This window comes from Hydra vulgaris, chromosome 08, assembly GCF_038396675.1.
Source record: "Hydra vulgaris chromosome 08, alternate assembly HydraT2T_AEP".
NCBI classification, from domain to species: domain Eukaryota; kingdom Metazoa; phylum Cnidaria; class Hydrozoa; order Anthoathecata; family Hydridae; genus Hydra; species Hydra vulgaris.
In genome coordinates this window covers 54,038,803-54,110,891 of record NC_088927.1, presented here as the reverse complement: position 1 = coordinate 54,110,891, position 72,089 = coordinate 54,038,803, and the positions used below count along the sequence as shown (strand labels likewise).

Genomic DNA, 72,089 nt, shown 5'->3' with positions numbered 1-72,089 from the left:
CGCAAATTTCTTGACCAAGTCTTACAAACACAACGAATCACTTTGATATATTGGTTAGTGCTACATCTTTGTCTGTAGGTATTGAAAGAAGATAACCATTATCTAATTTCCATCTCCATTTTTTTGGAATTAAGCTGAAAGATTCATCTAGCATTTTCCTTTTAATAACCTGGAGATGAACTAAAAACCATGAAAAAAGCCGCACGATTTGTTAGTGGTAACTTTTCTAGTTTTATATTTCTTTCACAAACCATTTGTTTATATTTCAAAAATATCTAAGAAATAATACTATAAAAATATGACATTTTTTCTGTTTAAATCTAAATTTTCTCAATCTAAATGAAGGGCGTAAGTCGAAAAAGTCAAAATTAAACGTTCAAATGTTTACCGCATTTTCCTAAACAAAGATTCTGCATTTTCACCAAAAAATTCAATGAAAACCTTTACAGCAGATTCTCCAACTTCTTTTTTAGTTCCCCAGTAATCCAAAATAATAGCAGATACTGATTGTATACTATTTGAATTTTAAAGTATTTTTCAAAAACATCGTTTTTCTTAACAAAGTATTGAAGATGTCGAGTCACATCCTGACTCTTCATGAACAAATAACAGATGTTGTCTAAAATCCATTATTCGAAATTGAGCATCTTTTATTCTCCAGAGTTTTTTCTTGCTTTTATGATTAAAAAAACTTCATTTAATTAATCTTTCCAATGATAAATTAGCATCACTGCTATATCAGTATCATCGGAAAAAATAATGCATGGTGAAATTTTTTTGCAACTTCCAACAGTTTAGAGACAATTTTTGTATCAGCATCCCCTTTGCAAAGATATACTTTTTAGCCATCTTGTTAAGGATAATTTGACAAAATAAAATTAACTGTGTTTTGTTGTGTGAATTTGATAGAAAACGCTTATGTGAGTTCGGAATCTAATTATTTTCTCTCATAACAAAATTTTGGGAAAAACCATTGCATTTTGTTCTATCTATGTGTGATTTAATTGAAAACCATTTATTATGACCATTAAATATAATATAAGTGGCGGCATACTTTTTTCTTATATAGCTGACGTAGGTCAATTTTTATAAATCTCATATCTATGTTCCAAATAACTCTGTGAAGTAAGGAACCTCTGTGAAGGACATACATGCACAAGCTGACGTTTGTACTAGACTTAATTTTGTTGTCAGGAAGAATCACTTTGCGTAAAGATGATTTGTTTGCTTTCAGCGTTAGATTATTTTTAAACAATACTTGTGGGGTATGAATGAGCGCATAGTCAAAGTATAGTTAGGCGTCATCCTATCTTTCTGCAGTTGCTGCAAACCTATTAAAAAGTGTTGAATCGACACAATTAGTTTGATTGTCTAGTTTTACGCTATTAGTCAAAATATCCAAAGAAAAAAACCTTTTCTTATTTTTAAACTTTGCTTCATTGAACTTAAGACCGTCAAAAAAAGTTTTTAGACAAACGAAAATGTTCTCAGTTCTCGTCGCAGTTGACACGATCTTTACCATTGACTCACACAACACCCGTGGATAATAAATGTATATTTTTTTTATGTTCTTTTTTTAATTTATTTTTATTCCATTTTATATTAAACCAACTTTGCATTTTAAAGAACGCATCAGGGTCTGCTAAATTACAAGATCAGAAGATAGGTCAGCCTTATACCTTGCAGATTGGTGCACTACGTGACAACCATCTAAAAATTGTTGTGTAACTACATGTTTGTTTCTCTAAGATATTGAATTTCTGGCAAGTATAACCTGGAATACTTGACATAGTGTCCTAATGCGGCAAATAATTAACCATTTTTAAGATTGCTTGAAGATGCAAATACCAGTTACAAGTTCTCTCTGGAACTAGAAGTTCCTTTATGGTACCAATGTAGTATATGTACAAGATACAAAGTTTTGCAGTGTGTCATTCCTATGATGTGTAGGTTTACATGGCAAATTCAATATTTTTGAAAGCATCTGTATTACCAAGTCTGACTAACTCTTTCTTGTTCATATCATTTTGCATTATCATTTTATAACTGTATTCAAGTCCGGATATATCTAGTTTTTAATCGTCAACCAAAATATCTATAACATGACTTAAGGAATTTGAAACAGCTTTTCCTGTAAGCATATGCTTTACCGTATCATCAGAGCAAACTTGCTTTAACACCTTTTTCAGGCCAGTTCCTGCCATTAGTTTTCCAATTCTTCCGAGAAAACCCATCATTGTGTGAAACCCTATAAGTCGACATACTATATTGAGGTTCTGATCTTTTATAACACCGAGCGGTTTCTGCCACAAAGGCTGATCAAACTCTACGCAGGGAATAATTGTTTTATATTTATTAGCTTTATCAATTATGAAAAGCAGTGTAAGTATATGCAAGTTTCATCTTAGGAGTTAATTATAGGTAAAAACTTGATGAATGCTTTTTCATTACTTGTTGTTGATTGTGATGTAGTGTGCATCATATAACTTGACCGATTCGGGCGAGGATTATTTTTTGAGCTAAAGAACCATGCGACAAACCAAACAATATCACTAATTTCGGGCGCACGAAATACTTCAGATACAAATCTTTTATTAGTTTAAACCAGATACAAATCTTTTATTACATTTAACAAACCGTGATAGCTTGATCCGTGATAAGGCATTATTTTAGATGACACATCAGATATGTTTTTAATAGACTTGTGTTTCAAACTCGTTATGCTTTCATAACTGTATTTAGAAGATGAACATATTGATATTAAACCTATTCCGTGAAACGATCCTTTTCCGGTCAATGTGCCAATGTTGTGATCTAGATTGTCAGCCACTCAATGTAAGAAATTCGGCTTTTGTTCTTGCACAGCATTTACTTTACTAACTGCAGCAGATGACTTAAATAACTTCTGTTCATCGGTGGATATTGAAGATCTAAATTTATAAAGGTGATTCACAAGCCATTTTGTTTCAAAAGATATATCAATCTACGCCAATCCCAAATGGAGTTGGTGCTTTCATAAATCTTCGTCGCAAAACTTGAGTAGTTCATTGTCCTAAACTAAATTGTCAAAGCTTTACAACAATTAAAAGGCTTGGGAATTGCTGTAAACTCTTTGGAACCCACTTAAGTCTATATTCAATGTCACCCATATGCTCTTGTGATTGATATACAGATTTAATTACATCCATTTTTCTGATTTTGCTCGTAATTATACTTGCAGCGAGAGCAATAATATTGTCTTTAGTACAAGCTTTCTATTTTAGAATTTTTAATATATCAAAAGAAGCCATATCTCTAAACACAAACTAAATTAGATTGACCGGAGAGTTCTCCTAAAAAACTATGATCACCATAATGTTCAAGTAACATTCATTTTAAAGATTTCGTTGAGTAATATGAATAACCATTACTAAGTTTTTTGATCTTAATGTGCACATCCGAAAGGGTACAAAGTTCGCAGTCAGTCATTACAAGACATCCAACGAAAATCAACAACATTTCCACATTCTTCCTATCTATTCAAAGAACGTTTAATCATTTTGTTAATCAATGGTATGGATTCAATTTTAGCAATTGCTAAATGCTCGTGGTCTACCTTTTTGGTACAAAGAAAACCTTTTGATTTTCAATCAAATACTTCTTCAAGTAAATTTCTTTCTTGGTACAAATAATATTGATCTTTACGACTATCCACAAACTTTCTTCTACAGCTATGATAGACTAGTACTGTTGTACTTTTATGCGTGTTCTGTCGCAACTGGACTTTAATATAACTAACAATGCGCAAAAATAACTTATCTGGTATGTTTTCTTATCCGAAACCTTTTTATAATAACAAATATATTTGTTTTTCAATTATGCAAAGTATAAATAAACAATTAGAAATGATTCAGCAAAACTTCATTATTGAATATGAGCTATTATTTGCAAACTGATTTTTTAACAAACTGTGCGAAATAAGTTTTTAACAAAACTTTTATTAAATGTATTGTAAATTGCGTTTTAATTCCATTCTTTTGAAAAAAAGATAAGTTTATAAGCATTAAACTTTTTCAGTTCTTTGATATGTAAAACTATCATTACCACATACTCTCGCAACTCTAAGTTACAGTTCTCATTATTTTTTGTGGTCTGGAATAAAATTAATTTTACTTTTTGGCTAAAAAAAAATCCTTTTATGAAAGGATTATGTACTTTTTTACTGTTAAGAAGGTAGTCCCCTCAAAAAGTGCTTGGTTAAAAAAAGTTAAATTTTTTGATACCAAGTTATATTCCTTAAGGTGAAAATTAACAAATTAATAACAATTTAGACAAATAAATAATAAAATATGACCATAACTTTTTCAATAAATCCATGTTTCAAAAATTCGTTACTTAAAACTTATTAACTTTGAGTAGATCTGCTTGCATTTAGTTAGATAGTTTTTTCACCATTAAAATGCTGTATTTGAGAGTTTTTTAATTATATATAATAATAATCTTGTATTTGATAAACTTAAAATTTTAATACACATACCTAATTGTACCCTAATCTCTCTGTAAGGTATTAAAACCTTTCATCTCAAAAACAATCTAAACTGTTTTTACAGTATTTTGAAGATTCCCATTGAGATTTGTATAAATTTATAAATGCATTTATAAATTGTTTGACGCTATTAATCTTTTATTTAGTTGGAAAAAGACTAGGTTTAAAGTGTTAGGAGCGTTAGCTGATAGGATCTTTTTATATACAATTTTGAACTTTACAAATAAGTTTTTCCTACTTTTAAGTATCATTAAATGACTAGAACAACCAACCAAAAAAGTGATGTAGCCATGTTAAACAACACAACAAGAAAAATTAAATCAAACGCACTATAACAGGTTTAGCAAATTTTGACAAAATGACACTTTAATGAAAGCAAACATTCATTAAAGTATTAGAATACAAAATCAAAGTTTCAATATTTCAGTTTACAAAATAGTTTAAAAGTTTATTTGTTTTAACTAAAAAAAGTTAAAAAAAAAACGTTTAATATCAACATTTTTATGTTTAGCAAAAGAAAAAAAATGGAAAGCCTAAATGAGGAGAACTTCGGTGGATACGATGCGTATTTTATAAATGAACTTTTAGATGAACATGAATGTCCTGTATGTAAAATGGCTCTTCGTGAGCCTATTCAAACACAATGTGGTCATCGACTTTGTTTGTCATGCGCAGAAGAAATGAGAAAAAGGTAATAACTTTTGTAGATTGATATTGCAAGTTATGTGGCATGCATATAAAAATACATTTAATAGACTACATATTTTCGAGCTTGCATGCATACACTTGACCGAAATATGTAAAACTATTGTTAATGCTGCCTTTTTTTTGTTTCGACGCTAACCCAAAGTTGATCTAATATCAAATTTAAAGCAGCTTGATTTGTTATATTGATTCAATGTCACATTAATCTTGCAAAAGTTGATTTTTTTACAATATAAACACAAAATTGATCCAATATATATGACCCAATGTTCATTTAATGTAAATGGGTTTATTTTCATTCAATGTATAAAATGTAATTTGGGTGTAGAAAGTTCAAGAGTATTATTTGGTAGTTATGTGGTTTCTTTTTTAATCGGCTCTTAATTATTTTAATTGTAATTATGTATGAAGCGGTTTTTTAACGCCGATTATTGTGGGTAGTTTGAAACAAAAGATAATTTATTTGGAATGAAAAGAAGTTTTTATTTCAACAAAAAAAATTACAAGCTAACCGGTCATGATATTCAACTATAAAATTATTTGATATACTTTAAACGTAAGATGGAACTTCGGACGTCGCCGTTTGGACACAACGACCGAAAGTAGTTGTCATAATGCAGAATGTAAAACTGCAATTAATTTTTTCAACCCTTATTTGAAAAATTTAGTATATGATGCTTTAAACGCTGAAGGTAAGCAAGATAAAAGGGAAGTTGAGCGTTGTTTGTTGGCAGCATTTTCTGTAGAAGCTTGTACTGCGTACAAACTTTTTATAAAACGATAATTGAATGTTGGAGAGAAATGTGTTTTTGGCATTAAAAAACAAGATCAAGAAAATCATCAATATTTGATAGTGTCAAATAGAAAGTTAAACGGAAATGGAGACGTAGAGAAGGCTCCAACCAATTATTTAACAAAGTTTCCCAATACAACATACCAAAACATGCAAGTGCAGAATCCGAAAATAAACTAGAAGGTAAGATTAGTCGTAAATGGTTATTTGAAGATGACGAAAACAAAATAGAACTCTCCAAAGGAAAAGCTCTCTTAATTGTTGTTATTCAACAAAATAAAGATATAAAATCAGCCATGTTTTTGAGCGGAGAGAAGCATCAAAACGTATACTGAGTTTACACGACTTGGTATTGGATTAAATGTTGCGCGTGATTATGAAATATCTTGGAGTGTCATTAAAGATCAAGACGATTTGGCGAAGTGGGGAGTATCTGCCATCATGAACAACATTTTTGTCAATGAGATAATAGTATGCCTCTTATTTGTTAACAGACATTTTGAAAAATTTAGTTTGGATAGTAAGGAAGAGGAACAAATTGGATGTAATGGGGCTCGTGCATTGAGATTGTGTGTGAGCGAGGTTGGTGGAAAGCTTATGTAGTCCAGCGGGAATTGATTTGAAATGAATTTGAAAAATTTAAACAGAAGAGTTGTGTTTTGCATTTGTGAGCAGCAAAGTTTGAAAGTTGCAAGTTATCCCAATTGTGTCTTATTTAAGTTTTAACTTTTTACATTTAGTTTATTATGAAACATTAACTAAAGTGAGTTATAATTAATGAACTTTAATACGAATGTCGGTGTAAAACTTCTATCTGTGTTTTTTATACATAATGAAACGTAAATAACTTATTTTTTAATTTTTATAATTTTTTAGACATATTTGGGTCCTGTAAAAATGGGTAGCTTTACATAAAAGCCATATATTTAGATTTAAAAAACGTGGTTGCGATTTGCTTGGGTTTAGATAAACATATAGAAATATTAATAAAGCGCTGGAAAAATTTAGTTTTGTTTACCTTCACATATTTTTAATGACGCATTTTTTTGTAACTCAACAAAAAATGGTGTCTTTATAGCGGTTTATGTTGATTTTTCAAACTTATTTTTCAAATAAGATAGCAACTAGTTAACTTTGAACTTTTTTATTTTTGAGTTAACTACTATTTCTTTATAAACCATCTACTCTAGCTTAATGCAATTTAATACCAAAAATGCCAATTTGTGTTTGGTAAAGACAGTTTGTAGTTTTTTGAAAAGAAGAGTCGTTTTGTTTTACAAAGTGTTAGAACAACGAGGTTTTGTATGAAAAGTTAAAAGTACGTACTTCAGGAGGTTTATGCAAACAGCTAATGGTGATTGAGCTGTACATGGTGACAAGGATATTGTGTGATTTGATACCAGTTCTTTGGCAATCGGCGCTTTTAAAGTTTACTTGTTTAATTTAAACAAGTTTAAACAATTCATTAAAAAAAATTATTTGTAAAATATAACTAAAAACAAACTTAGAAAGTTAATTTATTATAGAATTACAAAAATATGTTTAATAACGTAAATTTTTATAATGCTGTAAACATTTAGCTATTGCAAGTACAGTAAAAGTTGTAGTTCTTAACTTGTTGCAGTAATCATTGCTATACATTATGCAGTATGCAGGCCGTCTAATAACTTTTGAAAAAAGAACTTGATACTTTTTAAATCTTCTACCATTCTAAAAAAGTCTAACAAAATAAAAGTTTTAAAACTACATTGCTTTGATCATCAGAGATACTTTATTGACAACACCTACACTCGCTATGCAAGGCAAAATAATACAGATTTTTCCTGAAGTAATTCAAATAAATAATGATAAACCAAAGAGAATTTTAAGAAGTTCTATAAATTAATCATTTTATAGTATAATGCAGCTAATAATAGTATATAAGATATAAGCAAACAAACATAATACATATTCAAATTGTCACTAGCCAATCATGTAATCAAACGCACTGTCACTTGTCACTTAAACCACAGATTGCTTCGCCAGTTTTTGAAATATATAACTGTCAGAATGAGCTAAAATGGTACATTTTAAACATTGACTCCACTTTTCTTCATGCAACCTTACTTCATAATCCATTACAAAACATAATATTCCCAGTTTTCAACATTTAAAATTTCAACCCTTTCTACACACTGTCCTTACCCACATTCAATTTCTATTTTTCTACGTCAAATAAAATGATTTCAGATGACGCCGTACTTGAAGTACTTTTTTAAGGTAAAATTTCACTTATATAATCAAATACTTTTACGTTCCAAGGTGGTCCAGTAATTTGAGACTTTGAATACATTGTTAAATATGTATATTATCAATATAAATTTAGTCTATAATCCACGGATGTCCGCCTGGTCTCTAATAATGATTTTGACAAATTAACTGATGTATTCAATTTTATTTGGCGAAAACATGATATGTGTTTTGTTTTAAATGGCAATGTAATAATTGGTTTCAGTGAGTCTAGATTAGTGTTATAAACTTGTTTTAATATTGATACACCTTAAAATATCTATTTATAAGATTTTGTAAGTGTAATTCATTTTTTTTATATATACTTAAAACATGAAAAATATCGATATTTATTCATATATAAAATAAGAAAACTTGAAGTTAGCTGATCCTAATATGTTGGGTGCAATTGTAAATGGTACGAACATAACTGCACATAACAACTTGTCTAATTTCATAAACCATCTTTGATAAAGGTGAAATATGCAAAAGCTCTAAATTTGTTTCGAAGAGAATAACAAACACTGGGTAAAAAATGAACCGAAATCGGTTCAATTTGTAATTGGTAAGAATATTCTTTTAGCTGCCTTAATTGATAAAGATAACTCTGTTCTTATTCAATTGTAGTGTCCAGATCCCAGGTGAATTATGATTCTTCAAATAATAAAACAAAGAAAAGAAGATTGGCACCATTAGTTGCATCTTTTTCATCTTCCTAACTATTGTTTGCATTGGATTGTAGTTTGCACCAAGATGGTAAAGAAAAAGAAGCTAAAGCTGCTTTACAATTATAAGAATATATGAGTTTTTGAATAAAAAATTATTTTAAACCAAAATTTTTATACTATTATAAACAAAAAAAGGTTTAAGCTTTAAGGTTCCTATTTATATGGATCATGTATTGGTTTCCTGAAATAATAAAAAGAGCCCTAGAACTGCATGAAAATACTGTAAATTAATAATATAATACGTGTTTAATTTTTTAAATGCATAAAATAATTTTCAATCAGAATGCCACATTAATATTAGTCTTCTTTATAACTTTGATATTTTAAGAAATTTAATCTTAATCGTGATATAATCGTGAATACCGTTATCAGTTATTCCAGGTATCATAACCAAGCTAATAAAAATTCTTAGTACCTTTACATTTGCAGTGTAATAATAATGTATGTTGTAATTATGGGAATAATCAGATAAAGTTATTACTTTAAACCATTTTATCTTTATCACGTTAATAAAATATGTGGTTGCTAAGCAATTTAGGTATCCATAGCAACCCAAAATTAAAACTAATTTCACCATTGATACCGCAACCTCAAATTAGCAAAAGTGCAGTCTTTTTAAAATGAGGAGTTATTAGTTTTGTCCTGTAAGAAGTAAATTCTGGCCCACTGTAAATTGCATTAAAAAAAATATGGCTTTTTGTGTATTTTTCAAAACTTAAATATTAAATTAGAAATCCTTACCTTGATAAATCTTTTTTTATTAAATACCGTTTTCTTTTGTTTAAAGCAACAATCTTTCAAAATATGCGATTGAAATTAATATTTTCTGAGGTGGTGCAGCAGTGTATTTTTATTTTGCATTATCTGCATTTTTTATACTTTTGTAAAATTAAATATATTGCAAAATTTTTATTTATTTATATATATATATATATATATATATATATATATATATATATATATATATATATATATATATATATATATATATATATATATATATATATACACACACACACACGGCGGCTCGTCAATAGGGGCCATAGGGGCCCGACCCCAGCTAGATTTATTTAAAATAAAGTATTTGTTAATGTAAATATGTATTTATATATATGTAAATATGCAACTATTAGCTAAACTATTTGCAGACAGGTTTTATAAAAATAAATAGCTCTAAGTTAGTTTTAATTTTAAATCATTTTATTTTATAAGTAATACTTTTATTTGCAATTTGTTTAAAGTATTGTAGCGTTGTTTTATTTCATTGCTAATAACGGCTGGGCCGATTTTTACTGGCTCCATTTAATTTGTTTGTAGTAATATAATTTTTGATGCGCGCGCAGAAGTTATTGTGCTTTCAGGTGGGACAAAAAAGCGCACCGCAGAGCCTCATTAAACTGGCCCGAGAAAAAAGATGTTTGAAAACATCACTAAGCTGTAAAATTTCATCCACCATTTTTAATTCTCGATTCAAAGAGTGAAGAATTTACTGCTGCAAAAAGTCAGAAGTTTGTTGACTCAATAAGGTACAGTAATATTAGAAAACTTTATAACATTAAATGTAAACACTTATTTGTAAAAATAATGTTGTAAACATCATACATTTGCTAATATTGCAATTTTACTGTGAATATTAACGGTGATAATATTACAATATTAACAGTGTTAATATTACAATTTTGACAGTGTTTATATTGGTTTCTTTACCTGGATATGTAGATATAAAATTTATCATGTATTTATTAGGAGTATAAATTAATAGGAATAGGAGCATGGCAATAACATGATATTTAAAATAATGTAACAGAAATTACTGGTATAAATGTTGGTTTGATATAAACACTTAAAGAGATACAGTTAGGTAGAAAACAATTAATTTTTATTAATTTTCAGAAACTAGATTTTCTAGGACAAGTCATTTTATTCTATACTTTTAATAGAAATAATAATGGTAAAAAGAATAAAATTATGTGTTTAGAAATTAAATAGTTTAGAAAATTGATTTTAAAATATCATGAAAAAGCATTTCTTTTATAATCAACAATCTTGTACATTTTATAACTTTTGTTAGTGAACTACATTTTCAGGCATATATTGTTTTATTTTTTTTTAAATTTATAACGCTTGTTTGTTTTTTTTCACAGAGAAAAAATAGTGGCTCAGCCATATTAATGAGAATCTTGATTTGTGTATTAATCGAACAAATGAAAAACAAGTGTATGGCAATGTTTAGCAAGTTTATATATTGTGACATGAGAAAGCTTACTTAATTTCTACAAATATAATAAGAGCTACAAACTGTATGTACTTTTAAAATTCTTGTTCTATTCTAAATGAGGGATCTGAAAGTTTGTTTTTTCCAAATAGCTTACGTATTATATTCTGCAGCATAATGAATCAGCCATTGAAAATTGTTTACACTGTTTGGTGGCAGTTGAGTTATTCTACCTTTTAAGTTGCCAATTAGATCGACGCTGAACCAGAGCCAATTTCAACCATGATGATAAACATTAATTACAAGTTTTAAAGAATTTTTCATCAACAAAAAAATACAACTGGGTTTTCAAGAAATATTTTAAAATTAGTCAATGTTATTATTAGTTTGATATAACAAAACTACAAACAACTAAAACAACAGAAGATATAAAGAAAATTTTTTTTAATCACGAAAACTGTACCACTGGTGGTACTGTTACATTTCTTAATACAGCTCCATTAATTAATACTTCCAAATAGACACGAATTAAAAAAATATGCAAAGTTTATATTATTTTAACATGTTTGACATTTACCATTACCATGGAAATAAAATAATCAGAATATTTTATTGAAATGTTTTTTTTTTGGTGAAAGCTGAAGCCAAATAACTAAAACTATATAAACATTAAAGTGTTATGTATGGTTACAAACAGATGTTAAGTTTTTATCTTTAATTACATGAAATCATTAAACCATCTTTGACAATGTAAATAATCTTGTGAAGTTTACTATTATTTATGACTGACATTGTAAATGTTGTATTTAAGAATTGTGGATTTAATTAAGTAAAATATGTGTTGTATTATGAAACAAATTTTTAAAAAAGTTTTTTAATGTTGTAAATCTTTTTGTTTTTGTTGACCCTTTCGCCATTCTCAGAAAACGTCATGTGAACCTAGCAGAGAGTTCAATGTATATGTAATGTTACTTTTTATTATTTTATCGATTGGTAATTAAGAAACCCTTCTTGACTAAACTACTGTTGGTAATGTTTGCTTTTAAATCATGCTAAAGTCATAGTTACAAAATAGTTTAAAGTTACCTTATTTATCAATAATTTAGGTTCACTAAGAAGATAAATTAAAATGAACAAAATTGACAGTTTATTGGCTAAACGTTTCTCGTCATTGGGATCCAAACACCAATTTTGGATCCGAAAAATTTCAATTTTAATATACAACATTTTTCTCGGAAACAAATGTAAAATACTAAAATAACTAACCAATACTAAGAAGTTAAGTTGATGTCGGAATTAACCGTTTTGTTGAAAATGCTGTTTTTAGTGATATCGGCACAATTAATTCCCTATCCCAATTATGCATGAAAATAACCTGGTTAAAACATTTTCTGAAGTATCAAAGTTGATAGAGATTGTTTTGGTCACGTTTGTGTCTACAGCTGATGCTGAACGGTGTTTTATTACTTTAAAAAAAGTAATACACTTTTGAACTATTAGTGCAGTTTTCAGTCAGTTTTTGTTGGTTTTTACGTAGGTTTAAAAGATTCAATGTTATAAAATAATTTATTTTGAAAGTATGCTAGCCCTTAACTCTCAACTAATCAAATAACGCTAGCGTCCTAACAAACACCAAAGCATCAATCACGCTGGCAGCAAGTCGTCGCGAGATAGTTTGGTTAATATTTCCTGGCCTCACCAAAGTGTATTGTCACCGCCCGCCGCTGTATATATATATATATATATATTTATATATATATATATATATATATATATATATATATATATATATATATATATGTATGTATATATATATATATATATATATATATATATATATATATATATATATATATATATATATATATGTATACATATATATATATATATATATATATATATATATATATATATATATATATATATATATATATATATATATATATATATATATATATATATATGTATACATATATATATATATATATATATATATATATATATATATATATATATATATATATATATATATATATATATATATGTATACAAAAGTTTTTCATTTTTTAGAAATAAGGGAGTCTTAATTTGTCCATTAGACAATAGCATTTTGGATTCTAGCAAAGTAACTATTTTTAACTTTATTTTTAAGTTAATTAATTTAGTTTTTTAAATCAATTTATATAACTTATTGTAATTATAAAGAAAAATCCATTTTTTGTTTTTCAAAAAATATGTCTGTTACTAACAATTGATAAAATGTTTTCTCATAGATTTTTACCGATATAGCTGTTAAAAGAGTTATTATGCAATTAAAAGTTAAATGTAGTAATTTTTCCAGTGGTTGTGAATGGACCGGAGAATTAAAAATACTTAATGTATGTTAATTAAATTTTATTCAAAAATATTTGATGCAACAATTTTACTATATCTCGGTGTTGAAAAGCCTAAAAACATTCTTCATTAATGTTTTTTTTTTAGTATGACTATTATAACTATTTAAAGAGCGTTTTGCTAAAAGAGTTAAAGCGTTCATTTCATTGTTTTGGAAAAAAAATAATAATCTAACTGTCTGGCAAAATATGTTTTGAAATTCAATAGATTTTTACCGTAAACAAAGATGATGAAGAGATGACAATTATGACAAGTTTTTTAACCCATATGCAATAAAATATAGAGGGATAAATGTTTCGATTTAAAACAGTTTAGCTTATTTTGTAAAGTTAATGTAACCTAATAATTGATTATAATGTAATCTAATAAGTAGTTAATTAGTTAGTAGGTAAGTTAATGTAATCTAAAAAGATTTTATTGCATATTTTATTTTATTTTATTTTATTTTAAATGTTTTAAAAGGATTGTTCTTTTAGATAACTTTGCAGAGATAAAAAAAATGCTAGCTGTCTGTATTTATAAAACAAGGTTTTATAAATACAGACAAAAATTACTGTAAAATTACTGTAAAATTATTTTAAAGCAATTTAAATAAGTTCTTTTTTTTTAAGGAACATTTGGGTTCTTGCGAATATCGAACATTAAAATGTCTTAATAATCCGTGTTCTACTTCACTTTTGCCTAAGAATCTAAAAGAACACATGGAAAACCTTTGCATTTATCGTTTGGTTACCTGTCAATATTGCAAACAGAAGATTGTTTTTAGTGAGAAGCAAGTAAAAGCAATCATTTATTTTACTTCATTTTTAATTCTGCTAATATTTATATTTTGTTTTCAAAAGATAAAATTTAACTTAAAGTTTTTTTATCACACACACACATGCACACGCACACACACACACACACACACACACACACACACACACACACACACACACACACACACAGGCGATTTTAAAATATTATAGCGTCTGTATGATATTTTGCTGACCACAACATAGTTTTATTAAATGACCAGGTTCCTGAACTATGACAAGAGGAATAAAAAAACTATAGGAGTTTCTAAATTTTGCCGCAACATAAAATAAAAGTATTTGTGGCGAGAAAACTCAGACCGGAGATTATTACTATTTTTTTTTATTCTCCTAAAAGTTACGTTTGCTTACCAGATTTGAAATTAAATTTGAATTAAATGCGTTGTTTAGGTTAAAGGAACATCATAGTTAAATAACATGATTTGTTATGATTTTTATAGGCAGTTTTTCGAAATTCATCAAATCAGAACTTTTTAAACACAACACTTTTGTAAATTTTTGGTGAAAATTTACAGAACTGTTGTCTTTTGACAACAGTTCTGTAAATTGAGAGGCTCCGAGCTCGATCCCCATTACGTCCGCGCTCAACTTGTTAATCCGCACAGCGTCCTTGTTTGTCAAAGTTTGTGTTTCGAAGTTATAGAGTTTAGAGGGGGTTATAACCACAATTAAGTACCCTCCTCGTCTGTAATAGCCTCCTCGGCATTGAGGAGGTGAATTAGCATATGTATATATATATATATATATATATATATATATATATATATATATATATATATTTTTTTTTTTTTTTTTTTTTTTTTTTGCATGGTCTTTAATTTTTACCCTTCAATAGCTTAAGATGTTTTTTTTCTTAGAATATGTATATATATATATATATATATATATATATATATATATATATATATATATATATATATATTTTTTTTTTTTGCATGGTCTTTAATTTTTACCCTTCAATAGCTTGAGATGTTTTTTTTTTTAGAATATGTATATATATATATATATATATATATATATATATATATTTTTTTTTTTTTTTTTTTTTTTTTCCTACTTCGTTTTTTAACAACAGTAAGCACTCATTTTAATTTTATAAGTTATGAAGTTTTGAGAGGCATATTTTTAATATGTGGATTTGTTGAAGAAACGGTGGTTGAAATATTGCTTTTCTTCGCTTTTTTTATTGATATAATTTTAAGCAATATGTCAATAGCGAGTAATAACATCATTGTATTTGACCGTGAATTTAAAGAATACAGAGTTGAATTTATTTATGATGTTTTAAATTTAATGAATTGTTTTAAAAAATCTTGTATGCAAGTAAGTATGCATTTAAGTATGAATTTAACTTACTGTTGTGCTGAAATAACCAAACTAGGTTGCTAACTTCGTTATTTTTAAGTATTTTTAATTACAAGTTTTCCATGAAAGTTTAAACGTCTGAAACATTTTTTTAACTGTTATATACGACTAGCAGTAAGCAGTCATATATTACAGTTGTTAGTAAATGAATTAATAGTAGCAATTAAAGTTGATATATTATCTTAAATTATAATAAAATACTAATTTATCTTTAAAACAAACTGTTTAGCCCCGCATGCTTTTAGATGACGACATAGAGACTAGATAACATCAGTTATTAAATCAGTAAATACCAAGAAATACCTGAATACTGAGGAGAGAGAGAAAGACAGAGTGAAAGAGAGAGAGAGAGAGAGAGAGAGAGAGAGAGAGAGAGAGAGAGAGAGAGAGAGAGGTTGACGGCGTTTCTAAGACACTGCGTTAAAAAAAGTTAAAAAGATACACAACAAATCATTAAAACTTATTAAAATATTTAATATCATCATAACTAATTTTGTAAATTTTTTGTATATTATAAAATAAATTAGTTAAAAATAGCGATAAAAAAAAACAATAAGTTAGTTTTGCAATGATACCAGTAGACAAAATTATTTTTACCTTAATTCTATTTTTTTTAAATTCTATTTTTATCTAACAGCTGACTTTTGATTAATTCAGTAAATCTAAAATCATATATAAATTTACTAATTAAAATCATGTTTTAACTTGATTTTAATTAAGTAAACAAACTAATAAAACAATTACAAAATCATCTATAAAAGAAAATAGTTTAATTAGATAATGTTTGAATTTATATATAAAAAAAAGTCATTTAGTATACGAAAATTATGAATAGTTTTGATGAAAACTTAATAAAATATGTAGTGACAAAGATTAAAACTATAAAAATTCTCTAAAAGATAACTCCTTATGATAATAATAATAAATTTATAAGTCGTAATATCATAAAGTATCAGAAAGCATTTTAAGAAATAAAAAAAGAGTAAAAAATAGATTTATAAAGTTTTGTATGTTTTGTAATTTTGTATGTAAAAGAGTGCAACGTATTATCTGCAACAGTGAATTTTCAAATCGGTTTTCAAAGTTGCAGGTGGAGTGCCACAAAGCTCTGTCTTTGGTCCGTTTATGTTTACTGTTTAGATAAACGATTTACCGAATGAGTTTTCAACTAAATGTAAAATATATGCTGGTTATTTAAAACTAATTAACATAATTAGATCATTTTTGGATAAGACTCAAAATAATTGGATATAGAAAAAATTCAAAGCAAGTTAATGAAATAGTCAAAACTATAGCTAATAAAATTTAACGTTAGCAAATGTAAACGCTCGCATATCGGTAGCAAAAGTAGTAGTTTACATATATACAATGTATTATTAGGTGTTAGCCAGTGTTTAAAAACCTGAAACAAAAATTGAAAAAGATTTAGGAACTCTGGTTTCAAACGACTTAAAATGGTCTATTCATGTTAGTTATATGTTCAGTAAAGCTTATAAAGTGTTAACAATAATAAAACATTCATTTAAAAACGTAGATATAAATGCGTCTAAACTATTATACACCTCTCATGAAAGAGCGCATCTAAACAACACAACATCGGTGTGGTAAGTTTACTTAGACAAGATAAAAAAAAACGGAAAAAATACAAATTAAAGCATAACGAACAAAGTGTCTTTAAGGGAAAAACTATGAAACAAGACTAACCTACTTTAAATTAACGACTCTTAAAAAAAAGACCGTAATGATCTAATAATATTTTACGTAAGGGTTATGTTGATAATTTAACTCGGAATACCAACCTGATTTAATAGTTTCAAATACAAGAGGTCATAATATTAGGCTTTCTGGACGATTTATGCAGCCGTGGCGCAGTAGTAGCGCACATGCCTCAGAAACGTAAGATCCGTGGTTCAGACCCCACCTCTGGGTAAGTTTTGCGATAACGGTTGAGAAGAAGGAGTGAACTTCCCATTAAATGATTCTCCGCGGTGCTCTATGATAAGACCGTAAGGTCTTCGCGGGGCACTTAAAAAAGAAAAACAAAATGAGCAGAAGTAGCTACCTCATCAACCAAGTGTTTGGGATAGGGCAGCGATAGTATTTTTTATTATTCAACCTATGGCGGGAATTCTAAAAGTATTGTCAAAAATAAAATATAAGGATTCTGTAATGAACCAATCAATTAACAAAACAATTAACAAAATTTCATATTTTTTTAGAAATCCTCGTAAGTATCTCATCATCAAAATAAACAAATAAAACACATTCTTAAGCCGTCAAAGCCTTCTTATGTCGCAAGATTTGACAGGACATACTACTGTTGAGTCAAACACCCTAACTCTCTCCCATTTAAAAAGAAACACACTAATATAATTTAAAGAAACTTAGTAGAACTTATTGTGCAAGAGATAATCTTAAGAAACTCAACCTAAAAGCAATACCTAATGACTTAGTAATTGTTGAATACTAGCACATAATTATATTAATTAGTTCTACCTATAAGCAACTCTTGTAATTTAACCAAGAGAAAAAAAAAATTTAATAATCTTTCGTTTTTCAGTAAACTATAGAAATGATTGGTTCTTAATTATAAAATAAGAATGACAACAACAATATATCGCAAATCTTGACATTTATATATTTTGTTTTCAGTTCAATACAAGACATCAAAATGCATTTATGGCTCATAGCTTTAATATATATTTAGTAACGAATCGTAGAAACAAGTCATTTTAAAGTACAGAATATATTATCTTACAAAATGACGATAATTTAAAACTAGACACGTACGATTGAGTCTTACCATCCTCAATTAAAACTCAATTTTAATTTTATTAGCTGGGATGTAATGCATACCCTAAAGATAATAAATATTAAATCAAAAAGATGAACACGCAACTTAATTTGACCATAAGTTGATGGAAAAAAAGAAAAAAGTTTTGAAACTAGTGATACTGAAGTGGATAGTTTGTGCAAGTTGAATGAGCGAATAATTTAACGCATGTTAGAGTTGTACAAACAAATGTACCCCAATGCTCTATAACACTTGTTAAGGTTAAACGGTAAAAAGTAGAAACAACAAAAATTATGCTCTTTGGGCTAAATTTCAACAGTTGTATATGTAATTTGTAAATAAGAGTGCAACTCAATTGTCAAAATAGTGTATAAATATATATATATATATATATATATATATATATATATATATATATATATATATATATATATATATATATATATATATATATATATACTTTTTTTCAACATCTTCACTTTCATCATTGATCGATATCAATATTAGTAAAAGTTCTTTTTATTCGTTCAGAAGAACGCCTAATTAGAGGTTGTCCAAAAAATAAGTAAAGCAATTTTCTACCTTCGTTACCCCCCCCCCCCCTCATCCCTTGTCACAAAATCGTAACTCTTAAGTAACAAGTTTTATATGAGTCGTCACCTAACCTTGAAACCCCCCCTACCCTAACAGTGTGGCGTAATTTATGTACGAACCCTTACCCTCCCAATAGTTTGCATGGCATCCATTTGGTTAAGTTTTTATTTGGCTTTAAAGTAGCATCTAATAAAAACAACTCATAGTTCAATAAAATCATACAATAAAATATACTTAAATACATGTCATGTTCCAAATCCAAAAAAATGTTTAAAAAACTTAAATTTTTTTTATCAAATCATCCTTTGTGATTTTAAAAGCTAATCAAACACAATAATAAGCTAATGAGAATACCAGTAATAGCGTTACATAGTCTTATCAACTCTTTAAACTTTTTTTTTCTTCTTGAGACAATTCATGCGGTATTCCGACAAAATTATGTCTGTTGTCAGTCTACAAATATAAAAAAGATGATAAAGGTCATACTGTCAAATATGCATTTTAGAATTCGAACTTTTATTTTAAATTATAAAAAATTATAATATTTATTATAATTAGCAAAACATTTTTTATTGTATCAGGTGGATTTTTACCGCCAATTAATGTTAACTATTTTATCTAAAAAGAAACAATGTAAAAAACAGTGAAAATGTTCATAACAATTTTAAAAATATATTGTAGTAATATATAACATGTCGTCCAAAAATTACGCTACGCTAAATTTATTTTTAAAAAAAGGGAAGGTGATCTTAAGCTGTTTTACGCAGCGATTTTAATTACACTTATTAGGGCTGTTTTGATTTTTTTCTCTGGCTCTGCGAGGGAAAACTTACAATCACTTTTGTTTTGTTTAATGGGGAAATTTAGCGTTGCATAATTTATGAACAATCCCTAAACTATAAACATTAGGTTCATGCATACATAAGTGATGTATTGGATATCTCCATGTGTAATTTTTCTTTTCAAAACATTAACTTTATCTGACCTCTTACATTATTTAAAACTTTCTTCTGGATCTTTAAAAAACTGGGCAGTTCTGTCTACCAACATGTTTTTGTTTCATCAAGTTGGATCATAACTTTTTACTGAAACTCTGAAAAGTAAAATATATTAGTGAAACCATATTATGCATAGTACTTTCTATATATGGTTGAAAGAAGGTTGAGTACTAAATAATGCATAAAATCTCAAGTTTTCATATATATATATATATATATATATATATATATATATATATATATATATATATATATATATATATATATATATATATATATATATATATATATATATAATATATATATATATATATATATATATATTTAAACAACTTTAAAAAGTATTCTACCCAATAGAGTGCTCAATGTTCTTAAAAGAACAGAGCAATTGTATATCACTTAACAAAAAAAAAAAAAAAATATATATATATATATATATATATATATATATATATATATATATATATGTATATATAGATTAGTAAAAAACACTTATCTAACTTTTTTTTTCTGGTATATAGCAGTATATATATATAAATATATAAATATATATATATATATATATATATATATATATATATATATATATATATATATATATATATATATATATATATATATATATATATATATATGTATATTTATATATATATATATACATATATATATATGCATATATATATATATATATATATACATATATATGTGTATGCATATATATATATATATATATGCATATATATATATATGCATATGTATATATATATATAGATATATATATATATATATATTTGAAAAATATGTACCAACCACGGTACGGCACTCACACAAGGCGACTAGCAACTACTTGGTACTTAGCAACTACTTGGTACTTAGCAACTAATTGGTACTTAGCAACTACTTGGTACTTAGCAACTACTTGGTACTTAGCAACAACTGGAATTTATATAAATAATACGTAGTATCATTGTCTAACCAAGTCAGTGCGTATCACAATCACGGACGCGTTTCGCCCTTTGGAGCTCATTAGCGTGATGATATGATATCGAAGGAGTGTAATCACACCAGCTCAGGTTCTTGGCAGATCAATGATACTTGTGGTGCTAACAATCCATACACAGAATTGTATAAAACTAAATATTTGAAAAAAATGTATCACAACATCACATCATGTATCACATCATCGGTATCACATCATCACGCTGATGAGCCCCAAAGGGCGAAACGCGTCCGTGATTGTGATACGCACTGATTTGGTTAGACAATGATACTACGTATTATTTATATAAATACCAATTTTCTGTACTAGTAGTTACTAGTCGCTTTGTGTGAGTGCCGTACCGTGGTTGGTACATTTTTTTCAAATATTTAGTTTTATACAATTCTGTGTATGGATTGTTAGCACCACAAGTATCATTGATCTGCCAAGAAGCTGACCTGGTGTGATTACACACCTTCGGTATCACATCATCACGCTAATAAGCCCCAAAGGGCGAAACGCGTCCGTGATTGTGATACGCACTGACTTGGTTAGACAATGATACTACGTATTATTTATATATATATATATATATATGTATATATATATATATATATATATGCGTATACAGTATTGGACATAGCATTTGCAACCAACATGGAACAATGGTAAAAAATGTTTAAAAGCCCATAATTCAAAGCGGTTCAAAAGTTACTGGGATTTGAGGTTTAATAAAATGTCGACTTTTTTTTTTTGTCATTTTTTAAAGTTTTCATTGTTTCGATGTAGCAACTTTATGCAGTTAAAAAAGTTATTGGAAATGAGAGTACGAGCTGAGTTTTTATAAACGGATATAATATCAAGTTTTATACATTATTGTAAAAAATTGAGTTTTTAAAATATACAACATACTTTTTCCCGTAACCCAAAACTACCCTATGAGCGTACAATAACGCAAATTCTGCACTTTTGAGTACCAAATCTCTGTTTAATTGAAAGAATATTCTAATGTTTTTTACGTTCATATGTATGACGAAAAGATTCTTCACAAATAAAAATTACTGTGATAGGAGAATGGGAATAAGAAACCCTAAAATCTTTAACACCCACCCCCCCTCGCTTTCCTAAACGTGAGGGTAATGAGTTGATGTTTTTTTATTTCATAAATATAAACTAGCTAAACAGACATCAAATTTTATGTCTAAATTATTCAGTGTTCAGTTATTATGACCATGTAAAGTTTGTAACTCTTTCAAATTGAGGGGGGTGGTTATTCTTTACATGGCACAGTGGGCCAGAATGCACTTTTACTGGACAAAATTCATAACTAATTTAATATTAGAGCTATATTCACTAAAATTAGTATGAGTACTAATATGATGTCTGCGCTTTTTATGAAGGTAATATTTTTTTATTTCGTTGCTATGGATACCTTTATTTTGCTTAGCAACAACCTACTTTTGTTATCTGCAGATATTTTATAAGTGCTATATTCACTAAATTTGGCATGAGTACCAATATGATATCACACTTCTTACAAAAGTGATAATTTTTTAAATTTAGTTGTTATGGATACTTATATTGCTTAGTTACCGGATACTTTCCTTAGTTACAAAGTGGTAAAGTGATATTTGAATATCTTATCGGATTTTTGACCCACCTATATTGAATAAAAATTGAGTATTTAGGTAAATAATGTTTTAGGAATAATAAAAGCAAAAAATAGTGCAAGAAAACGTTATCAATTTTAAATTACATCAAAAAATTATAAATCAATATCGTTTGAAGATTGTTTAAGTAATTGTAAAACATCTGAAGGAAATGCTTTATGATTTGTTTGGTGTGATGTTGATTTACGCAATGATGAAATAACAGGATCACTGGAAACTAGGAGTCTATTGATAAGATCAGTATTTGTTGCTTTTCTGGATGTTTTTCGGCTGAAATTTTCGCGATAAGATTTAAAGTCTTTATTTCTAGCCTCTTGAGCTTCCTCTGACATAAGTCCGATGGGTAATGTAAGGCTTTTAATTATGTCATGTCCATGTATCAATACTTTGTGAACTGATTGAGCCATGTAATACCATGGATAAAGGGACACATATAGTCTAAAAGTGTCAAAACAATAATCCTTGAACTTTAAGCAGTCTATTTCATATCCTGAAGAGAGCGTTACCAAGATAATGTAAAATCTGAATATAAGGTTTTGGTCAATACCCAGAATTTCAGCTGTTTGTTCATATGCTGCAAAAGCACGCCTTGAGGTATTGCCATCATTACTTGTTCCAGAACCACCACTTTTAGGGAAATCAACAACAAGTCCCATTTTGTTCATAAAATCAGTCTGAATCTTTTGTTTAGCTACAGATGCCTTTTCTTTGTGTTCTTTAGATCTTGCTTGCCACTTTCTTGTTTCTTTTTTATATGCAATGTGCAATAACATCTCAAAAAATCGAATCCATGCATGAAGACTGGAAAGACCATATTTGAACTCTCTGTTAGTATAATCTATATTAAGGATATCAAGACTATTCATATTTTTTGGAGAGACACCACACACTGAACAGCATTGGTATGAGTTATTTTTTTCAGATAATATTGTTTGAACCTTCCCATCAATCATTGTAAGTTCAATAATACAATTCACTTCAATAGAAGATCCGCAAACCTCTAATAAAATCATACCCAAGCTTTCTATCTCACTTTTAATGTACTGATCTTCTTCAATCACAGATTCCTTGGATTCCATTTTGTTTGCAAATCTTATGGGTCTACAATAGGCTGTGGAGGACGACTTTTGATTTCTCCAAATAGGCACCTTTTCGTTGCTGTTGTTAAATCCAGTCAAATCCAATGGGACAAGACAAGTAATAAATAATGATTCTTCATGCTTTAAATCTCTGTTAATGTCGGGTTCTGATAAAACTTGTTTATAAATGCTTTGGCCAGTAGCACCATCAAAACCAGCCTTACACGTTAGTGTCATTGTTTTTATTGCTTTGTCGTTCAATATCAAGTGCCTTAGCACAGGTTCCTGAACTGCACAGATTCTTTGCAAAGTATGAGTCATTAAATCTTTTAAAGGAACTGAAGCTGAATAGTCCTCCACTGTTATGTTTGCAGGATAACATTTCAATTTTGCATCTCTGACATCATTGTAAGCGGGGTAGATGTTATATTCTTTCTCCAAGGCTCCGCTTCTAATCAATTGATAGGAAGCTTTTGTCAGACTTGCATCAATTATTAAAGCCAGTGCTTCGTCTGCTGAATATTTAGTTGCTTTATCTGTATTTGATATATTTAAAACATTCTTGGCAGCAATAACAACAGATTCATCTCTAAATTTTTTATTAGCAGCAAAAAATAATTCATTGGATGAATGAGATTCAATTAAACAAGATACACGCCGTTTTTTAGTTTTATTAGAACTATTATCAAATGCAACTGGTTTTCGACTACGTCTACTTGCAGTTGGTTCATTGTCTTTTTTTCTGACAATTAAATATTCATTAAGCCAGTTCACAAACTTCTTTTCAAAATTTTTCACAGTATAGTTTGCAGATTTCCACTTTTTTTTATACAAGTAAACAAATCGTTGAACAGCATGTCTAAAATCAACGTCTTTAAAATCAGCAAATTTTGGCTGAATAAATTTTAATATATCTTCATTAATATTTTGTTTTGAAATACTAAGATTGTTTTTTTGGAGAAAATTATGAATGTCTAAGTTTAACAAAACCATATCTAAATAATTATTGTAACAAGTATTTTGTATTTAAAAGTAAAATGTTATAATATATATGCCGCCTGGAATACTAATACTTGTTAGTAATTAAGTTACTACAAGTGTTAGTAATTAAAATTTAAAGTAATTAAATTACTGTCAGTGTTAGTAATTAAATTACTAACACTGACCGAAAATATGTTGTTGCTATGTTATGCAAAGTAAGGTATCCATAGTAACCAAAAAAGTTAACCTCATAAGAATTCTGAATCTCATTTTAATACATACCCCCAATATTGTGTATTTAGCGCAAGTAAAATACTGTTAAAACAACGTTAATGTAAAAATGAGTTGTTGCTATGCAAAATTTAGTACCATAGCAACCAAGTTAAAACATACATAAAATCTGAACGGGGATTTAAGGGGACGAGCAATCAATTAAAACTCGATTGAAGCATCATATAGCTCAAATAAATATAAGACAACACATGGCAAATTGTGGTAATTATTAGTTATTGTGCGGCAAAAAATAAGTTTCTTAAGAAATTTTTTTTTTTAATCTGTGATTTTCAAAGCTTAACTGAGATGACATGCTATAACAAATTTATTTCACACATTGGTTTTTCTTATCTCTAAATACTCTAGAATAACATGTACTAATTTTTTGTTTCAAAAACGTAGATGTAATTGAAATATAACACAACGTTGATGTCACCGTTAATTACTTATTTATAATTTTTTTATTTTTTTATTTTATCTCAATATTCAAATGCTTAGAGTCCTGGTAACTAAGGGATTTAATATAAATAAATTATCAATTGATTTCTCCTAATATATGTAGATACTAATATTAAATAGGTTTTTAAGATTAGACAACTAAAATTTTTCCCATTTTGTCCACCTACTGGCCCACTGTGCATGTTTCATAAAAACTGAACACTGAATATTTTCAACATATTGTCATAACAACATATTTGAATTCTGTCCATGAATACGTAACTAGTTTAAACTTATGACAAAATAAATAGTTCACTCATTGCCTTTACGTTTAGGGTAGAAGGGGGTTCTAAGATTTTAGAGTTTCTTGTTCTTATTCTCCAATTACAGTAATTTTTTTTGTGAAGTATCTTTTCGAGAAATATATGAACAAAAAAAATTTGGAATATTCTTTTTGTTTAAATGTTGTTTATTTCAAACATTTAAAAACCTTTTTACGCCTCTATATATATATATATATATATATATATATATATATATATATATATATATATATATATATATATATATATATATATATATATATATATATATATATATATATACGTAAGTGTATATATATGAATAAAGAAAATATCTTTATATTATCATGTATAATATTGTATACTTGAAAGAGTGCTCAATAGATAAACTAGAGCTATATAATATATATGTTACTGTTACCCGCAGTACCAGGAATTAGCTAAATGCTAATGTTTATAATATAATTTAATATTGCAACTCTGAGTTTCATGTGTTATCACAATTATCAGGCAAGTTGTATTGTATTTTATTACGTCATCTGGCTATTTGCCTTACTGACGCCCTCATAAGTTTACAAGGTAACGTAAAATATAAAAAGTAAAAGAAAAAGATAACGTAAAATATAAAAAGTAAAAGAAAAAACAAATAATAAAATTCTATCGGAACTATTTGAGATAGTTCTGTGTGTTAGCGATTATTTTAAAATTTATTGTCATAAATTATTTTTTATTTCATGGCTCATACTCGTTTGATTATGAAAATTTCAAAAAGTTTTTTTGTTTAAAAAGTAAATAAATAAGACCTGTGTACAAAGAAATCTTTCTGACTTATTTATAGTAAATAAAATTATATTAGTAAGAAAAATCACTGAGAGAAAATCAAATTAAAAACGAAAATAAATATAAAAAATAAAGGAAAAGTTATTCAAAACTGGTCCCCGTCCATCCCCGTTTGAACGATTACTTTTGCCATTTTGTTTTAGGAATACCGTTTCGTCTGTCGCGTATTTTTTCTATTTGCTTCTGTTTAACCGGAGTTTGCGGGTGTGTTCTTTTCCGATCGTTCGCTTGCTCCATCGCCACATCGTTCTCGTCGTTGTTGTCGTTGTTATCGTCGCTCGATGCTTCTCCATTTTCAAACTCGTTTTTCTTAATTAAAACGTCTTTTTCCTTCTCCTTTCTAAGACTCTTTTTGGATTTATATTCCATAAACGGATCCTCGACTATAATAAGGTTTTCAATAGGATGCACAATTTTCAGTTTTTCTCTTTCCAAGCGTTTCGCATCGTCAAAGGCGCTTTCATTTTCGTGTTGTATATTTTTTATTTTCTTTTTTACTTCTTCCGGTAAACTCAAGTTAAGTTGGTGTTCTAAAGTAATAGTAGAATTATTTTTATTCAAGGAATAAACTGAGTTTTTTACCTCTCCTCTTGGTGTTGTCGAATTTGGTGTTGTCTTTTGTGACGGTGGAGTGAAAAGAAATACAGGTGCTTTGCCTTTCTTATCAATAAGACTCTGACCGAACGTGAAATCAATTGGATTCTCGACTGTAGTTATATTTTTTATTTCATGGTTGTTAGTTGGTGGAACACATGCATTTCTTGGTACATGTCTGCTTTGGCAGTTATTACAATAAAATTCTTTGCCAGCAAAGTTTAGATTAATTTTCATTCCATTGATTTCAATATTATGTGGTAAATATTTTACCAATGTGTTGAGCTTAACTCTAAAAAGTCTCCGACCATCCTCGATAGTACGGTCAAAGTCGTAAGTTGTATGTTTGATTGAGTAAATTGTATCTGTGTAAGGAGCAAGTTTATCGGATAGTTCAGCATCGGTGACAGTTGGATCGCACTTAATTGTTATTAAAAAACCTTGTTCTTCTCTTCGCTTGAAAACAACGGGTTTCTCGCATTCATTGATTTCAATCTGCTCCATCGAAAGGTTCGTCGCGTCATTGATTGATTTAAGAACTGTTATCCACCTACCATCTCTGTGGTAAGTAATATTTTCAATTTTGCTCCTTCCAATCTTTGCTGCTATTTTCTCGCTAAGTTCTTTGGCTTTCTCTGAGATATATTTTGAATTGCTGACTTTTGAATAATCCAAACGGGTTCGGAATTCAAGTACACGATCTCGTAACACCTCTACTTTACTTGTAACACTAGCATAAGACATAATAAAAAAACTAATCGCCAACAATCATCAGGCAAGTAGTAAAAGTTAAATTGAGATAAAAATAATTTGCATTCATATAGCTAAATATTTTTTCTTAGCTTGTAGAAAATTTTAAAAGCAGTGAGTTCAATAAATTTAGTTACCAGTTAATTATTTTTAACAATAGAATGTAGCATCATTATATTATAAAAATCGGATAATGAATCAGTTTAACTCACTCTGGCATCTATTCAGAGAAAGCAACAGAAACACTTCATCATGATTTCAATCATCACTGGCAACGGTTCAAAAGGCCCAGTAATTATCCGGACTAACCTTAAAAAAACTTTTAATCCGTTTGATTGAATACAACAGCAAGCATTCTTTTAAACATCTTTGTAAAGAAAATAGAATTAGAAAATAGATTGTTAGAATACTGTATTTTAATATATACAAGAAATTACCTTTTAACATCAATTTTTAAGAACTATATTTATAAGAATAATCCTTTTTTACCTGATTTATACTGTTTATTTATAGAATAAATATGTTAAATTAAGTTTCACATTTTTTCAATAAAAAATGTAACTGTTCAGAGCATTAAAATCAAAAATTTCAAATCAATTTTTCTTTCACCGACGATTATGAAAGATTTCAAAAACAAACGCTATTGTACTCCTACATACTTGTATTATCATACCCCAAAAGGTTTTTCTCGGGAAAAGAGGTTCGAATTAAAAGTTATTTCGTGACACAGTGAAATTCTTGCTGTTGTAATCTATTATTTGAGAATCGTGTTAATATTGATACAGTATTGAAATTGATACAAATATTAAAACAAATAATCTAAAAAAAAAAAATAATAACCTAAAAAAATATTGAAAGAAATAATCTGAGTATATGATATACTATACATAAATATATATATATATATATATATATATTATATATATATATATATATATATATATATATATATATATACTTGATATACAACATCATGAATCAAGTTCTTACTACTCGAAAGTTTCCGACATTGCAGAGTCTCATGCAGAATTGTATTTTTCAAAAGGAAAACATTCAAGTGATACAGAGAGCGATTATCTTGATAATTCTTAAAATTTAATATACTTAATCTACAACTTTATAACTTTCCTATTCGAAATAATTGGACTAGCAAATTAGTTAATGAACTTCTTGAAATATTATAAAATCAAGGTGTGGGATTCCCGAAGATGCAAGGCAAGTTTTAAAAACACTTAGAGGCATAATTTTTGCTGAAAAATGTGCTGGTAATTATGCTAATTATGCTTGGTTTGGAACCGACAGGTATAAAATATATATTTTTCCACTACGGAAAAAAGAACCAATTTTTTTGAATTTTATTGATGGTTTACCTTTATTTAAATATTTCACTAAACAATTGTGGCCAATATTAGCTTGCTTTGGTTGTTTTAATTTTTTATTGTTGATATGTATTGTCGTGAAACCAATCCTGATTCAGTAACTGATTACCCAAAAGGATTCTGTTTTTGAGTTAAAACAAAAAATAAAAAATGGTTTTCTATACAAGAAAAAACATAAATGTAACTGTTAAGTCTGTCTTGTGCGATGGTCTAGCAAGGTCCTTTTTAAAATGTATTGTATCTTACAATGGTTTTAGGAAGGGCTATGTTTAATAAGGAAACTACCTATCTTTTATATAAATCAACTGATATGACAAGTTTAATTTTTTAACTAAATTCTTTTGTCAGTGATTTATTCTACTCCTTTAAAATTTGAAACTTCTTAAAAATTTTAGAAGCACCTTACAAAATAAAAGACACTAGATTCGAGGCGATCAAAAGTATTTGATTGCCACAGAACATTGACGGATTACTTCAATCAACTCCACTTCTTTTACATCATTTATGTAGAGATTTGCCAGGACTTTTCATTTTTCTTGCTGACTAAGTTTTTCTTTATCACTAAAAGGAGATGGAGAACACAACATGAACAAAAACACATCCATTGTCTTTTGAGCTGTATCCATTCTGTATCATATTCTGCAGACATTGTTGACACATGGAAGAGCCTTGAAGCAGAAAAAAGTCAAGGCAACGAGTTCAAATGATTGAACCCACTTTTTGAGTGCCTTAACTAAAATCAGTTGATGATCTTCTAAATCAAATTCCTCAAGAATTTTTAAGGACTTTAGTATTTCTTTTGGTCATTTCGACAATGGCTGGATAGTAGGCTATGCCAAAATATCGCGATTTTCAGAAATGAAAGGTCGCGGTATAAATACCTGTTCTATACATAAAAAGAATTTTATAAACCAAATTTGACCTCTCCAGGACCATATTTAGTGCTAGAAGATGATTTTAGGTTTTTATGCAAATACGAGAAATCATTGTTTTTTTCTGAAAATAAAATTCGTTTTTGAAATGAAGAAAAAATATGTAAAGAAAGGTATTTTTTAATTTAAAATCAAATATTGTTACTATAACAGACTTTTTACAATTTTGCCAGTGCACTTTGGTCAGCTTCTAATGATACTAACGCCCTGTGCTATCTGACAACTAGCAGTATATCTTGCCTTTTGTCGTCCTTTAATGCACTGATTATCTGATATATCTTTGTATTAGATTGATATTCCGCTCTGCTGAGTCATTTGTAACATTTAAAGATTTAACAAACTCGCAAAATGATACATAGCAATCATTTTTCTCCAGCTTTCCAGCAGCTAAATATGTTTTCCAGGTAGGAATTTCGTCCTGTATGCCTAGAACAATGAACAGAGCCCAACTTTCCTCTGTAATCAACTCTGTTACCTCAGAGGTAGGTGAAACTAGGACAGCATCAGGTTTACCATTGGAAATAGTGTTGATATCTGGTACCTCAAAGGTCAACAGCTTGTCTAGAACTGCAAGCTTCTCTTCAAAATCTGGATCTCCCAGAATTAACACAGCAACCTTTGGGGCAAAGTACCAAGATTGCTGCTAAAAAAATTTCAGAAAAGCAGTTTGATTACTAACAATTTGATTAATATAGAGAAATTTACAAAAAGGCTACGTTATAATTGATATTCTTACCTGTATGTTTGCTGGTCTGGATAGAAATTTAGGTCTTCTTCAATAGCAGCTTGTGCTCGGAAAAATTTTTTAAAATTTTATTTTTGACAAAATATATTTCATAAAATTAATATTTATTAGTAGGTATATATATATTATACATATTTTCAAAGTAACTTTTATGTGATTGAAGCTCGTGTCACCAGCTCAAGTGTAACGTCTGTAGATAGAGTTGTTAGCATCAAAAAAGCTGTAGGATGAAGCAGTAGTGCTCTCTGTTACTGCCTTAGCTGAAATATCAGACATTTTTATTAATGAGTAAAATTGAAGGAAGATTTGGTGGAGTTGTTTTGTGTTAATAACATTTAAGCTTTAAAAGTTGATTTTGTTAGTGTGAGTGTGTCACATCTGTGGTAAACATTTATAGAGTATATAAATTTACTTTTTTATAAGCAATAATTTTAATTACTAGCTATTACCTGGACATGTTTACTCCAAGGGGCAACAGAGTCCTAGCCTCAAAACATAGCACCCCTTTTAGGCTTTTTCTTTTAATCTGTCACATCTGTGGAATACAGGAAGCAACAGGCGTGACACCAGTGGAACGGACGTGACAACAAATAACAATTTTACTTGTATATGGATTTATACTATTTTTAATATTTTAAAACTTTCCTCAATTAGCCGATTAATTATCAGAGAAAAGATAAATGTTTCTAGCCTGATAGATTACAAAGATGGTATAGATAGAAAAAACTAGAGAATTGAAAAAACTAAGTATAAGAAAGGCGAGGAAGAAGATGAAAGCTGAAAACCCAGAAAAGTATGACGAACAAAAACAAAAAGACAGAAAGAAAAAAAGCAACACGGAAGAAAATTCATGAACTTTCAGAAAGGGATAAAAGATCAGTAAGAAAAGGTTGGAAGGAAAGGACCAAAAGAAGTCGAGAAATGAAAAAAGAAAAGACAACAACTAATTGAATATTTGTCAACACCACCTGAAAGTCCAATTGTAAATATTCCTACCGACAATGAACTAGACTTTAATGTACTTCCTGGTCCCAGTCAAGAATCTAGTTCCAGAAATAGCAGCGGGCTAAAAGTTCGTAGAGTGTATAGAGATGGGTTAAAGAAAAAAATCCAAAAAAAGTAGAAAAAAACAAATTGTTAAAGCAAAGAGGTGATAAATACAAACAAAAATTCTACAGACTACAGTCTGCAAAAGATATTACTCCTCGAAAGGTGGTTAAAAAAATGACTAGTGGCACAAAATGCTCAAAGGAAGTAAAGAAAAGCTTGCTTTTTAGCGAAGTGTTAAAGACACAAATACAATCAAATTTTCTACTGAGAGATGTATTAACAAAAAAAATGTTTTTGCCAGTTTATTAAGCGGAAAGATAATAAAGAAGTACAGACGTCAAAGAAACCTTAACAATCTTACTTCTAGATATATCTTACCACGCAATCCATACCATACACATCAACTCTCAAATATACTGAAACAACGAAAACTTAAGATGGAAGTACAAAACTTTTTAGAAAAAGATAGTTCTAGTAGGCTTACGGCTGGAAAAAAGAAACAATAACAAGAAACACACTGAAAAAACAAAAAAGACCATTGAATGATACAATGTTAAATTTGTATATTGACTTTAAACAAACAAACGAGTTCAATTCAACATCTTATAGCACATTTTGTAAATTGAGACCCTTTTGGGTAGTTCAACCAGACTTCCGTAAACGAGATACTTGTCTTTGTATTCACCATGATCCTTCGCTTTGGTTCTTGAAAGTTGTATACTTTAAAGATGTTGGTATATAAATATCCCACTCACTTGCTAAAAAGTATAACATGTGATGGCGAGCTGAGAGAATTGTGCCAAGAAAGAAAATGTGGAGTATGCTGTTTAAACGAAAAAATAGTTTGTAAAGAATTTAAGGATGAACAGGCAACTTTTACCCAATGGTCTAAAAAGAGTTGAAGTTTGGGTAAAAGGTAAAATGAAGACATGTTTCAAAACTGTAAAAGAAGAGTTAACATTAACTAAAAAACAGTTGTTTTTACATTTTATTAGTAACATGTTGGAAAAGTTTATGAGGAATGTATGCAATATAAAACACCAGTACAAAGCTACATCAGAAATAAAAATAACTTGGGGCCAAGGGATATTTTCATTCATTGTGCTTTTTCAGAAAATTACAATTGCAAATAATCAAAAGAAATTCAATCGCTCCATTTTGGTGGATCAAGAAACCAAGTGTCAATCCATACAGTTGTGATGTACTATTACAGTATTTCTGAAAAAATAAAGGCCAAATCTTACTGTACATTTTCAGATAACAGGCAACGCGACTTTGTTGGGATCTGTGCACATTTAATGGTTGTTATTAATGACTTGAAAGAAAAGCTGCCTATCATTGAAACAGTTCATTTTCTTAGCGATAGTGCTTCTCAACAGTACCGAAACAAGTCCATGTTCTATTTGCTAGGTACTTTTTTTCGAAAAGAGTTTGGAGCTAAAACAATGAGATGGAATTTCACAGAAAAGGGGCACGAAGGTGCCCCTGATGAAATAGGGGGATGTATCAAAAGAACGGCATAATAGGACAAGGGAACGATATTCCTGATAATAATTGTTTGGTTGAAGAAATAAAAGAAAAGTGTCCAAGTATAACCATCTATACTATTAAAAAAACATATTTCAATCTTTATGAGAATGTGCAACCCAAAAACCTAACAACTTTCAAGGGGACTTTACAAGTTCATGAGGTGTTTTGGAGTTCCACTAAAAAAGTAACTTTGTATATGAGAAGGCTGACATGCACTGAATGTGACAATGGTACAAAATACAATCACTATTGTATTGGAGAAGTACTAATCCCTACTGAATCTTAGACAGATCTTCATCCTCGTATCCTTTTAATGTATAAATTTATATTGGCTCATATTGAATATTGCAAACTTTTGCATTGCTTAAATGTCATAGGTACTTAGCCATCAAGAATGTTTGAACATTAATATTTAGTTTTTCAGCGAGCCTTGTATTTTCATAAAATATTGAAATAAGTTGTGCATCAAAAACTTTATTTAACTGTTATTTAATTTTGTAATTTTTTTTTTATAAATAATTTTATTTGCTTCTGTTTTAAAAAATTCCTTAACATACTTTACCAGGTCAACGATCCTTGAAAAGGAAGAAAGCACTTGCTGAAGCAACAATATCCAAAGGTTTGGCACAAGAAAACCAAGGTCCAAGTAAATGTAAAAAGAAAAAGACAAGACTAAGTTATCACAGTGTTTACGGCGATAGTGAGGAGGACAGCTTGTCTATTAAAATGAATGACTTTGTGATTGTGAAGTTCAAACTTCCTAAAAAATTGTCAAATACTATGTTGGGTTAATTCAAGCCTTAGTTGCAGATGGAAATGAGTTTGTCATAAACTTTTTGGGAAGATATGGCCAGGAATTTTTCACGTTTCCGGAGAAAGATGACATCTCTGTCACCGATAAAGGCGATGTAGTGTTTATATTGTGCCAGCCAAACCTCAACAACAGGGGGCAATACAGTTTTCCACAAGATTTACCATTCAAAAACATTTGCTAATATACGTACAAAATCAACAACATTTTAAAAACTTGTACCATATACTATTTCATGTTAGCTAATAAAAACTATTGATAACAGATGATTATTATTTTTAAAAATTACTTTAACAACACTTATAGCTGTTACAGCATAAGTGATATTACTCTTAACGTCACATCTGTGGTAAAGTTGTCACGTCTGTGGGTTATGCTATAGGTTTTATATTTTTTTTTAGTAAACTGACATTTGACGAGTTGTGTGAATACTTTCAAATGATTACATATACTCAAAGCTATAACCACAAAAAGTTTGGTTTAAAAAATTTAATATTTAATTTTTATAAAATTAACTAAAAAAATATATATATTTTTATTATATATGTATATATATATAATAAATATATATATACAGGGTGTCTTAAAATTTTTTTTTTTTTTAAAATGTGGAAAAGTTCAATCATTTTCATTATGTTTAAGTAGCTTGTATTGACCATTTTAGCCTTCCGAACTGTAAGGTAAAGAAGGTGGTTTTAAACAATTTCTATATAAAAGAATTTTTCATAAATATCGTATTTTAAAGTTTCGAATATAGGTAGTTCAAAATTTAAAACACTCAAAAAATACTTATTTCCATTTAAAATATATCTAATAGAATAAGGAAGATACAGATTTTGTGTGACAATTTTATTTCAGATAACAGTTCTAAATAGAGTTGAAAGGCAACAAAAATGTGATGACAGTTGTGATACTTATTGTATTTTCTGCAGGTACTTCTTTGTAACTTTCTTGGATACTTGCTGTCTGTTTTATGGACAACCTAGACAATAATAAATAAACTTAAAAAGACAAGGTATTTTGTAAAATAATTAAATAATCCAAGTAGGGATCTGCAATCCTGGAATTCCAAAATTCCCGGGATTTTGGACAAATTGTTCGATTTGTACAAAATGTAATGTAAAATTTGTAAATTCCGGGATTTCGGCAGCGCCGTGCTGTAACTTTTGGGGGCCCTGTGCATAAACTAAAAAAAAAATTTTTTCAAATTTGAATTAATTTTTTATTGATTGTATTTAAAAAAATAATAGCAATTATAAAGTAATATTTCTAGCTCTTTTGCTGGCAAATTCATCAATTATGTCATTGTAATCAATTGTTCTGGCTGTTGCATTTTCAATTGACAGTATTGCTAATCCAGAAAGTCTTTCCTGCGGCATAGTAGACCGTAGATAATTTTCAATTAATTTCAATTTTGAAAACGATTGTTCACAATGAGCAACTGTAATGGGTATTGTTAAAATTATTCGATATACGATACATACATATGGATATAATTCTTCTAAATTCCTTTCTAAAATGAATTGAAAATTCTGCATAATAGTATAATTATCTTCTGAAATATATTTTAAAATAGAAAGTTCAGTTTTAAATTCCACTTCTTCAATATCGCCTTCTAAGTGCTTGACCAGATTGTACAACTAGCATTGAATTCATTTGTATTCATAGTTTTTAGCTTCTTATTATCGAAAAGAAAACCGAAAATTTCATTTAAAGAATTATACGATTCAAATCGTTCTTGCAACGAATCTTTTACAATATCGATTAATTAATAAAAATAAGATTGTTTAAATTTATCTTCATCAGTTATAGTTAGACGGTTACACTCATCATCAATTTCTGGAATGAGATCATATATATCAATATCTTCACAGCTTTCAATTGGTTCAATTTCATCTTCTGACGGTTCAATTTCATTATCTGGTATATTATCTGTACTAATAACATCGAAATAGTTATATTTATCATCTGCTTTATTTTTATGGTCTGTATAATAACAGTAGTCAGCCAATCTTTTGAGATTACGTACTCTCCGTTTTGGTAATGGTAAACTAGGTTCTGGTGATTTATCAAGACATTCATTGTTTCTACTTGTTAATATTTCGCTATTACTAGAAGGCCGTTCAGTGAACTGTGCTATTACATTTATTGCAACCAATGACTCCCGTGCTTCTTTTATAATTTGTTCGAAATTGTTTTTAAAATCATCAAGCGATAACAGCATAGCACTTGTATGTTGTAATGCAATATTAATTGCCATATCTTTTCGCTGAAACAATTGGCTAAAAATGTGAAGCTTTGATAACAAGTGATACCAAATTGTTGTTAATACAATAAATTCTTAAGAATGTATTTGTTTTATTAAAGATGCAGCAAGAGTTTTACAATCTGGGTAGGTATTTTTAAGTTCATCTAGCGCAAGACTAATTTCTTTAATCTGGTATTTCACGGCTTTTATACTTTTAAAGCGATATTCCCATCGAGTATCGCTGGGCGCCTTCAGATTAATTTTTAAATATTTTACTTGAATAGCCCATCGCTTTGTCGATGCAGCAAAAATCTTATATATATTATTTAATGTAGTGAAATAATTCTGACTTTTAATAGTGTTTTTTACACTATCTCCTATTACTAAATTGATGTTGTGTCCACCACATGGTGTATACCATGCTTTATTGTTGATTTCTAAAATTCGACTTTTCACTCCCTTATATTCTCCTTTCATATTGCTTGCGTTGTCATACGACTGACCACGGCAATCAGCAATTTTGATTCCCAATACTCTTAATTCCTCAATAAGGACATTTGCTAAATTTTCGCCTGTTGAGGACAATATATTTACAAAGCTTAAGAAACTTTCTTGAATACTTGGCTTGTGGTCCGTTATTTTAACATACCGAATAATGATGGACAACTGATCTTTTTTGCGAAAATCCGGTGTTGATTCAACACCATATATATCATAACTGAAAAGTACTTTGATGATTTAATATTATTTACTATTATATATGTAAAACTTTAGAAGCTAGTTGTAATATAATCTCGTTTTGAAATTCTAGCGGAAAAATATGACGTCACTCTTATTTTCCGTTCCAGTTATTGATTTTAAATGCATTTTTAGTTCTGGAACAAAATCAGAAAGTAATTCAATTACTCCCAAAAAATTACCACTATTCGGTTCAAAAAGTTTTTCGTTGCTGCCTCTAAAAGCTAAATTTCGTTCACTTAAAAACAATACCGCTTTTACTATACATTTCAAAATTATTCGCCACCTTCGTTTTTCTTTATTGAACACATCTTCATTGAGATGGTCTATTCCTGTTCTACGTTTAATATTAAATTCTAGAAATTCGCCATTTATACGCTGATTCAAGATGTTCCTTTGAAGATTCATGTTCAGATAACCGTTTTCCTGTGTGTGCATAGTCAGAAAATCCTCCCTAAGTTAAGCTTATTTTTATCGATGAAAACAAACGGCAACAAAAGCAGAAAATGTTTCCTGTTGAGTTAGAATATAGAAGCCATTTTCTTAATTCTTTTTCACCATTTTTCATTTGCCGATAAAAAAAAGCGTCACTGAAACACCTTCCTTGAGAATTTCTTTTATAACGGATACCTTTTATACATTTTGGTGACTGCTCGACCAAAAACATCCGTAGTTTGTTGTCGATTTCAACAGGCCAAGTTGCAGGATCTAATATATCATATTTAAATTTAGCAGATAAAGTACTGCTCTCTATTTGTGGGTTATTACTAATTTCTGAAATATTATCAGATAAAATATCGTCAATATTTACGCAATTGGTTCCTGATTCATCATCTACATTCTCGCTCTGATTATCATCAATATTCTAAAGTTGTGGCTCATTGACATTTTCTTCTACATTGTTTTCAAGTTGAGACATACTATTTGAATTACATATTTCAATTAAATTAGTGTTCGAAATTGATGAACTTTCGCCTCGTTTAAAAAATTTATCTAATGATCCAGCAAGCCTATTTAATTCTGCTGATTTCCGGACCTGTTTTGCTCTTTTTTGTGCGCCGCTTTCATAACATCTTTTCGACATTTCTAATTGAGGTGAAAAATTTACAAAAACAACAGTTTAAAAAATAAATAAAAAACTAAAATAAATATATTGATAACACAACTGAAACCGACCTCAGCCTAGATCCTCAACCATATTTCTTCTATAAATTTGAATATATGTATATGATTTCAAACTATGTTTGTTAACAGCAAATTGAATTTGAAAAGTGAAAATTACAATTAATTAACATATAAACTGAATCGTTAAATCTAAAAATAATGGCTATGTTTTTACAAGTCAGCCGTAAATTATTTGCGCAATAATATTAATTAAATAGATCCATAAATATAAAAATATAAATGTTACAATTATAATAAAATTTAATTAAAAAATGTAAATTATTAATAATACCGTATTTTATAATTTGCGATTAACAATATCCACAAAAAATTAAAATAAAACTTATTTCTGTTTATAACTTTGAAATAATATTACTTTTCACTAATAATACGATATAATAAACAAACAGAAGATAACAATTTGAAGCAAAAAACAACTGAACTATTAAGTATATTTGTTTCAAATTAAATCGTTGCCAATTAGATTTTTTTAAAGTTAAACGATCTTTTTTTTTTTTTTTAATTCGTAGTAATTTATGGTATTCAGTAGTTTTTTAATTTATTTAATAGGGGGCCCAGTGCGATTGCAATTGTTGCACTTGCGAAAGTACGGCGCTGTATTTTGGGATCGTCATAAAAAAAGTACAAGAAGTTTAAGCTTAATTTTTAATAGAGAAATTTTTACGTCATAAAATGTAAATATAGGCTTTGGAATTGTAGCGACTTGGTTTTGTAGCTTTTTATCCCCTTTGCAATGTTTTCTTTTTATTGTCTCTTTCTTTATTTATTAAAAATGCAAGCTAAAAACATTATTGCTTATCTGCAATATGTATACATTTTTACTATGTATACATTTTTTATATATTTAATTGTACAGATTTTGTACGATTAAACATAAAAAATGTATATATATAGTATAATATTAAAACTAATATAATATCAAAAATTAATGGAGTTTTAGCACTTGCAAATTGGAAGATCAAACATTTTTGATAGAAGAATATTATTTATTTTAAATTTTCTAATTCATTCTAATTCCAATGTTTGCGTGATTTTAATTTCATTTTTATATCCACTCAATTTAATTACAAATGTGATTTACATAAGGTTAACATCAGTTTAATTAATGAAGTTATCAAAATACAGAAGGTTTATTAAACTTCAATAGTTTACTTAACGTCTGTTTAAATAATGAAGTTATCTAAATTCATTTATTAAATAAACTTTAAGCTATTGTTATTTTAAGCATAAATTGTTTTTGAAGAGGAAGATTATATTCGAGATTCAAATGATTCATTGACAATTAATGAAACATCTGAAGTTAAAATTAGGCACTAAATTATTGGTTAACTAAATTATTGGTTATAACAAAAATGTCAGGAAAATAGTAAAAATGTTTAAGAGGTCCCCAAATAAAAGTGAAACGATTCACAAAAGTACGTAAAAATTAAGTTTAGAAAGATCATTCATTTAATCATAGATTGCAAAACCCGATGGCGCAGCTCGTTACTTATGATGGAGCAATTAGTGAATTTAAAATTAAAAAAGTTATTGCGTTAAAAAGGCACTTCTAGATTTAGAAGTGGATTCTAACATTGATGATTCAATAAAGGTGAACGAGAAAGAATATAGAATGATATCTGATTTAGTAGTACTTTTACTTCCAATAAAACAACTGTGGTAGTATTTTGTCAACAAGACGCAAATTTAATTTCTTCTGACTAGGAATGCGGAGTCCCAAAAAGGACTCCGGATTTAAGTCACAAAAAGATTACTTTATCCGTGTTTTTGGTATCTAGGAGCTCTAAAAAATATAAATAAGTTCTGACCGACTCACTGACAAAAAATTAAGACTTTACAATATACAATTGAAACCCAGTTTTATATATAATGGTGGCTAGGGACACCTACTATATCTCGGGTTCAAACAAGAAGCTTCAAGTAATAAAACTGATGATTTATTTCTATAGCAGATCATAAGTCATTAAACATAGTTTGAGCCTCTGGACATTACAGACTTGGAAAAAAGTAGAGATAAAACCGGTAGTCCTTTGGGATTCAGCATCCCTGCTTCTGACAATGCATAAAAGTTTATGTTGACAAAAATAAAAGAAGCACAATTTAAAATAAGAAAACAATTATATGATGTTTTTCAAATCACTGAATTTAATAGTGTAATAGTGTTAAGAAGCTTAGCATATCTTCATGACCAGGTTACTTCATAAAAGATCCCAGAAGTTTTTCTATCAAATACAAAACCTAAAATAAAAAAGTTATGATAAACTTGATAAAGTGTTTAAACTCGGCAGATATAATAACAGCAGCATACTTAAGAGAATAATGTCAAAACAATGAAAATGAACAACTTAAATGAAATGATGGAAAAAAAGTTTGACAGCAATACAAGCACAAACTATAAAGGTAAAAAATAACTATTGAAATTCAAAAAAAAATACTGTTATTTGAAAGTAGTAGCTTAAGATGTGAACACCTTAAAAAAAAATATCATTATATATTATCTATATGGCCAACAATTAAGGAGTCTGAAAGAGCATTCTCAGTTTTTATGTTCACAAAATCAAATAGAATTAAGTGATGAAATGATTGACACTTTGAATTTTTAGTGTAGTACTTTTAAAAATAAATATAACTCATTTATATTCCTGCATGTTCATATTATTTTTAGTTATTATTTTTATTTATACTGTGTTATCATTTTAAGTTATTGTTTTATAATTTAAATTACTTAGGTTCATTAATGAATTAAGTACTTTATTAATAACCTAACTAAATTAATCACTTTTAAGTATTTGATGAATACTTAAAACGTATTACTTATTTTTTTTTGAATAAATAAAGTTGTAGATACATAGTAGTTCTATACTTACGAGTACTTAAAATATTAGTTTTTCTTATACTTCTCTTTCTACAATTGTGCTTTTTTCTATTCAATCCCGGGATATCCCAGGATTTCCCGAGGGCAACTTTTCTAATCCCGAAATCCCGGCATTGAAAATGCACGGAATTTTAGCCATCCCTAAATCCAAACTCTAAAATTCTTAGTATTTAAAATTAATACTTTAGTTTATTAAATAAAATGATATGGAAATACTTAAAACAGTTTTACGTTTACATTATTGTATAGCATGCACGTACATTGGCTGAGGGAAGGGGTTGTTAGGTGTAAATTGTTAAGTGCAATTGACTTCCTTTTTTTGTTATTAAAGATCAGCATGATATGTGTTTGCTATTCTAAATTACCTAACTTTTCAGAAATGACTTCCTCCCCTTAACAATTTACATGCCACAGACCTGTATAAAAATGTTTAGTAATTTCCTGAAGAATGTCCTTGTAAGTCTATCCTCATTATTTGTCCTTCCAATAAAGTCTTGGATCAGCTTTATGTAACATTCTACCCGATCATTTACCACTGCAAGCTGATTTGCGCAAGCAGAGAACTTGACAAATGATTTAGTGGCTCTCTACTTTCGCAAGCAGCTATACTTTTCTGTATAGCTGCTTGCAAAATGTTTCTTTTTTCACATCAAAAGCTCTTCCTTAGTGATTTCTAAGAGAAAAAAGAAAAGATAACTTTGCTCCGTGACAAAATCATTAAGAGATGACATTGGAACAACGACTGGCTGAATTCCAGGTTTCTCAAGTACCATAAATTTTTTTTCTGGAACAGCAAAATACAGCAATTTGTTAAGGATGTTGTTCTTGACGTCGGCATCTAGATCCCTGTCAGCAAGAGACAAAACCACAAGCTGGGAAGCTATATACCAAGTGTGCTGTATTTTATCAACAACGTCTTTTTTTTGAAATGTGTTATCAATACCCGCCATATGTCTTTTGACCATGTGTCTTTTAGGGCAGTGCTTTAGGAATTTAATGTCCTCTTTTCGAGCCTCTTTGTTTCACATTGGATCACTCTTTATCAAGTTAAATATGTTGGCCTTATGAATTGGGAATAAGAAGTTGCTTTCATTTAGAAAGTTGTTTACTTTCTTGCAGTAGCTTCCTTCTGGTAGACTTAGAGTCTTTAGTCTTTTTTAGGATTGGTACTCAATAATCTCCTCTTTTCAAGACTCTTTGTTCCTTATTGGATTGCTCTTTATCAACTTAAAAATATTGGCTTTATGAATTGGGAGTAAGAAGTTGCTTTCATATAGAAAGTTGTTTAATTTCTTGCATTTGCTTCTTTCTGGTAGACTTAGAGTCTTGAGTTTTTTTACGGATTGGTACTCATTGACCGTGTTGGTAATTTTATTTCAGATTTGCTGCTCTGTGAGCATGAAATGGTAGTTGAGTCCAGCTTACTAGTTCACTTGAACTCTAACACCTCTGATTGTTACCAATTCTCTTCAACATGTTTTTCTAGAAGCAAAAGTACAACTTTACAGTTCATCTTGGTAGTGCTAAAAAAATATCAAATAGTTATGTACAAATAAACAGATAAAATACAGAAATCTTTCAGATGTTCACCTAGTTTCTTTCCTAATGTTGAGCCAGTAAAACCTTCTGAGCATTTCTCCAGTCATTGGAAGTCGGTTTGGAGCAGAACTTTGCAGAAGAAAGCCAAATAAATTAAACTGTCTACGCTTGAAGCCTTTCTCAAACCTTCAGCTGGCTCTAGTATTGCATTCTGGCATTTTTTTCCTGAAACCATTATCTAAAAATATAGCTAACAGTACAGTGTATAAATTTATATATATTTATATATTTATAGTATAAAATGTAGCTTACAATACAGTAGTTGTTTTGTAACAGCAATAAATTTATTAAAAATATCATACACAGCATACACGTGTTGCTTTTTATTATAATTATCTACACTTAACAAATTATTTGCAAAAAAGTCTCTTAAACAATTGAAAAAATAAATTTTAATGAAATGAAAATTTACTTCTTAAAGTTAAACTTTCATTTGTCCGCGAGCAATCTTTTAATTTAAATTTTGACGAATGTATAAGTAATGAGGCAAACTAATCTTTTTTTTTTTTTTCTAAGGAATTATTAAAGTTATTTATTATATTATTTTTTAAATGCCTTTGTTATTTATTATAAATAAAAATATGTAAATAACTAAAAAATAGTTATATAAATAATTTTAATAAAACATTTTAACTAAAAAAATTGTGTTTGGTAAATTCTCCTGATATAAAAAATGTTATTATAAAAAGATAAATTCGCAATATAATATTTTATTATATAGAAATTGCCTAAAACCACCTTCTTTAACTTAGAGTTGATTTGGAAAGTTGAAATTTTCACTATAAGCTACTAATACATAATGATAACGATTGAATTTTTCCACATTTTGACTTTCAAAAAAAAAAAAAATTATATATATATATATATATATATATATATATATATATATATATATATATATATATATATATATATATATATATATATATATATATATATATATATATATATATATATATATATATATATATATATATATATATATATATATATATATATCAGGGCTCAATTTGACGGTCGGACATCGAACATTGTTTGGCTTAAACCTCAGATTGTCCAATCAATTACAAGTAATCTGACATTTTGACATACAGGAATGAAATTAGAACAAATAAATACTTTATTATTATTTAAATTAAATTATTGAAAACAAAAAAGTATGATATTTATAAGTTGTATAAACATTTTTTTAAAAAAGTTGTGCAGAAAAAATTGTTTAAAGAAATAACGTAGTCTTTTTAAAATTGTAATTTTTAATCATTTCATGCTCTGATTAGTAAGTCAAGTTTAACAAAAACTTTCGAATAAATTTTTGTAAAAATATTAACAAAAAAAAAATAAAGCAATTAAATCATTGGAAGATTTAATTTAACTTGTTCATAATTTAAAGTAACTTATAAAAATAATATTTTAAAAGATTTTTAAAAAGACATGGAAAAATAGTTTTAAGCGTTTAAATTTATCATAGAAAAATTTATCATACTTACTATAACAAAAATTTACACGTAATGCGTTTATTTTAGAGATAATAATTTTTTATTTTTTTAAAGCCTTACCGTAAAATAAAAACTTTAAAAAGATCAATAATTATAAGTTATTTGTTTCGTAACAATTCTTTTAAATGCGTTTAAGTTTTTTTTTTCTCTAATGATTTTAAAATTTTAATTTCATTCAGTATGATTTTTTTTTTTCAATTTGTATTTACAAATACAATCTAAATAAGTTCTCTTTGCGCATTTTCTAAACCAACATCAGTGTGGTAGTGCCTAAATGGAGTTCGCTAGCTTCTTAGCAGAGAGGTAAGCTTGTGTAATCTCCATTGAGAGACGTGTCCTTAACCAATTTATAACTGCTTCATACCTCTCACCATTCTTTATAGGCAGCTTATGTTATGCATTTAAATTTATAAAATATCAAAGCAGTCATATTCGAATTGTAAAGAAAAAAAATTAATCATGGTCAGTTACACCGTGCGATCGCATGCCATTCCTGTCGAAGCCTGATATATATATATATATATATATATATATATATATATATATATATATATATATATATATATATATATATATATATATATATATATATATATATATGTATGTATATATATATATATATATATATATATATATATATATATATATATATACATATATATGTATATATATATATATATATATATATATATATATATATATATATATATATATATATATATATATATATATATATATATATATATATATATATATATATATATATATATATATACATATAACATATAAATAGATGAGATTAGGTTTGATAAAAATACTTACATAAATGTGTTGAGAAATGTAATTCAATGTTAACTAATAGCTTCTAAAAATTAAACTCAATAAAATTTAGACCTATCTAAAAAAAATACACAATATTCAATTAAATATTTATTTAAAAAAAAGTCTGCGATGAAATAGTTTAAAATAATAAGGGAAGAGACTACATCTTTACTAGACTATCGTTAAATAAACTGAGTAACATGACACAGATTTTGAGGTGCATAATTAGGTTCCGTAAAACCTTAAAAATTATATTTTAAAACTTTGAATTGAACACTGTCTGACCTAAACAAGTTTCTATTAACATTTGTCTGGGGTATTATAAAAAATTGATTTGAGCCGTTTTTAATGCAATATCAGGGAGAAATCAAATACTATCAAAAGCAAAGCTTTTAGGTGATAAAAAAACCAAGTTGAAAAAGTGGTTTTATTTGTCCTTATCTAACTGGCACTGAAAGAATGGAAAATTCATGAATTAAGAAAAAAAATTCAATTGAACAGTGAAAGACAACTCAATGCTACCTTAAGATATGTAATCCATGTATTATTGTCAAATTCAAAGTTATAGGCAATTAATAAACAAATTAAAGTAAATATGTCATCCTTTAATTTATTTTGTCATCTTTTAATGTACTTTGTCATCTTTTTAGTGTATTTTGTCATCATCCTAATTTTGTTTTGTCATCTTATATTTATTTAGTTTTATTAATTGTATTTTTTTTAGTATACTCTAATGTGACCTACATCCTTGATAATAAAGTTAGACAATTTAAAGTTTTGTGGTTTTAAAAATTTCAAAATAGTTGCAATAATGAAAAAATGGTTTACAACTTTGTCAATAGTAAATTTAGAGGGATACTCTTTATACAATAGAATAGGCGAAGGTGTAATAGAATAAGAGGTGGAGTTGTAATATATGTTGAAAAGAAACCTGTCTTTTGTAGTTTAAAGGATAGGGTTTATTTTCTACAAAGATTGCACATGCCCCTGGTAGTACCGTGCTTATCCTGGTTCAATATTTGTCAAGGCTTGAGTTTTAGAGATGAAGCTACACACAACAACAACAAAAAAAAAAAAATAATTAATAGATTTTATATATCCATATACATATATATATATATATATATATATATATATATATATATATATATATATATACATATATATTTATATATATATATATATATATATATATATATATATATATATATATATATATATATATATATATATATATATATATATATATATATATATATATATATATATATATATATATATATATATATATATATATATATATATATATATATATATATATATATATATATATATATATGTACTTCAAAAAAAAAGTATAAAGTAATCTAAAATAGCAGTATGAAGTTTAACTATATTTGAATATATCTCTGTTTTTATAGGAACTTTAGCTGGTGGCACAGACCAAGGGCATGTTGCTCTATGGAATTACAACTCATTAAAAAATGATGATCTTGGGTTTTACAACCTCCATCTGATGTTGTTGGGAGTGTTACTCATCTCAAAGTAAATATATTCCAACCTTTTATTTTAAATAATTTTTATAAATTTAGTTTTACAAGTATTGTATGAATGCTCAATTCTCTCATTCAACTTGCAAATCAGTGTTTACTTTGCGTTTTATTTTGTAGTTGCTATATATATACTGTTAATTTTGAAATGCTAAGTTTTAATGTTAAAATAAAATAAAAATTGCGTTTTACAATGACTTTTATAAAAAAAACATGTATAAATATTTATGTACATAAGATTTGTATGAGAATCATTCAAAGCAGTAGAAAGTTGTTAAAATGGTTAAAGTGGTTGGCCATTTATCTAGAGGCAGATAATTGTGAAAACTCAAAATCGTGCTTAAAATTTTGTATACAAAATACATATGCTAAATAACAATATTTCAAAAATTTTACAAAAATATTTAAAAATGACAGTTAAAAAATCAACAATTGTTTTTCTTTTTAAAATTGTGAAAATGTAAAAGTTTCTTAACTAACCCCAGTCCATTATACATTATTAACAAACTTACTTCTACTTTCTAGTGGGGTGCCAGTCTGGGGCTAATAGCTGTCATCTGTGTATCTTCGGTTACAATACTAAACAAAAAGGACCATGAGTTATAGTTTCAGTGGAAATGTAAGTGTTTTGTTACTTTTAAAACATAGATTTATAAGAACCATTAGTGAAAGTCTTTTTTAGTAATAGCAAAATTAAAATATTTGATTTTTTATTTATGTAGTTCTTCCATTTTTAGATAGCTGCTGTTCAATTATCACCTGCCCATCTGCTAATCAAGTTTTTTCCATCTTTGCATGTGGAAGAATTAAAAACAGATATGCACATAAAGGGTGTGCACTGTAATAAGGTATCTTTTGAAAAATTATATTCGTTACTGATTATTATTGAGGGCATTTTAATGGTAATGATTGAGTAAAGCTTTTTAGAGAGTTGTATCCTTTAAAGAATCTCTCTGAAAAAAATCAACTTCTATCAATCTACTTTGTTCATCTATACCTTGCTTTGTTCAGAGATGTTGTCAAATAATAACTTGGATCCTGATTTTGAAAAAAATCTTTCTGTCTCAGTCACACAAAAAGTACATGTTATTTTCCATCATGTACCACAATTTTAAAAAAAAATTATCATTGGTTCAATTAGTAAACAACAACACTATTCAATGTCAAACCACACTGGGAGAGATACAAAAACCACACTGGGAGAGATACAAAAACCATACTGGGAGAGATACAAAAACCACACTGGGAGATAAAAGACATACTTCTCATCTTGATTTTTCAAAAAATCAGGAAAAATAAGTGGAAAATAAATAAGTGAAAAATAACCTCATTGAAAAATTATGTAATTCCCTAAAAAAGCCTTTGAATTAGACACAGGTATATATTACCGTCTAAACTTTTATCTAAAGAAAATGTTTTAAATTTCATTTTAAACAAAATTTAACCATACCAGTGGAAAGAAATGCTTAAGTTTAGTAAAAGTCCTCAATAACTTAAATATCTCTCACAGATGGTAATTTAAGATTTAAAAACTACATAAATAAAAATAAAAGCAGGCAATACATGAGTATTTACTATTAGTGATGTTTTTGAAGTTCAAGAAACTTGTTGATATTTCATATATGGGATTTCATATATGAAAATTCATATATGTATTACTGTAGCGGCCTTCCAGACCTTGAGGAGGTGAATTAACATTAAAAAAATATATACATATATTCACAAATAATTTGCAAAAAAAACCAACTCTTCTAAAATTCAAAAGCATAGTAATGTTAAGTAGTAAATAGAAATTTATAACTAATTAATTTTTACGTTTAAATTTTCCCTTGAGATATTCCCATGTCCTCATCTAATGTCTCATCTAAACTTTTTGATTTTTTAATAACTACCTTTATATAAATGTACTATTATTCAGGTTGAGATAGACGAGTTTGAGAATTATGAAAAAGCATTTGGTGCACTTACTGAGGCTTGCAAGTGTCTTTCAAAAGCTAAACCAAAAAATGTTACAGTTCAAGAAGAAAAACTTGCATTAATCAAAACAAAATTAACTCTCATGAAAAAATATATACATGCAAGAAAGTGAGTTTTTTCAGCGTATATGAATGTATGTATGTGTATATGTATATATATATATATATATATATATATATATATATATATATATATATATATATATATATATATATATATATATATATATATATATATATATATGTTTATATGTAAATTATGTTAGTGTATTTTACAAATAGAGTGCTCAATGTTCTTAAAGAACAGAGCAATAATAAATTAGTAAAAAACGCTTATCTAACTTTTATCTTCTACTTTAAGTATAACAATTGCTGGATCATCAGGAAGAGTTCCTTCTTGGATATATATAACTCTTCCTGATGATCCAGCAATGGTTAAACTTAAAGTAGAAGATAAAAGTTAGATAAGTGTTTATTACTAATTTATATATGTATGTATATATATAGAATTATGTATGTATGTATGTGTGTATATATATATATATATATATATATATATATATATATATATATATATATATATATATATATATATATATATATATATATATATATATATATATATATATATATATATAGATATAGATATAGATATAGATATAGATATAGATATAGATATAGATATAGATAAATTTTTATAGAGAGTATTCGAGCACTCCTGATGAAAGCGTCAGCTCTTGTGAATTGCTTTTAGAAGATCCGGATGTTAATGTAGCAATACAAGTTAAACATATTTACACTTTCTTAATAGAGCATTACGTTAATGTTCGTAACTATAAAAAAGTAAAAATATTGTTTTATTAAGTGTTTTTTGTAGTTAATTTTCTATTGCATCGTTTTGTAGAAGTTGTGATGTTCTTAATGTTGTAGGTCACGATGTTGGTGTTATTGTCAATATTTTAGATTATTTTTTGTAATTTGTTAATAATATTATTGACATACACATGATATTGTTATGGGAAAAGTTATTTTTGTTAATCTCGTTTTTCTTTTGTAGATGTTCTTAATGTTTTGTGTGTACTTCCATTAAACTTCTAAAATATTTATTAGGCATATCATTTAATGGAAGATTTTCGCAAGTGCTGTCCTTCCGTAAACTTGAAAAAGTTATTTCTAAAGGGCATATTCAAAAAGTATATACAGAACTTGGAATCGCATTAAAACCAACTAAAGACAAAGAAATATTTAAAGATCCAGAGGAAGAGATAGATGAAGAAGATGGATACATTTAGTTATAAAAGATGAAAAGATGGATGCGTTTAGTTATAAAAACGTTTTTTTTTTTCAGGATTAAGAACATTGAGGATTTGATTTTCTTTTCTCATAAAAAGAAAAGGAAATTGCAAATCAATAGTTTTAGTTACGTTGATATGCGCCCACGTACGCACACAGCTTTTTAATTTAAAAAAACTATAATTTATTTGTAAATTTTTATTGTAAATAAGAATATTCAGTGAAGATTTTTAAAACATTTAACATATATAATATAGAAATACCAAGAAGCTTTTTTTTACTTCACTGTCTCCTTATTTGGTTTGTGTCTGAAGTCAATTTAAATAACTTAATCGAATATATTTAAATATGTTAAATTGACGTAATGAATTTAAAAAAAGGTTCTTGCTTTTAATGCAATATTCCAAATACTTTAAATAAGTTACGTCTTACGTCCATAACATTATTTTAAATTTGTATTCCGGGATTCCCGATGTGTATCAATGTACTTAAGGACATATCTGTAAAATACGTTATTCTTAAGGGCTATAAAAAATCGAAAAGTAAAATTTATGTTTTACCACGTTCTAAACAAAATAATCCAAATCAACGATCGTTGCTTCTCCTATTAGAGGAGCTATTTTGATAAGGATCGTTGAAAAATTCTTTTCAAAATAGCTCTCTTATAAGAGGAGCTATTTCGATAAGAATCGTTAAAAAATTTGGAATATTTTGGAACCTGATAAAATAGAAGCTTTACTTTTTTATCTCCTTTAATAATTACGTATTTTTAACAGCGGAATTTTACTTAAGTTTTTAATTACGGAATATATCTTAAGCTTAAAATATATTCCGCTGTTAAAATTTTGAGTAGACTTGAAATCTTTAAATACTTTAGGTTGTACGAGATGTCGTTTAAAACATTCTAATTTGTTTGTTTCGCTTAACAAGCAAAAAGTTTTAACTTGCCATACTTTCCAACGTTCTTGTTTGTAACTTATATTAAACAGGGGTATGTCAAAAAGTTTTTTATTATGAAAAAAAAAAAAATTTCGGCTGTTTTTAAATTACTGTTCATAATGTTTTTTTGAACTTTTTTTTATATAATAAGTATAAAAATTAGCGATATTGTTGAGATTTGAAAATAATAAACTTTATCGTAAAAACCGTCCTTAACCATTTTGGTAAAGTTATTTTCTATATCTCGTGTGTTTATCATTTAGTTTTTATCATTAGTAACTTTACCTCAGTTACTTAAATACCTTAAAACTCGTATTTACTATATAAGTTGGAAAAACATGTTTCATTCACCAATTAAAGCTGAACATAACACATTTATTTCCAAATGGAAATCATATTTTTTAACAATACAATAATCTAAAACAAACAGCTAGAAAAAAATAAAAATATTCAAAATGCTGGAAAACCCGACTCTGAGTGGCGAGCATAATCATTTGATTTTATTCGGTTAACAATCTATGGTTTGTATTAGACCTAAACTTAAAAATAGAAATAATAAAAATAAATAAACAAGAAATAAATAGTCAGAGAGTTAGCTTAAAACATCCTTGAACCTGTACAAATACACTATAAAACTAAAATTTGATATATAAGAAACCGAGTTTAAACAAAAACTACAATAAAAAATATTCTGAATAAAAAGTTTTTACATTTCATGGATATTTACAAATAGTTCAAGCTTCTAAGGTAAACACCAGTTAAATTATAATAGAAACCATATAATGATATCTTATCTTCTTAATATATATAAAGGGCAATGTGTGTTTGTTTGTTCTCTATAGAAATCCAAACCGCCGGACCGATCTCGATGAAATTTGGCATGGGGGTAGTCCTCGAGGGGGAGAAGGTTCTTAGCTGGGTTTTGACCCCGTACCCCGATCCCCGGGGTCAAGGGGGCCAAAAAATGGGCTCCCCTGACCCCGGGGTCAGGGGGACCATTTTTTGGGCCCATTTTTGGGCCCATTTTTGTGTACAGATATCAGGTAAGCCAGTTTAAATATTGGCCCGGGCAACGCCGGGTAACTCCAGCTATATAAATAAAGGGCAATGTGTGTTTGTGTGTGTGTTTGTTTGTTTGTTCTCTATAGAAATCCAAACCGCCGGACCGATCTCGATGAAATTTGGCATGGGGGTAGTCCTCGAGGGGGAGAAGGTTCTTAGCTGGGTTTTGACCCCGTACCCCGACCCCCGGGGTCAAGGGGGCCCAAAAATGGGCCCTCTGACCCCGGGGTCAGGGGGGACCATTTTTTGGGCCCATTTTTGGGCCCATTTTTGTGTACAGATATCAAGTTTAAATATTGGCCCGGGCAACGCTGGGTAACTCATGCTAGTATGATATATTGTTCATATTAGCTTTTTTCAAAATCGGAGTTATATTTGCTGATTTCCAGAGTTCAGGTTTGTTTTTTTCAACAATTGTTTCTCAATCAACGATTTATATATATTAAATTTAATGATTCACAGAGAGTACTATGACATTTACTTAAGACATATGAGCTCATTCCATCTACTCCAACAGCTTTGTAGACATCAAATTTTTTAATTTATTTTCAATAGTATAACTAGTTATTATACTGTTTATATCTATCTTGAATAATTTTAGTCTTCTGCAGCATATTTGGTATGTTATGCTTATCTTCATTTTTAAAACTGAAGTGAAACTATTGTTTAAAATATTTGCTAAAAATATTCGTTACCGTGTTATTACATTAATCAGAAATTGAAACTATTCCTCCTTTAACTTTTTTCTTTAAATTAACATAACTGTAAAATAATTTTGGATCTTATTTTGATGTTTCACTTATTCTTTTTTCGTATTCAATACGTTTTAACTTCACCAAGTTTTTAACTAATTTACTTTCTATTTTGTATTGTTGAATCAAGATGGGTGAATTGGATTTATTTGATATTAATTTGTTCCATTAGGTTGTATTATATCTAATTTCCCAGGAAAAAAAGTTTTATAGAATTACTATAAACTTTTGGAATATATGGTCTTTAAAAATTCTATAGAATTCTATAGAATTTCTATAGAATCTCTGTTAATTTCTATAGAAATTCCAATAGAACTTTTTTTTCTACTTTTTGTTTTATAGAAAAAAAAGTTTTATAGCAATTTCTATAGAAATTAATAGACATTCTATAGAAATTTTATAGCATTTCTATATAATTTACAGGGGCGGATGCAAAAAATTATTTGGGTACGTCCAAAAAAAAAAAAAAAAGGTCCTCTAATTCTAAATGTTCTGAATTCTAAGAACATTTAGGACTTTAAGATTATGGTGTAGGGGGCCCATCCCCCCTGGATCCTGGCTGATACCCCATTATAAGTTATACGATTACACATTACTGTTTCAAATTTATATATTTGTTATTTAAAAAATTCTTTACATTAGGTATTATAATATTATAATGAACAGCCGTGATGTAATAGCTGCATGTTTCAGAAGCAAGATATCCCTGGTTCAAAGAAAGCTTTGGTAAAGGAGGAGGCACAAATTTCCTAGTAAATCCTCTTCAGCTACGCTTTGTGATAAGACTGTTACAACTAAGGGCACCAAAAATCAAAAAAAAAAAAACAATCAATATGGAGTTATATAAACATATATTTAGTGTCACATTCTAGTATTCCAGTTAGCTAAAAAAAAAATTGTAAACCCATCTTCATTCTTTTCAACCTTGCTGATAAACAAATCTAAAAAAAATTAAATCATAACATTTGTAATCATAACACAAAACTTTAAAAGAATGAACCGCAACAAAATCGATACACCTGAAGGTAACAGCAAAAAACATTGTATGCCAATATGTTCATGCCAAATTATGTTTTATAAAAATGTGTGGCTATGAAAATAGCCTTTTTACCTAGCGGTAATGAATTTCTTTTTTTTTTAATTTTTTTACTTTTTTTATTTTTTATTATTTATATATTAGTTTTCTATTTTTATTTTTTAATATTAATTTAAAACTTAATCTACGATTATTAATTGCAAATTTATCAATAACTTTTTCGATATCTATTACTGACTCTGTATGAATATTCATCAAAGGTAAACCATTTAAGCGTTCCTCTACCATTGTGCTTCGCGTATAATTTTTCAGGCGCCGAAGCTAAGAGAATGTGCGCTCACATTCACATGAAGTTAAAGGAAAGGTAGCAAGTAACTGTAGAATAATTTTTATGTTCTCAAAGCCAGGAAAATTTATTGCTTTTAAAGTCTCAGTAATATTAAAAGAGACATTACCTTCAAAATTTAACCAATAAACTTCCCATAGGTCAAGCTCACCATGTAAAGCTAGTGGATTTGGTAAATCTGCCCTGTAAAATTCACTAAAAGGTACTATACATTCTTTCCAACTAGTGTCACGAGAACTTTGAACTTCTGAAATCATTTTAGTAGGAACTAGGACAAGCGCTTTATAAAATTTTATGGTAGTGTTGTCAAACCTTGTGCCTAGTTCAGTACTCAGACGGTCTAACAAAGGAGTTGTGATTGCTATTTTAGTATAATCAGAAACACATTCCGAAGGAGCATTATTTCTGTTTTTTGAAATAAATGAAGTTCTTGGCTTAGCTTCAGTAACATTTAGCTCATGGGCTATTTTTAGAGCTTGTTCATAGCACATTTGATGGTGTTGATCAGCTATACTTCTAAGCGAAGATATAACATCTTTTAATGCCCGAATAAGATTTAAACCATCATAAATATCATTACTCTTTGACTGCAACATTCGTGTAACTGGAAGAGTAATCTCAAAGACATTTCTTGTTATACATAAAGCAACAATAAAGTCAAAACCTGTTAATAACCTCAGAAGCGAGAATGCACTGGAAGACGTTGAGTGATTAAAACTCTTATTAACATTTAAAGACATTTCTTCAAGACAAGAAACCAAAGGAATAAAAAGTTCTTGAAAAGTATCCAAACAATTAACTTTTTCTACCCAACGTGTTCCGCAAACATCTTTCAATTTTTTTTTACTAGCAACTGGAGCAGTTCTTTCAATGTGCTCCTCTAAATTTTGTTGCCTTGTAGGTGAAAGATTAAAATAGTATGATACATCTTTAACATGCGCTCGAAGATTTTTGACATATTGAACATTGCATGATGCACAAATGGCAAAATTAAGTCTATGACTGTAACAATGAACATATATAGCTTTTTCATTAAGATTTAAAACACGAGATGATAACCCTTTGGTGTGTCCAGACATTGTCCCAGCACCATCATATGACTGTCCTCTACAATTCATGATATCCAACAAAAAATCTGAAATACTTTTTAACAAAACACTAATTAATCCTTGACCAGTAACACCGTTAGTGCAATGTAAGAAACTAATAAATTCTTCTCTTATATTGAACTTGGAATCAACAAATCGTATTACTAATGATAGTTGTTCTTTATTATTACTGTCTGAGGCTTCATCAGCTATAATAGAAATACTTAGAGTTTTTAATTTCTCCATTTATTGCGTCAGTAACAACTTCTCCACAACACTTTATTAGTTGATTTTGTGATGTCTTAGATATGTAGGAAGCATTTTGTTAATGATACTTGAGATGATCTTCAAGAATTTTATTACCAGCTTGAACACGGAAATGTAGCAATTCAATAAAATTTCTTGCAGTGTGATTAGAAAATTCACCATTTTCAGGATGAAACTTAGAGTCGTCTCTATGCCCACGTTAAGAAAGCCCAAGACGCTCACAAAGAATAATTGTTTCAATAATAGGTTGCAATAACTGTCGATTTTTGGAAATCTGTGATTGAACTATTTTGAGATATAATGTCTATTGATTCTGTTTTACAAGACCAAATTGATGATAATGAAAATAAAACTTGAGCAGTTTTTACATGTAAACCTTTATTCTGCAGACAGACTTATTGTTTTTGCCAAATACATGTTTCTGAAAGTAACGAGAAGCATCATTCCAGCGATCATAAGGCTTACTAAATAATCTTTCAGCTAAACTACATTCAGATGGAAAACTGTGCCCAAAAAGTACACATGGTAAACAGAAAGCTCCATCAAATATATTTGAGTATGTAAGCCATGGAAATTTTTCTATCCATATAAATTGAAAACTTCGTCCATTTTTATTTTTAGGAAAAATAAATTTCTTACTAGGAACAAAAACAGATTGAACTAAATTTTGAAGTTCAGAAATATTTAAGGTTTTTGCAACATTTGAATAACTAGTATATTTAGAAACCAAATAACCAATATCGTAATTATTGGAGGGTAAAGAAAATGGTTCCCAAAAAGTAATTTTAATAAAACTGGATAAAGATGTAGATGATTGACTAGAAATTAGCATAGATTTATTTTTTATTTTTTGTTTCAAAAGATTACAATTTTGATGTTTAGATTCAACATAGAAATTTATATAGTCTGTAACTTTTTGCCAATTCCATCGCAAATTTTGCGTTTTAAATTCTCTCTCATTAATAAAAGAGTATAATGGTTGTGTTGAAAAGGAGAAAAAAAATTTAAAATCCCTACGTAACAAAAAAGGAGATAAAAAGATTTAATATTGTTAATGAATTTATACGAGGTAAAATAGTATGGCTAAATAAACTTTTATACTTTGGTAGACCAAAATCTGGGTATAAACATTTTATTTTTTGCTGCAAACACTTGACAATGCAAGAATACAAAGGAAAGAAAACCAGTTTTTATCATTACAATTATTAACAGCTTCCTCTTGTACCAATTCTTCACATTTTTTTCCTGTATCCAAAGAACTTAGGGAGACTGACAAAGGAAGAATGTTATCAAAACATAAAAAAGAGCTTGGATTATTATTAAAAACATTTTGAAAAGTTGGGTGGTTATAATAAAAATCAGCGTTAAGAAAAAGTTCAATTGAGGTCAATAATCTTAAATCATTAAGATGTCATTGCAGTGTTTTAAACAAAGTTTGCATCGTGTTTTTTTACGTATTAAAAATCAATAACATTTTTAGAACATAATAATTGCAAGAATTTATTAAAACTTACTTTGTGTTTGAACCTAGAGCAAAATCTAAATTTTTACTTGAAAGTTGTTTTTTAGTATTTAGATATGTTCTATACGCATCTGTTATTTTAGTATTTACAATCTGGTTGTATCTGGTTTTTTAGTATTTAGATATGTTCTATATGTATCTGGTATGCCATCTTCGGGTCACACCTTAACTATGGGTGCCAGATATGGAAACAGAATGATACTTTAATTAAAAAGAATCTTATAAATCTACAAAATAAGTCTTTGAAAATATTCCACTTTCAGCCAAATAATTTTGACTCTGATGTTATTTATAGTATTTCAAAAATAATGAAATTAGATTAAATGATCGACTTGTTGAACAGTGCCTTCGCATGGGACGTTATACACCAAAATATACCATTGGTATTCAACAATTATTTCAAGTTTACAGCTAATATCCACAACCACAATCTTAAATCTGTATCTTACAACAAATTAGCAATCTCATCAAAGCAGACATTTAAGTATGGTATCACATCAATAAAAAATCATTCAATTCACTCCTGGAAATCCCTACCTATTGAAATTAAAAAACCTACCAAACAAGTAAATAAAAAAATATTTATTAAACAAGTAAAAGATTTTATCAGGCAAATACCAAATGAAACTACAAAACAAATATATCAGTATATGTGTATGTATATGTATATCTGTGTAGAGTATATGTGTGTATGATATATGTGATTGTTTATATTAATTATGTGTGTATATATATATGCATACGTACGTATGTATAAGTATATGTGTGCATATGTATCCGTGTATATGTACATATGTGTTGTATGAGTGTGTGTATATGTGTGTATATGTATGTATAACTGTATTTATATTTGTGTGTATGGGTGTTATTTATGTTTGTGTGTATATGTATATGGGTGTATTTGTAGGTATGGGTTTATGGGTGTTTTTGTATGGTAGTGTTTATGGGTGTATTTGTAGGTATGTTATTTATGTTTGTGTGTATGAGTGTATTTGTAGGTATGTGTTTATATATTAATATATAACAACAACAAACAAACAAAAAATGATTAAAATATATTGAAATAATATAATTAAAAAATAAAAAATTAAAATTTCATTTAATATATTAAACAATATATTATCACATTAAATGTTACATTTTATTTTTAATTAAATGCAAAAAATTTAAATTTAATGTATAAATTAAAAGTATATAAAAAATTATAAAAAAAACTTACTTCTTCTTACTAACAATACAATATGCCTTACCATATCTTAGATATTATTATTATTATTTCCTACTAACCACTATTACTACTTTAACTGCTATTAATTAATTCTATTTACTGCTACTGTTATGATTTGCCTCATTCAATCTATTATTATTATTGTTTATTGTTATTATTATTATTTATTATTATTATTTTGTTATTATTGTTTTTATTTAATATTATTAGTATTTATTATTATTTTGTTATTATTGTTTTTATTTAATATTATTAGTATTTATTATTATTTTGTTATTATTGTTTTTAGTTAATATTATTATTATTATTAATATTATTTTTATTTTTTACAATAATTGTTTTTATGCCATCGTAGGTCTTTACGCATCATCAGTTTGTAACTGTTAGTAAATGTCCCTCACTTTCTTTTTTTTTATATACAGTTATTAAGGTGGAAATATATTGATTGATTGATCTGTAAGCGACTAATGTACTCTAAAATATTTAACGATAATTTTTTAATCAAATAGAGTTAGAAAAAGATAACATAGATATAGCATAAGAAGGAAGCCAAAAGAAAGAAAGAAGAAACTAAAAAAAAATTTATTAAATGTAAAGTTGAATGTTGTTGCAAACAAAGGAAATGCCAAGCTTTTGGCCTAAAGCAATTTCCTAATTGTCTTGATGTTCTCCGTTTAATTTGCAGCACAGTGAGTTGCTGAGTTGATGGTGTTAAATCATCTGATATACGACCATTATAACGAATGCAACGACAATCAATAATCTTTTTTTGAATTAAAGTACTCAGTTAAATCCATTGGTAATACACAGTGGGTCAAAAGTGACATTTTCTAGTCAAAACCTCTAAAACCAAAATTTTTTTATTTTTTTAAATTAGAAACAGTTTATTATATTGAAAAACATAATTTGTGGAAAAAATAACATTTGCTTTTTAAAAACTTCAAATTTTATTACATAATTACGCAAATTACTAAAAAACTCTTTATTTTCCATTTATAAAAAAATCTAAAAACCTTATCCAAGCATGCAAAGTTGAAACGCCATGTTTTATATTGCCTTCTAAAGTTTTTTTTTGAACAACTAAAGATAAATTGTTCATTTCGATTGGAGATGCACCACACACTGAACAGCATTGGTATGAGTTGGTTGCTGTGGAAATAATAGTTTGAATTTTTCCATCTATCATTGTTAAATTTACAATATGTTGTATTCCAACTTCCTTTGTTGTACCGTCCTCCAATAAAACAGGGACAACAGATAATGTTATCTCTTTAATAGAAGCCATAATTGACTCATATTCTGCAAGAATTACTTCATTTGATTCTTTTCCATATTTAAATCTCAGAGGTCTGCAGTAATTAGTTGACGATGGTTTCGGATTTCTCCAAACAACCTTTTTTTTGTCATCTTTGAAACAATATAGTTCTAGAGGAACCAAGCAAGTTATGAAAAGTGATTCATCTGTATGAAGTTCACTAGAAACATCTGACAGTTGTTTATAAACAGATTGTCCTGTTGCACCATCAAAACCAGCTTTGTATATTATAAATAGTTTAGTACAATCGTTAAGCACAGGTGAATTTAACACAACACTATAAGCTGAACATATTCTTGATGCAGTATAAAAAGCAGAGCTTGTAATGGAACCTCTGCAGAGTAGTCACTGACCTGAATGTTTTCAGGGTAGCATTTATTTTTAGCCTCTTTTACAATATGATAGGATGGGTATAGAGAGCTGAATGGAAGAGCATTGTTTCTTAAATGCTGATAAGTTTCTTTGGATAAATAAGCATCTAAGACTAGCGCTAATGATTGTTCTGAAGTAAGTGATTCTGTCGATAATTCTTTGTTGTATATTTTTTTAGCCACTTTTGCTTCTACAAACCTTTTATCCCTTTTCAAACTTTTGCTTGCTGCAAAAAAAAGTTCGTTTAAATTATATTTACTCAAAAGCTCTTTAATTATGCGATCTTTAGTTCTCACAGACGCATCTTCAAACAAAATCGAAGGGCGTCCACCTTTAAGTATAATATTATTTTATCAATTATTAAATCGTCCTAATAATAATACAAATAAATTATACACATTATAATAAATTTACACATAGTTAAAGTAAAGTTTTTTTTTTTTACAGTCAAATATAGTTTGATTTAACCAAACTTTATATCTTTTTTCAAATACTGCACTTGTTCTATTCAATTTTTTCCACTTGTTTTTAGCTTGGTAAATGAATTTCGAAATAATTGACAAGTTATCATTAGATTCTTCAAAATTGCTTTGGGAAACAAAACTCAAAATTTTTGCATGTAAATCATCATTTTGCAGTAAATTATTTTCCATTATATAATTCATAAGATATCTCCTTTCCATTTTTAAGAGATTGTCTGTTCAATAAAATAATTTTAATTTGAAAGAAAGTAATTTAAAATGTTTTTAATAAAGTAATTTTTTTACGAGCAGTAACTATGAAACTCAGTTCCTTTCCTTTATTTCTCATTGGTTGTTATCGTGTTTTTTATCGATTACATATAATTTTATTGTTTTCGGAAATTATAAAATAAATAATAAATATTATGTCCCAAACTTGTACTACGTAGAAGTATATAATTCATATTTTATCACAGTCTCTGAGTTTTTATTACTTTAAAACGGTAGCATAAAAAATTAAGAATAATGGTTTCAATGCGATCTAAATGTTCATTGAGCAAATACGAGGAAGTTACTAGAAAGCAATTAAAAAATACAAAAATATTTAATTTTAAACTTATGTCTTTAATAAAAATTATTATAAAGTCAAACTGCAGTTTTTAAATTTCAAATCTTCTTAAATTTTTTGTTATCGATCAAAAACGCATTAACAAGAAACGTGGACGTAGTTAATTGAATTTAAAAGTGCATTCGTTTAGGCAGCTATAGGCAGCCAATTTTTATACCACAAGATCAATGTCATATTGGTATTCAATTATATATCATTTTAAGCGGTTGATACAGGTTGATCCGATGGTTTTAAATGATATTTTTGAAAAAAATAAAAACTTATAACTTAAAATTATTGATGTTTGCATTGTTGAAAATATTTATATAAAATGCAAAAAATGTTTTTTTTTTATGTGATTTAAATATTAACATAATACTATATAAGTCATTTAGGAGTTAAAAAATAAACTTAAACTTCTTTAAAACAAGAAATCAAAGTTTTCAAAAGATGTAAAAAAATAAAATTTTCACACTTTTTTGTTGTTATTGATAAAAAGTATTTAAGGAAATATTTAAACAACAAATATGGGGTTTTATTGAAAAATTATTTTTTAATAAAATATAATTTCTGGCTTATTAATATATTGAGCAAAATTTGCCTTTTTCAAAATTTCAAAATTTAAAAACTTTTTTGTATGGTTTTGCCGGCTTCTGACCCACTGTGTAATAGAAAAACTATATTTTGCTAACTTACTATCTGATACGGCTTCTAGGCTCCTACAAAACAAAAAAAAACTACACACTTTTATACTTGAAATGTTTACTCTAGTGCAAAAGCCAAAGTATTTAACAAATAAAAAAATCACTAAAGCTGCTTTAATTTAAAGGCTGACATATTAGCTATCATAATATATCAAGTTTTTTAAATCCTGAATCTTTTTCTACATGCTAGATCACTTTGTGACATAGCATGTAGAAAAGCCAACATTGTGGTTTTTGCGGTACGGTTGTTTTTTAATTTGTTTTTTAATTTTTTTAAGGTTTAGAGTTGTATATTACTTTTGCCTTTAAAAAAATTTATTTTTCATTCAAACCACTTTTTCACACACGGACGAAATAGTCTGATTTTAGGATTTATACCAATGCGACAGCCTATTTGTTTACTATACCCAAAAGTTTGTGTTTGTGTACTATACCCATTTATGTACTAACCCAAAAAGGTTTTACGAGGCACACAAAGTTCAAATTAATTTTCATTTTGTAACACTGTGTATGAACGCAATTTTAATAAAAGCTGTTTTTGGTTTTAGTTTCAAACCTCTTAAAATATAAAAACAAATTAAAATTAAAATCTTTTTTTTTTTTCGTTGAACTAGCAAAAAGAGTTCAAAAAAAAAGTTAAAATTCGAAATAAAAATAATTTGAAAATTCGATTTTTAAAAAAGGTAGTTTGAGACCACTTGCTTGTTTATAAACAAAACGAAAGAAATTGCAACAAACAAATTTAACAATTTATTGGAACTGATTGGTTACATTTCGTAATTTTTAATTAAAAATAAGGTTATTTTATAACTAAATAAAAATTTCAGAGCGTGGTAAAAGTGGAAAAACTAATAGAAAAGCAAAGACTCGATCCTCTGGAGCCGGCCTTCAGTTTCCAGTTGGACGCATTCATCGGTTTTTGCGCAAAGGACACTATACAAATCGTATTGGGTCAGCGGCTCCAGTTTATTTGGCTACAGTTATGGAATATCTTACTGCTGAAACATTAGAATTGGCTGGTAACGCTGTCCGCGACAACAAGAAAACAAGAATCAATCCTCGTCATTTGCAGTTGGATGTTCGAAACGACGAAGAGTTAAACAAACAATTAGCTGGAGTTACAATTGCAAATGGTGGTGTGTCACCAAATATTCAGTTTGCGTTGCTTCTTAAACATAACGAGAAAGACCATAAGTCACTAACTAAGCACTAATTTATTTTTGGTGCGTGGAATGGCTATTTTCATAGCCACACATTTTTAAAAAACGTTTTTAAGCGTTTTCCGGATTATCGTACAGGCAAACAATTGTGTAAATTTTGCTTGTCCGTTTACTTCAATATTTTTAAATTAAATTTATTATAGAAATAAAGTTTTAATTAAACTAAATTTTTTTTGCGTTTGTTAACCAATACAAGTTGTAGAATCGCATTCATATTTTTTATTTAATTGTGTCTTTAAAGGTGGATTTCCATTAACAGAAAATTTTAAATGGAACGGAAAACAAAACTAAGTAATCATGTAACGAAGGCGATCTATACTGCAGGCCTTGCCAACGCGCAAACGGCATATCTGACTGGGGGCCTATTTTATAAACAGCAAAAACTAAAAAAAATCGGTTTAGTAATTTTATTTTAACTCTATAAACTTTTTTCTCTCAAAAAGATTTACTTTATAATTAAAAAATGAAATTAAAACAAAACATAAATTTTATATATATATATATATATATATATATATATATATATATATATATATATATATATATATATATATATGTGTGTGTATATATATATATACATATATATATATATATATATATATATATATATATATATATATATATATATATATATATATATATATATATATATATATATATATATATATATATATATATTTATATATATAATCAACAAAAAAACTTTAAATAAAAACTTTAATTAAATAAAATATATATATTTTTTTGTTTTTAAATTTGTCAAAGAATTCACGACAATTTTAATATTTTTTTAGCTGGTTCTTTATTTGAATGCGGAGTCAGAAGTTTACATAAATTGTTCAAAAAAATTTGAAAAAATATTTCCATGGTGTTGCTGCATCTTAAAACTCTGAAATCATCATTAGAATATTGCTTAATGATATTCTGCACACTTTATCCTTAATTGCATTGAAAACTATGAAAGAAAATATTACCCATTGACAAGTATTATCTGTGGGAATATTAAGCCCACCACGGTCGATTGAGTCTTTGTATTGTCCATTCTTTTGGTGGTAAAAAGTGGTTTTATCTAGTAATTCGTTTTCCGATTGTTCTTTCTCTTTACGAGTTAAATATGCTGATATAGATATAAGAGCCATATTTGTATCGAGAGAAATAAAAGATTCAAGATCTGGTAGATTGTCAAATATCTCAGCAGGGCTCATCCAGTAGAAAACCACAATTCGGACAAGAATGGGTTGTATCAAGACTTATCTCAATCTCTGGGTTATCAAGTGATAGCAAAAGCTTAGCTCTTGAAATATTCAACTTTTCAATCACTTGCTGTACTGTTATAAAATATGTACCTCCTGAATCTTGGCGCAATTTGCTAAATTCTTTTTCCAATGGATCAGTAGAAAACTCACTAAGAATGACATATTGATGTGAGCTATCCAATAATGATCTACATAGTTCAACAACACCATTGCATGTGTGGTAAATTGACTGTGCAGTGTCACAAGTAAGCTGTTTCTCCCTTTTACCTTGCTTTCCAGCCATCTTTAAAGCCATATTTCCAAAATTTAAAATATTTTCTAATCTATCATCATTAGAATCTCTAATTACTGCTTGAAGTTCATCATTAAATCTAATATCAGCACCTGTTCCCTTAACATTGAGAACTTTCTACCATGACACACCAATCTTAATAAAATCTGATGCATCTTGTCTATCTCTTACATACTGCAGTCCTGGATGATTAATTAAAGCATGGTAAGTTTTGTCACAAAATACCCTTAAACAGGTAGAAACTGATTGCCTCACAATTGGCTTTGGAAATATTAAAATTTCATTTAAATTGGATAGTTTAACTAAATTTTTAGATTCAAGTTCATAAAGCTTTTAAAGATGATTCCATTGAGCTACTTTAGATACTCCTTTATCATAAAAAATAATTTGATCAGTTTTTCATTAAGCCAATTATTTCTAAAGTTTTTAAGCAAATGGACATAATCAAAGATTAAGAAAATACCATCATTAGTCAACCAGGGTTTATCTGGAGCTGATCTTTCAAATATTTAAAAATATGCCTGATTAATTCTATTTCCATCGCATATTATAGCTTAAACTTGACCCGAAGATTCCTTTATAGATTGGATAGTAATGCCAATTGAAATTGAGAGTCTAATTTACTTATAGGTATCATTTTGGAAATGAACAATGGTCCACCAAATAAGCAATTAACCATTAGACCCAATATAGTTTTTGCAAGAGAAGTTGAGTCATTGATTGCTTTTCCGAATAATGTTCCACAATGGTATAATAACATTTTTTTAACATAAACCTCATCATGCAATAAAAAACAAATTTTCTGTTTTTCTTCAACAGATTGAAAAATATTAGTCAAAAAATGGTTCTCGTTTAATTTAGAAACTTTAGAAGTTATTCTTGTCAAAGTTCTTACAGAAGGCAATTGGTAATCTGTTCGCAATTGATTATACAAACTTCCGGATGTAGAAAAATACTAAAAAGATCTAATAATAACCTCCTTAGAATAAATCATACTATCAACACACTTTGGGCGCTACTGCAGTTTCTCCCCCCCCCCCTTCCCCTTTTTTTTATTGCTGATTATGATAGAGAATTTTATGCTGATTAAGAATCTTATAAAAACATAGGTCTGAAAATTAACAAAAAGTGCTCTAATTCGCTGTTGAAGTTTAAAAATTTACACTAAAAAACGCTAATATTCGCCATTTTTTCATACTCTGTTATAAATGAAATTCTTTTCAACGATGAATTTAAAAAAGCCTGGTTTCTATCAAAAATGTAAAACAAAACTGTTTAAAAATGCTGAGCGCATCATTTTCTGATTTATCTCTAGCCCAAACCCTAACCCTGCTGTCTCAAATTATATACTTTTAATCGTGCCAATCCCTATTTTTCAGTCGATGTATGTGCATTTAATTGCGCCAATCCCTATTTTTCAGTCGATGCATGTACATTTAATTGCGCCAATCCCTATTTGTCAGTCGATTTATGCACATTTAAAAAGCAAAATCTTAAATTAACTTTTAAAAAATTAATTAAAAATATATAAAATATATTTTTAAAAACTTTTAATATTTTTTTAATATAATTTTTTAAAAATACTTTAAATTTTTAAAATATATTATTAAAAACAATTTAATTTCAATATAATTTAATTTTAACGACAATAAAAACCGGGTTGCGTAATTAAAAAAAGATTTTCTAAACGATTGATTTCAAAATGTAAACTTTGATATAAAACGTTTTAAAAAAATGGCGAATATTAGCGTTTTTTAGTGTAAATTTTTAAACTTCAACAGCGAATTAGAGCACTTTTTGTTAATTTTCAGACCTATGTTTTTATAAGATTCTTAATCAGCATAAAATTCTCTATCATAATCAGCAATATTATTATATTAGCTGAATATTAGCTGAATTACAATTTCTTTTCAGCCTGGAACTAAATTTTTCAAATAACACAAAACTTTTTCTAATATAGACCATGTGTTGATTTTTGAAATTCTGTTTTTAGAAATTGTAGGAACTTCGACACCATAATGATAATTTTCGACACCATAATGATAAGTTTCAAAATACAAATCCTCACTAATCGATTAAAAAATATGTAATTCTATTTGAATAAACTTGTGATTGTAAATGAATAGTGTTATTAATCATAAAGCATACTAAATCTCTTTCATTATTCAAAAGAATTTTTTTCATTTCAGCAAAAGTTACTCTATCTTTTTTTAAAAAAGTGGATAGTTCATCTTGAGCGAAATTTCGAAAGCACGAAGAAGCACGAGTTGTTGCACGTAATGGAGGAAGATGGGTAGAAGTTTGATCAGACGGTATGCCAGGCAAAATAGATGGTGGAAATTTAGGACGATATTTTCTTTTAACTATTTGTTTTTCAAAATTTATCGGCCAATGCAACTCACAAACTACAGTGTTATTAGGTACTTTTGAGTTTGCATTTGGAATTACTTTAATCCACATTTGTTTTTCTTCTTCATTTTTAGGAAATCGATATACCGAAAGCTTTAAATTATCAGATTTCTTTTTTGCAGATAAATAATTTGTAGTGCAGCCAAAAATGCAACATTTTTTGCCCATATTTTAGTATCACTAAAATGGCGACGTACAAAAAAAGTTAGGCGAAATTTAAAATAGGCCCTCAGTCAGATACGCGGTTTGCATGTTGGCAAGGCCTGCAGTATAGATCGCCGTGCATGTAACATAAAAATTGTACATCTTAAATTATTTAGGATGATTTAATTATTTCCGCAGAAAACATCCTGTAAATGGATATCCGCCTATAAACGTTTGTAACGTTTTAGCCGCGACGATAACATTTGATTTTAAATAAAAAGTAACAAATGTTGCGACAAACATTTGAAACATAATAACAGCTGATAACATTTTTGTAAAGTTCTATTAATTATTATTATATTTGTTAAACAATCACTATATAATACAAGTATGGTAAATTAGTAGGATAAATAAGTTAAATAAAAAATAAACGTAATATGATCATTTAAAATGGATATGACCGGTGCAGCGGGAAATTCCAGGAATTCAGGACTTATCCCCCATTAACACTAAACCTGATTTGAAACAAGCTGCGTCTTATTTGTGTCTCATTAAAACAACATTGCGAGGTTGTTTTATTTAAATAGCTTTTTGCGTTTTCTGCGTCTATTTAAAACCTAAATTAAATGCGAATGAAAAGATATAAAAGATGTTAAAATGCTACTGTTAAATCTTGTTTTATTGTCGGTGTAAATGGGGTATGGCAAATTCTTGTTTTGGAGTAAACTTCAATATTATGGGTCATAAATTAGCGGAATATTATGAATGGAGCGGTTAAAATATATCCTACAAATCACAAAATGTATGACCTGCGATTCACAAAGAAATTTAAGCAGAATATAAACGGCAAGAGTTAACTGCTGTAAATAAATTTTTAAAACGTTGAGGTTAAATAAACTCATAATGATAAAAATACAAATAGATATTTCCTGCAATAAATAATTAACATAATCTACTTCAATGACAATTTACTCCTTGTAAAGAATGATGCATCGGACACACTTTGGCGCTTCTTACATTCATTACAGTATCAGCGCCAGTTGTCTTGTGTTTCTTGGTAAGCCTTTAATCCAAGTGATCAATTACAGGGTTTACTAAAAAAAATAACTTTTGAAAGTTTTTGCTGCGCTTATTGTTGTAGTGCATGGCTGGTCAACATACTTTTCAGTTTTTAGCAAAAATCTTCAGTTGTTGCACAATAACATCTGTCATCGCTATGTTGTCATGGGCTTTCACTTTCACTATGTTTCACTCTGAATAGTCTTATAACGTTGTAAATGTTTTATTTTTGTTTAAATTTGTTGGACATATAATCTGCTTGGTTCTACTGTATCAAATTTGGTTGATCGAAATAACAGGCATCCTAAAAATAAGAAAACATAAACAGTAAAAAAAAAATAAATGAAGAGCTAAATCTTAAATATTTGTAAGGGGTTTATATCAAATGACATTGAATTTTTACATAAAATGGTGTGCTGTAAATTCCAAACTAGCCTATTCATTCCTGCTGTAGCTTAATCAGTAAAATCAGCAAATATTTTGTTTTATAAATCAGTTTAGAATATTAACTAGAAACCTTTAACTTAATGCAAGTCTATTAAGCGAAACACTTTTAAATTTAAAAGTTAAAAATTTGGTTAACAAGTTCTTAACCTTTTACTTCTATTTATTTTCTCTTAGGTTAAGATTGATTTTCTTTTTTTAGCTTATGGTTTTTGTTTTCATTTTTATTTAGTTTACTTTTAATTTTAGATACCATTTTAAAAATGCGCAAAAACTATCAAACTATTTAAAAGCCGTGGCTAAGAAACAGCAAAACAAAAATCATACATGCGTGGTCATATAAAGACGTCCATTCATACGCCTTCCTGTGAAACATTGTTTATATAAAAATATTTTATTACAATTTGTGTTATTTTATAATATATTTGTTACAACATAAATGCAAAATTTTACAATATGTAATTAAATTTAATAATGGTAAGGTGTAAATATAATTTTTAACAATAAATTTGTAAATATATAATTTTACAATCATAAAGTGACCCAGTGATCTCCTTGCATATTTTTAAGTGAAGAAAGGCTCTAAATAGATTAACTTTATTTTCATGTTATATTTTTATATTTTTATTCACTCCAATCACCACAATTTGGTGCAAAACATTGTCATTCAATATAAGCATGTATATTAGGGTTACGACCAAAAATATTTTGTATAATTTTGTATCTCCTGTGGTCACAAATGATGAACTTTTGCAGCTAAATTATTTAAGACTTATTTTTTATAGCTGGTTCTAAAAAAAAAAACCTGCGTTAAGACACCTAATGGCATGGTGTGTGTTTTATTTTACCAAAAATATTTTTCTCCTAAAAGTATATCATGTGGATTTAAAAAGAAGTGAAATTTTATAGAGATTTCATAAATAGCAATCTATTTCAAATGTAACCTTCTTAAAGAAGACATTGTTAAAAGTAACGCTTAAAAGAGTCCTTTTTTTTTAATTTTTGTTAGTAAAAATGTTAATTTTTTTTACAATAAATTTTAAAAAACTGAATGTTATTTATGTTTCATTTTTTTTTTTAACTTTCTATGAAACATTGCTTCTTCTGAGATTCAAATTGATATACTTTTGGAGAGAAACATTATAGGTCAGAAAATTATTTTTTAGTCATAAACCTTATGTATATAGTCAAAATTTACATATAAGTTTGGAGTTTGCATAATGTATGAAAGTGTCATACCTGAAACATCAAAATATCCTTAGTGGGTTTTATCAAAAATTATTAAATTTAGGTAAGATATGGAAATATATATATATATATATATATATATATATATATATATATATATATATATATATATATATATATATATATATATATATATATATATATATATATATATATATATATATATATATATATATATATATATATATATATATATATATATATATATATATATATATATATATATATATATATATATATATATATATATATATATATATATACTTACAAGCAGGTAGAGGAAATGGTCCTCGAGAATTAGGATAAACAGTCAACAAGATGACAGATGTAAATCCACTCTACCCATATCAGAGGAGGAAACAAAACTGCAACAATGGTTTCAAAAAACATTTTGATTGTTTATGTATTTCTTAACTTTATTTTTAATGATCTTTTTCTGAAAGCAAATTGTTTGAAATAAAAAATGTTTATTAAGATACTATTTCAATTTTGATAAGATATAGTATAGCCTGTTATTTATTTATAATATGGTACTCGTATTTGTGTTTTTTTTAGATTAAAAAGGCATGGTAAACTTACACAATACCAAACCTAAAAAGATAATATGTATAAAGTAATACATAAAAATAAGAAGTATAATAGTACTAACCTCTACACCTATTTTTACAACCAACATTACATGATAAATTACATTTAATTGCTGCATTCAAACATTATATTGGAAATTCTAATTTAAATGCATTTCACTTAGATTATTAAATCATTAAGTTATATGTCAAATGTATGAAAAAAATGTTTTTTAATGATTTTAAAATATTCATCTAGAGTTATGTTAACTTTTGCTTGTTGGAAATAAGAATTAACTGTTTTTAATAATAAATGGACGAATGGCGTGGTGTTCACTCGCCTGTAAGTTCTTTTATGTGTTTGTGTTCTGTTTGAACCTCTGACGCAGTGTTGATTCATCCATAAGTTACTCTATGTATGTTTGTGTTATGTTTGTTTATGTTAATAGAAATGTTTGTGTTCTATCTGAACCTCTGGCGTGGTTCTCTTTTTGTTCACCTGTAAGTTACTTTATATATACATATATGTTTATTTTCTTTCTGAACCTCTGGTGTCGTGTTTACTCACCCATAAGTTACTTTATGTTAGTGTTCTGATTACAATATTTAAATGTTCTGTTTAAATGTTTAAATCTGTTACTATGCAGTGTGAACCAACTCAGTATGAGTTACTCCAACTATTTAACCTTTGCTCACCTTAATCTCTTGTAATTTTATAGAAGTAATGTTTTTCCTAATGCATTTCCAAAATATTATGTCTGATATTTTAAGGTACTGTTTACTGGAAAGTAGCTCCTTTTAACTACTCCAGGTCAGGTCAGGTTTAGGATCATCACAATCAGCCTGCTACTGGTATCATGTAACCCAGTACTCCTGCCCCATGCCCTGCTGCATTGTGGGGTGTGCTTTTTTAGGCAAAGCTCTAACCTAAAAATCCACTGCCTTGGGAGCTCTTGGTTGAAAATAGGCTAGAGATGGTGTCTTGATAAAAATACTTTTGAGCAGATGGCCTCCTTGGCAAAGAGGCCTCCCTGCAAGATAGTAGCTGGATGCAGTTAACATCTGCTCAAAAGTATTTTTATCGAGATACCATCTCTAGCCTTATTCTCCTTGTTCATCTATTAGGCAGGCATATATGCAAACCTGTGTTACATTGTTTCCTGCCTAGGATGATAAATGCTGGATCTTCTTGACTCTTCTCATAGGTTTTTACTTGTGCCTCCTTAATAGTAACTATGCAACTCTTCCTGTTATCTCCTAATGAGGGTACAGCTCTAAAACTCAGTTTAATGGTTCTGAGCCAGCTGGTAGTAATGTTTCCTGAACTCTGTGGTAGCTCTCAGAGAGGCTGATTCTATCAACAGCTGCAAAATATCAGAGTATTAACAGTGCCATGTTGCGCATGGATTCCACAATGTGCACC

At 27.9% G+C, this 72,089-nt stretch overlaps 2 protein-coding genes and 2 long non-coding RNA genes across 4 annotated transcripts in view; 3 read left to right on the top strand and 1 right to left on the bottom strand.

The window, feature by feature from the left end:
- Positions 1-14,426, top strand: part of LOC136083977 (uncharacterized) — a 74,730-nt gene extending 60,304 nt beyond the window's left edge. The window contains exons 2-5 of the long non-coding RNA XR_010640257.1: positions 5,037-5,216; positions 13,305-13,359; positions 13,508-13,612; positions 14,240-14,426. This is a non-coding gene — a long non-coding RNA (uncharacterized LOC136083977). The remainder of the gene's footprint in view (positions 1-5,036; positions 5,217-13,304; positions 13,360-13,507; positions 13,613-14,239) is intronic.
- A 34,535-nt stretch (positions 14,427-48,961) lies between these two features.
- On the top strand, positions 48,962-50,368 carry LOC136084372 (uncharacterized). The gene is made up of 3 exons (XR_010640521.1): positions 48,962-49,145; positions 49,738-49,879; positions 50,147-50,368. It is a non-coding gene; the product is annotated as an uncharacterized LOC136084372 (long non-coding RNA).
- A 4,071-nt stretch (positions 50,369-54,439) lies between these two features.
- Positions 54,440-55,798, bottom strand: LOC136083444 (52 kDa repressor of the inhibitor of the protein kinase-like). The gene has a single exon (XM_065802844.1). It carries the CDS (start codon positions 55,796-55,798, stop codon positions 54,440-54,442), a length of 1,359 nt encoding a protein of 452 aa, XP_065658916.1.
- A 5,464-nt stretch (positions 55,799-61,262) lies between these two features.
- LOC136083443 (histone H2A-beta, sperm-like) lies at positions 61,263-63,241 on the top strand. The gene is made up of 2 exons (XM_065802843.1): positions 61,263-61,287; positions 62,856-63,241. Exons 1-2 carry the CDS (start codon positions 61,263-61,265, stop codon positions 63,239-63,241), a joined length of 411 nt encoding a protein of 136 aa, XP_065658915.1.
- The last annotated feature ends 8,848 nt before the right edge of the window (positions 63,242-72,089 follow it).

Excerpts from the sequence above, each read along its gene's own strand:
- LOC136083444 (XM_065802844.1), bottom strand. The coding sequence starts at position 55,798 with ATGGAGAAATTAAAAACTCTAAGTATTTCTATTATAGCTGATGAAGCC.
- LOC136083443 (XM_065802843.1), top strand. The coding sequence starts at position 61,263 with ATGTTCATTGAGCAAATACGAGGAA. Across the intron at positions 61,288-62,855 it reads CATTGAGCAAATACGAGGAA|AGCGTGGTAAAAGTGGAAAA; the intron begins GTTACTAGAAAG and ends TAAAAATTTCAG.